At 36.0% G+C, this 72,089-nt stretch overlaps 3 protein-coding genes across 3 annotated transcripts; all 3 read right to left on the minus strand.

The window, feature by feature from the left end:
- Positions 1-8,744: 8,744 nt before the first annotated feature.
- On the minus strand, positions 8,745-12,848 carry LOC131842264 (ecdysone oxidase-like). Its single transcript, XM_059190804.1, has 3 exons — positions 12,731-12,848; positions 10,798-10,931; positions 8,745-10,232 (listed from the first exon to the last, which is right to left on the minus strand). Exons 1-3 carry the CDS (start codon positions 12,846-12,848, stop codon positions 8,745-8,747), a joined length of 1,740 nt encoding a protein of 579 aa, XP_059046787.1.
- A 7,725-nt stretch (positions 12,849-20,573) lies between these two features.
- On the minus strand, positions 20,574-24,562 carry LOC131842242 (ecdysone oxidase-like). Its single transcript, XM_059190787.1, has 3 exons — positions 24,445-24,562; positions 22,153-22,286; positions 20,574-22,073 (listed from the first exon to the last, which is right to left on the minus strand). Exons 1-3 carry the CDS (start codon positions 24,560-24,562, stop codon positions 20,577-20,579), a joined length of 1,749 nt encoding a protein of 582 aa, XP_059046770.1. The 3' UTR covers positions 20,574-20,576.
- A 577-nt stretch (positions 24,563-25,139) lies between these two features.
- On the minus strand, positions 25,140-33,918 carry LOC131842253 (ecdysone oxidase-like). The gene is made up of 3 exons (XM_059190799.1): positions 33,801-33,918; positions 27,415-27,548; positions 25,140-26,627 (listed from the first exon to the last, which is right to left on the minus strand). Exons 1-3 carry the CDS (start codon positions 33,916-33,918, stop codon positions 25,140-25,142), a joined length of 1,740 nt encoding a protein of 579 aa, XP_059046782.1.
- Between the last annotated feature and the right edge of the window lie 38,171 nt (positions 33,919-72,089).

The following is a 72,089-nucleotide window of genomic DNA, read 5'->3' on the forward strand; positions in this document are numbered from 1 at the left end:
TCTCTAGAATGGGAGGAATTAAAAAAGATCAAACTAGCTGATCCAAACTTTAATACACCTAATAAAATAAATATATTATTAGGAGCCGAAGTGTATGGCAGGATAATACAAAATGAAATGATGAGAGGTCCTACAGGTATTCCAGTCGCGCAGTCGACATCTTTGGGTTGGATAGTGTCAGGGGCTGTAAATAATAAAGTTAATGTAAACACAAATATTATTGCAATGCATACTTGTTTAGAGAAAGGCACCATAGATAAGAAAGTTCAAGAGTATAAATCTGATTCAGTACTGAAACAAAATAACATATTAAAGGTTAAGGAAGAAAAATATGAACAGTTATTCTCAAATAGAACTCATAGTAACATAAGAAAGTATATTAACAGCTTACCTTTCTGGAATCAAGAGGATCCAAAAGAGATTAATAATAATGAAAAATTTAAAATAACTAGGAAGCAGTTATTTCGAGGATTTAATAGAGATAGAAATAAGAAAGCGAGTAAAACAGTTATGAAAATGTATACAGATTTGAGTCCATATGGTTAGACTTATTATTAAAACAAAGTAATGTAAAAATGCTACTTACCTCCATTAGTTGTTGTGAGATTTGTGAAAGAAACGTCCTGTAAATAAAAATAGAAAATTATATACTCATGTTAACTTCAATATTATAAGTCGAATATACTTACATGAATACAGTACTTTGTTGTAGAATGATGATTATCTGCATATCGGCTTATCAAAACATGATTGACAATTAATGGTGCATATATATTATAAATAAAATAAATTACTTGGTGGTACAGATATATCAACAAACAGCACACGTGGATGGTAATAAGAACAGGAACGATGTATCTGCAACTGAAAGAAAATAAAACATTATTACATAAATAATATAATAGTAAAGTTAGAAAAAGTAAAGGAAATGATTAGGAGAAATGATGTAATGAAAAACGTTAATATAAAAATAGAATTAATAATAAAAGCATTTGTACTTACCTTACTAGTGAAAATTGATAAAATTTCTTGAATATTGTGATATGTGTGATCTTAATTATAGTAAATATATAATATATAAAAAAGTACAATGAAGGACAATAAAAAGTAAATTATAAAATTTGAATAAAAAAAATAATGTTGTGTATGCAATGCAAGGCATTAAAATATTGCGAGTTATAGGTAGATTTAGATCATCGTAAATATTACATTAGGAAAACTATAATTTGATAAAACTTTATTGTTGTAAAGAACATATAGGTAGTAGATACTAATTTTATGTTAAGTATCATAGGTCAAAAAATTGATTTAAATGAAAGTTTATAAAGGCACACATAATACATATGTGTAAAAATAACATCTTACTGGCGCCGTTGATCTCAGAAATATCTGGCGGAATGTTTTTACCATTAGGATGGTAGGTTTGACTGGCAAAACTAAGCTAATTTTGGTTTGAGTGAATGATCTATATCTAAGCAGTTGAGAATTATAATAAAATAGTACATAAACATTCCGGAAATATAGTATTGTCTCAGTGGTTCCTTTGAGATTTAAGAAATACTAACTAAAAAAACCTATTTCTGTAAATGAACGCTTTTTGTAATTTCTTAAATTTAATTGTAAAGTGCAACTGTGTTGGATTGTACTTATAGTAATTGGTTGTGAATTTGATATTTGTTGAACAGTGTATGGCTATAAATAAGTTCGTGTATTGAGGTAACTCAGCAATGAAAAATTTGGTCACCGTCCTCATGGTGGGCGGAATAGAAGGAAGGAAGAACAATTAGAAGTTTGTTCTTGGTGGGCGGTATGTTAAAGTATCATAATCCATAAAATAGTATTGTTTGCATGCAGCGCCAATAGATGGCGCTGTAACAAAATTGAAACTCGCTAACGTTTCGTTTTGTACAAAGTCCATATGTATTTTACTTTATACCATTTTTTGTACTTGTATTTGAAACCGACCAATAAACCTTATATACACGAGTGTAGTGTTTTGGTTTATAGTACCCTTAGGACCTTGTGGTTTTAACACACGTTTCGACTTGTAAATGTAAACTTACAAGGATTATTTAAAAGAGCAACACACAAGTTTCTTGCTCGTTCTTCTTGTGATGAGACAGCTTTCCGAACGAGTGGTAGATAAAAAACAAATTGTTATGACTATTCAAAAGTGCTTAAATTAAGTTTATTTGAATAAATGATTTTCTATTCTATTCTATTCTATTCATTGTCCTCTGAGTGACTCTGAGCTTATTCATGAGGCCCATAGTTAGCGACCACATCTCTGTGCCGTACCGAAATGAGCATGAAGTCAGGTCAGTTAGCCCGTCTTGGCCAATAGCGAAATATCGAATTATATTCCAGGTGGAATATAATATAATATAAATGGAATGTAATATATGGAATATAATTCCACCTGGAATTATATTCCAGGTGGAACCGCATGGACTTCAACCTGTTATGGTATATTATTATAAAACTACAAAACGTCAAAATAACTTACTATTTAGTTCTTAAAGTAGATAAAGCAAGCGTATCGTGAATCCTGCATGATATTTTAATATTTTGTTATAGCTGAATATATTGTATCTATACCCTCATCAAACTCGTCCATTCAATTTAAGACAAATTCCACTAGGTTCAGTGTTGCCAGATTGCTATTTGGTATTCCCTCCAAAAATGTACGCAAAGTGCCTAATAAAGAAAACTGTGTTCTGACGACCTTTTTGTTTATTTTATACTTCTGAAACCGATGGCTATTTTTTTGGTCGCTTTGTCCAAATGATGACCTTCTTTAGGCCACCTCATCTATGTTCTTCTTCTTTTTCGCCAGAAGACTTGGTTTCTATGTCTTCTTCTCTTTTATTCGTAAACTCTTGACAGAGCGGTCGTGGCTTTTATGATTGTTTGTTTGGTGACAGAGCTCTTCCCAAATTTCATTCTAGTCCTACATGGACAGAAAATACTCTCTAAAACCCCTCTACTAATTTTTCTCCCCAGACATTTGTATCTTTCTCAAATTTTTCCCCTATCACCAGAAATATTTTTAAATTTAGTGTGAAAACTTCAATCGGGCGTCAATGTATTGTATTTTATATCTAATACTTCAGAATATTCAATGTGAATAATAGAATAGTTTCCGTATTATTCAGATGAGAGAGACGCAGGGTGTCTACCTATAGGGCTGTCAGCTGTACGAGATTCCTCGTAGAAGGACGAGATTTTGCCCATTTGGTACGAGGACACTCTTATCCTCTTACAAGCCTGTACGAGATGTAGTTGCGCGGTACAAACATTTGTATTCATAAGTATAATTGTTTGCATCTGTCTGTTTTCTATGCATAATATATTTTAAATTTAAGTTTTCATAGCAGTTCTCTACTATCCATGAAACAAGCTCTGCTTAGCTTGGAACTTAGATGGAGCTGTGTGAATTATTCTGATAAATATTATCTGTGGTACATAATTATTTCTCATGACGCTAAATATTTTAAGGTTGGCAACCCTGCTACGTACTGGCATGAAATAAAATCAGTTCAGACGTCCTACCGGGCGGTGTGCAGATACCAGACACGTGGAGGAAATTGGGAGCTACGAAGATTCAGAATTGAATGTGGTATTAGCAATTAAAATACAATACATGTATACCCGTGTGAAGCCGGAGCGGATAGCTAGTATATAATAAAATCGTAACGAGGTCTAAAATGTTTGTTTATTAATGTACAAGTTGTTGATAGAAATTTTTGTGAAGGTGATCTAAATTTAGTAGAAACTGTATCTTGCTACTAAATGAAGTAGGATGTAGAAATAATATTGTCCTGACATGAGTCCCCGGGTACTCAAACATTGAAGGCAATGAAAATGCCGATCATCTGACTAAGTTAGGGGCAAAAATCTCCCAACTGGCCCTCGAACCCTTTTGTCGCGTGCCTCGTTGCCTAAGACTGGGATATCTTAATTTAATAACCAACCAATAGGCAATGAATCACTGGCAGGAAATGCCAGGATTGGTACGTTCAAAGGCCCTAATATCGGGCTACTCGAACATTAAAAAATACTCCAATAGACAATTGCGTAAAAACAATATATGCGTCCATGTCTAGGACTTGAACAAATATATAACAAACCTAAGCCTGTGCATAACAAAAATGCAGATTTTACCAAACTGAAGAGGAAATGACACTAGACATGCTATGTGGCTATAGCCCACTAATGCGTATACGAAATATCTCCTTTTGATATTTTACACTCTAACCTGAGGTGATAAAAACCAACACTCCTAAGAATATCCTTTAATTCTTATCCCTGAAGGGTCTAGGTAGTAAACTCTGAAAAAAGGCGAGCACAATAGATAGTGCTATAGGTCCAAGTACCTGATAATAGCCTAAACCCCCAATTGGGGGGAAATGGGATTGTTAGTAATGTGGACTAATGAACCCATTACTAGCAATGTACCATATCAGGTTGACCTCCACGCGGTTCCCCCTGGAAACCATCGTGTTAAATTCCTGGTGAATTTGTCACGATGGGCTAACTGACCTGACCTCATGCTCATATTATCACCCTCCACTGGTGCCCCACCAGCGTAAACCGTTAGCGCAGGCGGATGCACCATTCCATTATCATATACAAAAAAAAAAAACCCCCAATTAAAAAAAAATAATAGTTGTAACGCCCAACCATAGCCTGCGCCATTAGAAACGTGAAAAATATATACAAACGCGATTTTATAAGAATCCGTATAAATATCTTATTAATTATAGATTATATCAGTATAACAATGAAATTGTAACGTTTACAAATCGACACGTGCCGGTCAACATCAGATAATCGAGTTCAGCTCGATTAATTGCCTAGAGAACTCGTTTGGAGGCGAAACACGTGTCAGAGCAACATCCACCGTGGGATCACACGCAGCAATATTAGTGAAGCCTCTCTCAATTGAATAACCTTTTGATAGAACTATTACTATTTCAGTATATTAATAAGAATTTACTGTTTTCCTTTCTACTTAACATGAAGAAATATTTTTTTCCGATCTGATCCCCCGTCCAATTAAAACGGCGGCCTGAGCCGAGGTTCAAATCTCTAGTGGTGCCCTCAGATTAAAGTCGTATCCGTCAGGCAGGAGTTGGCCTTCAGCCGCTCCATAAGTCCCTCCGCTGGTTTAGAGTGCCATCTGCGCTCGCCTCATAACGTCCGGTGAAGTTGTAAAGGCCAGCTGCGGCCAACAGCATTAGAGTAGTCCGAAAAAAAAATATTTTTTAAAGGGTGATAATGGAACGGTGCTCTTGTCTGCGCTAACGGTATACGTTGAAGAGGCACCAGTGGAGGATGATAGAATGAGTATGAGGTCAGTTAGCCCATCTATAGTGAGGAATCAGCATCATCGGAAGTAATGCGGTGTGCTGGACTGCTAGTTGCTGACGGTTTAGCACAGCGCGTTACTTCTGGTGGTTGCGAGTTCAAATTTATTAATCTGAAGATTTATAAATTTGAGAATAGTTGTAGTAGTGTATGTTTATTTCTTAATTGGTGCATTACTATAATACTCACCAAAAGCATGTAATTTTATTATTTAGCTGTTCCCGGGACTTCGTCAGTATGGAATTTTATTTTACTTTTCTAAAATAAAAGCATAAGTTACTCCTTATTACATCAGCTATCTGCTAAAAAAAAGTCGCGTCAAAATCGGTCCAGGAATTTCAGAGATTAGCCGGAACAAACAGGCAGACAAAAATTGTAAAAAATGTTATTTTGGTGTATGTACCGTATTTATATTCATATGCATGTAGTAAAAAACGTTTATTCCAATATAAACAGACACTCCAATTTTATTTATATACGATTTAGTTATCTATACGATAACTAAATCGTAGCGTTTCCTCTATTTTGTTGAACATAAGGTTATAGCTCTATGTAGCTTAAATTATCAACGCGGACGCGGCACCTGCAAGCGGCCGATACCCTGGCTCCTAACATTGAACGCTATTGCATTAACAAACTGCGGTGCACCGCCACTGTTCCATACTACTTTCACACCTGGATACATTTCTACACCTACTATTTCTAGACTACAAATGAGGTATTGGTATACCTATGAAGACTTCCACAAAGTTATTTACGTGGTTATCTAGGTAGATTTAATCTATATAATTATCTATACCCATAACATAAGCTTCAGCTAGTTTCAGTCTAGATGGCGCTGTGAATAAATCTAAAAAAAATATCCGTTAATTTTAATTTATTCTTTTTCAACTTTCTTTTTTATTATGTTTTATACGGTAACGCATATAATAGAATAGAATAGAAATCATTTATTCAAATAAACTTAATTTAAGCACTTTTGAATAGTCATAACAATTTGTTTTTTATCTACCACTTGTTCGGAAAGCTGTCTCATCACAAGAACGAGCAAGAAACTTGGGTGTTTCTCTTTTAAATATTCTTATAAGTTTACATTTACAAGTCGAAACGTGCGAATACAAACTAACAACAAGCACTAATTTTTGGGTCAAATTAAATATGCAATAAGATTAAATCAGTCGTAGTGATAAGAGCAGACCAGTCCCTACAAGCAGCACTCGTTCACTAGTATGACGGATGAGCCAGCCATCACTGCGCTCGACCATATTTTAGGGAGCCCAATGACCCGGCACACCACGCCGCCACATGTCTGGAAGTTTTAGTGAGCATGACTACTCATTACACACGACCACGTCACAGCTACATAAATTACTATATGGTAGTTACAGTATTCGCACTTTACATGAGGATGCATGCGGCAATCAATACAAAAGCCGCTACGCTATCATATATCAAGAAAGCAGTATGATTAATAAATTATAACGTTGTTCGCAAATAAACTTATTCTTGCTATATATTGCTATCATCTATAAATTCATCTATCTTATGTGACAGACTCGACCCATTGGCTTTGCGGCGAGATAGTGCATTTTCTACCGCATATATCAAGGGGAGTGTTCTGAGGAATTGTTCGGATTAATACCAGCTGCTGAGTTTCACCACCGTACCACCCGCCAGAAACTGAAATACCATCCTGATCATCTGAATGAATGGCGGTCTTCCACAGTACGGTTTTGTAGAAACTTTTTGCCTCGCACAACCACATTGTGGAATCACCTTCTAGCAATGGTATTTCCGAACCGATACGATATTGAAACCTTCAAGAAAAGAGCTTATTCCTTTTTAAAAGGCCGACAACGTACTTGCAATTCCCCTGGTGTTGCGGGTGCTCATGGGCGGCGGTAATCACTTACCATCAGGTGAGCCGCATGCTCGTTTATCTCCTGTGTTATAAAAAAAAAAAATTAACCCAATAACTTAAAATGTATCCCTCTAAAAGTATAAGCTATCTAATGTACTCACTTTTTAAAACTAAAAATATTCCGTTGCAACTTCATAGTAGTGTTTCATCGATAGAAATGATTTATGCTGTCGTCATTCGATCTTACTTGATCGCATTTTTTAAATTGAAATGATTTTATATTGTATCACAACTTCAACAGAAACAATTTCATATCGTGTCACATAATTAGCCTACTGTACATGCCCACGAATAAAAACCGTCGAAAACACTAAGTACTTACTAAACTTTAAGGCTCAAATCAACTCTCTAACTGCCAGGATTAGAAAATTAATTTATATATTTAAATCACTTAGACATATAACCAACTAACATGTTTTACGCACAGTTTACTGCACGCTAACACCATCCTTGATTTCATATGGTATTACATTGCAAAGTCTATCATCAAACCACTTGAAGTAGCTCAACGAGCAGTTTTAAAAGTTTCATCATTCAAACACATATTATATCCAACGTCTCAATTACATCTGGATTGGAATGTTCTGACTGTTAGGCAATTATATGTATTAAACACATCTATCTATCTATCTATCATCTATCAGTATCGTAAAGCCCCTTATACTAGCACCAACAAACGACGTAAAGACAACATCTGTCCTATACCCTCACCTAAATTGACCTTCACTTATAGATTCTTATATTATTTAGCTTCCACTTTATATAACAGAATAAACTCAAAGATTGATATTCATAGTCTCTCTAATTATCAGTTCAAGAGCATCGTACGCGCATATTTGCTAAACAAAACTTACGACGAAACTGAGGAACTTATTATGCCCCTAAATTTGTAATAATAGTACACCTTAAACACACATACATATACACATCCACACACACACACACACACACACACACATACACACACACATCCACACACAATAACATACACACAATTATACTCACGAACATGTACCATGCACATTTGCACCCTACAACAGCAGTATTACTATTAGCATTAGTAATATCTAGAACTTTCACCTAGGGAATGTAACTGGATGTCCTTCATGTCTAAGAACAGCAGTGACATAATGTTATGATGAGACTTAAACATTGTATTCTTATATCTTCTTTTTTAATATACTCTGTTTTTTTTTGTAATTTATATTGTCTTATAAAAAGTGTATGCGTGTATATCTGTTGATGTAATAATTTTTTTTTTATTTATTTATAAGAATTGTAATATTTTATATGTCACAATAGAACTTAATAAGTTCGATTATGTAATATTTAAAAGAATATATACTTTTTGTTTTATATCTAGGTATGAGGAAAGCAAAGAAAAATACAATACAATAGCATTTTATTTAGTTCTGTATATATATGTGTATTATACTCATATTCAGGCACATACTTATTTATTATCTTCCTTTATAAAATCTGCAGCTTTTTCACCGACCATAATAATAGGAGCATTGGTATTACCACTAGTGATTGTAGGTAAAACACTTCCATCTGCTACTCTTAGTTTATGGACACCAAACACTCTCAACCTACTGTCCACCACAGATCCCATAGAGCAAGTCCCAATGTAATGATATATGGAATTTGCCATGCACAGAGCATGACATTTCCAATACTCCTTGCCACCTGGTTCATGAGATGCACAACTAGGTGTCACTAAAAATTCTGCGTTCACCTCCTTAAAAAAAGTCGTGGTTATTACGAGATTATGGTGCTCTACATATGTGGCTAGGTTATCCAAGTCTGCGGGGTCAGAGAAATGACCAGTGTAAATTAGTGGGTAATCATAAGGATTTACGCTTCGCAACAAAATATGACCCCGGGACTTTGGATGGAGCAAAACCACTTCTACAAACATAACCTCTCTTCCTTTTGAATCTTTGTAGAAAGAGTTACAAATTTCATTTTTGTAGGTATAAGAAAATGCACAGAAATCTAAGAGACCATCGGCGTCCATTATAAAGTTAAATGTTTGATAATCTGGATACGATTGTGATGTATTCATCGCGACGTATCCAACTACTGAGGGTGAGGGGTAATCGTGAGGATTTGTTGGTACTTTGGAACTTTTCTTCTTTCCCATTGTATACGCTAAATTACTAGTTATATGATCTTGCATATTCTCACCGACAGGTAAATCTGAAATAACCTTAATTCCCAAACTCTCTAAATGTTTCTTAGGACCGATACCGGATAACATTAGCAACTGTGCAGTGTTTAAAGTTCCAGCTGATACTATGATTTCTTTGTTTGCTATAATGGTCACATTATTCTTATTTTCTTGAATCGCTTCAATGCTAACAGCATTATTATTATCATCAAAATTTATTTTAGTAACCAGAGTATTCTTTAGTACATATAAATTAGGTCTTGTTTTAATAGGAGTGAGGAATGCTGTAGCTGTGCTTTGTCGGTAACCATTAGCCATCGTCAACATCGGTTCAGTATAACCCAGGGTGTCATTTCCGTTTGTATCAATAACAATTTTATACCCAAGTTCACTAAAGGCATTCAAATATCTATGTGTTACGTTGGCATATTGTCTAGTGACTCCCATGTAACCATCGCGTCCATGAAATGCTCCGTATGGTGTTTCGAAAATGTTTGGATCTTCAAGTCGTTCGCTTTTGATGAAATATGGTAGAACATTTTCATATTTCCAGGTGTCATCTTTAGTTATGTTTGCCCAAGTATTGAAATCGTGAGGATCCCCTCGAACGTAATCCATGTAATTATTACTGCTGCAGCCACCCAGCATCTTACCTCTTGTTATATCAGCAACTGGAGGTATATGACATTGTTGTGAATATCCATCGTAGACTGACGTATAATTCCAATCTTGTGCAGAATGTTTCAAATACGTCACTAAACCAGGAAGCTGAAATATTATAACTTATGTAAAAAACTTTGGATCGTCGATGGAAGCAGTAAAGTCTACCGGTTTACTACCTAACTTACGAATATTCCAGTCTATATACCTCGCAGGTTGTAAGCTTGAGTTTGGCTGATGTAAGAAATCTTTACATCTACCTGAGATCCAAATTAATTTCAGAGACGGAAGGAGGTCTGCTACTTTCTTTTTACTTTGGGAAAATCCATCATAGATGGCTTGTCTTAAGGTTATTCGAACTGATATTTCTGGACTTTTACTGGCTAAAAATCAACAACATATCCCCACTAGTCGCTATAGAGTCGAGTCAGAGGGAATCTTATCCAATTGTGGAAACTCTTCCATGGCCAGAGCGAAGATGAAAGTTTCAACTCGTAAGCCGGTAGATTTGCTCCCTTCCATGTTGCAATCTATATGCTCTACGAAATGTAAGCATCTGAAATGTTGCCTTCACTACGAGAGTCGACAATGCGTCTGACTAATCAATTTGGTATTAGAGTTGTCAAAGTATTTTTAAAATTTAGCAATTGATCAAATAAGATGATACACTTACATGTGATGCTATTGGTGGATCACCACCAGCTTCTACTAGCAGGACTCTAGTTTTGGGATCTTCTGTGAGTCTGTTTGCGATTACACAACCCGCAGATCCTGCCCCCACCACTATGTAGTCGAATACGTCTCCATCTAAAATGAATTGGTTATTTTCATAATTAACATTTACACCAATATTATCAGATTCATCATCTCTATTATACTCGTGAATGTGAGATGATTGCTATAAAATTACTAGCGATATAAATTAAAGTATATAATTAAGTGTTGGTGGTAGAAGGGTGCAATTTTAAGAGTGATGTTTAACATAACATCATAAAATATGTCCAAATATTTAAAAAATATCTTTTTTTTATGGGCAACCTTTTCTATTTAGGGGTACATAAAGTGGATCTATTCTCAGACCTCCATAGTATAGATATAAAATTTTATAAAAATCTGTCAAACCATTTTGGACGAATATGGCAACTAATACTCACTGTGTTAGTTTTAAATTACGAGAGAATTACTCAAAAACTTACCAATTAATTAATTACCGGAAGAAATATAAATGGAAAAAATATCGAGTTATTTATAAGACTGGATCATTGTTTTTATTAAGTAATAAATAATAATCTATATCGCATTTTAATACAGAGGATAATGGTACTGTATTACTGTAAATATTCTATTGTGACTAATATTAGAAGACCGTTACATGGTTGCGGGTTCGATTCTCGCATGATACAAACATTTGTATTCATGAGTATAATTGGTTGTATCGGTCCATATGGTTTTACGTAAGTATGTTTAAAAAAACTAGCTGTACTCACGGTTTCACCTGCATCCGATTTATAGCCTATGTGTTAGTCTGATGTATTGCTGTAAAGTTTCGTCAGAATCCGTTCAGTAGTTTTTGCGAAAACAGTTAGTTCAATATTACAAACAGACACTACAATTTTATTTATATGTATAGATGTAAAGGTGTTCAAGGTAGGTGTTCATGTTTAAATTAGATGGGGCTATCCCCCATCGGTGGGCCATTTAGGCCCTCAACTTGTTTGCTATTCCAAATTAGCATCATCAAAATTCGTCCCCACACCCTGGAAACAACTTGGTCCAGGACAGTGACGTTTCAGAGAAGCTCCCTACTCCGTCTAGCGTACACTAAAATCTGCCGCGGTTTTCTCGAGATACTACACAATGGGGTTCCTCAAGACGGGTATATTAAGGCTTTTTAAGTACACACAAAACCCCTGGTGTAGGAGCTCCTGGAGCTAAAAATTTACCATTGTCACTTGGGGGTATAAAAATAGGTTACGTTAACTGTTTGCCATAAGGGCCGCATGCGAGTTTGCTAGCATCGTTGTATAAAAAAAATTACCAATTATAAACAAAAGTATTTTTATCTCCTCTCATTTGCGTTTTTTTATGCTGTGTTTCGATTTAATGATGAGATATGGCAGTAAAACTGCGGAATGGAAACACAAGGGGTGTATCAGAAACTCAGGTTATTCTTTTCGTCGGCCATCAGTTCGGAGTGCATTCAAGAACTTCTTATTTTATTACTTGGTAAGTTGTTACTTAATTCTCGTGTCACTGTGTTATAAAATGGCTTGACCGATTTTGATGAAATTATATATGTATATTAGGTAGGTCTGATAATACGTTGTTATCTAATTGTTATACCCCCAAGTGATAATAGCAACTTTTAGCTCAATAATAATAAATCAAATCAAAATGTCCGTATTCATGAAGGTCTATTACAGGATCTTATGATATGTAAAAATCTGTCGTCAGTTCGAAATGCATTTGAGCTAAAAGTTGCCATTATCACTTACCCCCAAGTGTACGTGAACCCCTACATGAATAAGGACATTTTGATTTGATTTGACTTGATATACCTACCATATGGGAGACCATACAAGTTACATAAAAAAAACAATATTCACCAGAAACGACGGCCTGTTCAGGATACAGATAGGAAGTCAGATGTAAGGTTGTGGTGATCACTTGCAATGCACCCTGGGTCCATGTTATATTACTTATAATTGCGGATGTAGCGTCCATGTGGAGTGACTGCCAAAACTTAAATTACTTAAATGAACACTTCATAAAGAACATTATGAAGCTGTGCAAACATATTATCTTATATATATATAAATATTGTGTCAGATACATGCATCAAATTGACAGTCTTGTACAAAAGTGACAACCTACAGCTTTCAATCATTAGACATAATCTTAATTATAGAAATTATTTCATAGCATAAAACAAAGTCGATGTCGCTGTCTGTCCCTATGTAGTCTGAGACTAAATAAATTAGTGCTGGTTGGTAGTTTGTATTCACAAGTTTCGACTTGTAAAATGTGAACTTACAAGGATTGCCTATACGATTGTAACCATCCCCCAATTGTAACGAACCCTATTGCTACGTTTACATTCAGCCGCTTCCCCTGCCACTCGCTCTGCCGGAAATATTGCCGGGCGACAACTGAACGAGAAGGCTGAATGTAAAAACACGCTGCCACTCGCGCTGCCAGTCCTTTGACTCGAGCACGAAAAACCGACAATCGAGGGAGCGCCGGGCAGGCGCGAGTGGCAGGGCCAATGGCATGGGAAGTGTTTCCACTCGTGTTTACACTCTCGCGTTGCTCACTTCCGTGCTCACTTCCCTGCCCACTCGGGCTGAGTCTAAATTGGGTAATAAATAAATTACAATAAATAATAAAAAAAATGAACTAAATATCAAATACTAGCTGTGCCCGCAGTTTCACTCGCAAAATTTATACCCTATATGTTATTCTAATAATTCGCTGTTTCTAAATTAGCATCGAGTAACTTAGTTTGTAATTCATACTATTTTTTTTCGAACTACTCTAATGTTGGCCGCAGCTGGCCTTTACAGCTTCACCGGACGATAGGGGGCGAGTGCAGATGGCACTCCAAACCTTCAGAAGGACTTATGGAGCGGCTGAAGGCCAACTCCCGCCTGACGGATATGACTTTAGTCTGAGGGTAGGGGTTCGAACGAGGAATTTATCTCACGGAAGGAGGCGGCGGAAAAGGAACGGGAGTGGACTCGTCCCGCTTCCCTCCGCCGCAGAAGAACCAGGCCTAGAGGTGGGGGCGTACCCAACTCCGCCCCCTTCTATCCCTCACTGGGGTCGGGGTGACTGCCTTGAGGGAGGCAGTCCCCCAATCCAAAGGCCCCGGAGGTGTGCGCGTGTACCTACACGACTCCACAATGGAGTAGGGCGAAATAGGTTGCCCTAACCGTAACGAGATGGGGCCTGCCCTACAACATCTACAGGGCGAGCCGTCGCCGTCGGAGCTGGGGTGGAAATGCACATGCGAATCCCCTGGCTCCGGCATAGGCGCTCGTAGGTACACCGTGTGGTTTTTGGTGAGTACAAATCTCACACACCGCCCCGCCCTCCCTCCGGCGGGGTGACAGTCTTTTGAAGATTTTCCACAGGTTAAAAAAAAAAGGGTTCGAACCTCGGCTCAGGCCGTCGTAATATCGATCCCCGTTTGAATTGGACGGGGGATCGATCGGAATTTATACAGGTAGCGCTACGGGATTCAGTTAGTTTACAATAACATGAAAGATAAGAGTATATTTTTGGTAATCTCTTAATGTTAGCAATAAAGGTTTTATCTATCTATATAAGAGTTTGTTAACAACTAAATCATAAGACTATTCATAATATATGTACGTATTTAATTTTAAACTTATTTTACTTAATTGTTACTGTACGCACGACCGTTTACAGATCACTCCAAGCAAATATTGCTAACAGTCAGTGTTTTTAATTTAAAAATTCAATTTAATTTTTAAAGGAATTGCGTCCAAATTAGCATGGAGATATTAACAAAGTTATATTTTAATTGTCGAATACCTATGTATTTATACTCGTATCACCTGTGTAATATGTTTAAGATTCAGATTATAATTGCAGAAGTATAACAAGTGGCATATTGGACAAAAATAAAATTACAATGAGAATGAAGTATTATTAGGCAAAGTAGAATATCATTACATTACAGGACAATACATGTGCACCCGTGCGAAGCCGGGGCGAGTGGCTAGTATTTATATATTATTATATTAGACTATGAACTTCTTCTTTTACTTATACATAGGTATTTTACACTTTAAACCGAATCCATAGTAGGTAGAACCGGTATCATCATCTTCATTTCAGCCGGGAAGACGTCCACTGCAGGACAAAGGCCTCCCCCAAAGATCTCCACCACGATCGGCCTTGCGCTGCTCGCATCCAATGCCTTCCAGCGACCTTGACCAGATCGTCGGTCCACCTTGCTGGAGGCCTTCCCACGTTGCGTCTTCCGGTCGTCACTTGGGGACTTTACTGCCCCAACGGCCAATTTGATTTGACCATACCAGAACCGGTATGGTCAAATCAAAACCTATATCTTGTACTCAAAAATAAATATGATTATATCAAACTTCTAAAACATACATTTTATATAATTATTATATCACGGGGAGTGTTCTGAGGAATTGTTCGGATTAATACCAGCTGCTGAGTTTCACCACCGTACCACCCGCTAGAAACTGTAATACCATCCTGATCATCTGGATGCCTTTTTGCCTCGCATAACCACATTGTGGAATCACCTTCCAGCAATGTTATTTCCGAACCGATACGATATTGAAACCTTCAAGAAAAGAGCTTATTCCTTTTTAAAAGGCCGACAACCTACTTGCAATTTCCCTGGTGTTGTGGCTGCTCATGGGCGGCGGCAATCACTTACCATCAGGTGAGCCGCATGCTCATTTGTCCCCTGTGTTATAAAAAAAAAAAAATTTGGATTGGATTTAATCTTTATTTCAAGCGTATAGGATAAAAATATATTGTAGTCGTTATCTCACTAGATGGCGCTGAAGTCACTGAAATCTTTAACTGGGAAACGGTTGCCATAGACGATAAGAATATATCAATATTTTTTTTATATTATCCTAAGTTATAAGAAGAAATGATATTTTATATTGTTATAAATACATTTCAGGACAGACCATTGAACTTGGCACCCATTTAGATCTCACCTCTTTTGTCGTAGAAGTCAACAATCAAGGCATATATCATAATATTAAACTCGGCTATCATTTCACATTTATGTTTTTGATGGGATATCATTACTTTTTGTACATAAATTATACGAGGTACTTATTTATAACTAAATTAATACCAAATTATTTTTGATAAATTACTGTATTTTCATATGTTTACAGGGTATAATTGTCTTTTTTTTGTGTTACTTTCTATATTTTCTTGTAACTTTTAAATGTTCGAGTGCATTGCCAATTAGTATCAGTATTAAGTATCAGGAATTTTTGGGCAAATCGGGGCGGTATAACGTCCACAGATGGTTGTACTCTACAATAGTGCTCTCGTGACCTGGATCTAAATTGTTAAGACGTACTCCATCTAAGGTTTTAACTCTGGAGAGTCCAACGTAAGCCTGCCCTTTATTAAATATAGAGGAGCCTATGTTGAGAAGAGGACTGTCAAAACTAAGGCCTTGTGATTTGTGGATAGTAATAGCATATGTTAAGCAAATACGGAATTGTTCCCTGTCAACATATACATTATTTAATATCTGAAACTTGGTATTGACTCGTTATAGTTCGTAAAGACGATTATGTAACAAATTGACTGTTATCTATTGAATTCTCAAGAAAAACAATTTGTTACCAATGAGTTCTCATTCTCGAGTTAACTATACATTCCTACTTATAACTATACTAAAATTGTTATTGATTTTTGGTTTAAACTATTGTCTATACCATACGTATTTACTAAAATAATGTAATAATAATATAACCACAAATATATAAGTATAATTTAAGAAAACCATGAATTTCGTAGCATAAATCGCAACCTTATAGGTTAGATATCCAGAGACAACCGAACATTAAGACGGCGCTCGTGCTTATGAGGATTGAGGGCGGCTGCCATTCGCTCGGACAGGTTCGCGTCAACGTTTTATCGCACCGCTCCCACACGGCGCCCTATACCGAAATGCCTATTATTTAATAAATATTTATAAAAATAATAAATTTACACTATCGATGTGCGCTAAATATTGAAACAATAATTAATACCAAATCTCAGTTAATAACATAATAAATACGAAATTCAACTATACTCTTAGTTATAAGTACGAGTATATTTTAGACAGAATCTAAATTATAGCAACTAGTGTTTACCGCTCAATAATATTTGAAGTTTGCTAGTTATCGACACTGATGTGAAGGGGTTAGTGTAAATTGGTAATGATCGACGTTTTCATACAATATTACTTACCGTCCAGTACAAGATGAACTTACTTTTGCCAGGGATCAATGTTAATTGGTGGCTATCGGCGTTTTCATAGAATTTTAGTATTGGTCCAATATAAGTTGAAATAGAATCAATTAAAGTGAAAAATTATAATGAAATGATAACATGAAATTTACCATGTTCAGATTTTTTCCTTTATATTCACCTAATTACCTATCTATGCCAAATTTGAACTTCCTAGGTCATCTGGAAGTGGGTTATAATTTTGATCTATAGTTGATCACTGACAAAAATTACGATATTTGGACGTTAATATCTAAATAACCGTTTGAGATATGTTTATGAAATTTGGAACACATATTTATCTCGCAAGCCTCAATATAGCGGTCTAGCATACCGCTTTACGGCCGATGGTCGCGGGTTCGATTCCTCGCACGGCACAAACATTTGTATTCATGAGTATGATTGTTTGGCATATGGCTAAACTATGCACGACAAAAATCTGCAGATTCTGCCAAACTGAAGAGGAAACGCCACCACACGTCCTACGGGGTTGTAGCCCATTCATGCATAAACGAAATATCTCCTTTGGAAAGTTTACACTCTTTCCAGAGGAGATAAAAACCATCGCTCCTAAGAATATCCTTCAATTCTTGTCCCTGACGGGTCTGCCTAGACGTACGCGTACGTGTACTTTGAAAAGGGCGAGCACAATAGATCTATGTAGGTCGTAGTACTACAGGTGCTACAAACATCTGACAACAGCCAAAACAACCCAATAAAAATTGTTTGTATCGGTCTGGAATCTGGATGTTTTCTATGTATATATGTATGTATTTACAAAAAAAAATCTATGTATATGTATGTATCAGTTCTCTAGTACCCATAACACAAGCTTCAGTTAGCTTAACTTGGATCTAGATGGCGCTGTGTGCATTGTCCAAAAAAAAATTCGTTAATTTTAATTTATTCTTTTTCAATTTTCTTTTTTATTATGATTTATATGGTAACGCATATATTTATAGGCTGCCAGTTACAATTTACTTTTCATATTGAATTGAAACACAAAATAATACGTAGATTTGACATATCATAAGAGTCTGTAATAGACCAACAGGAATTAAGATATTTTGAATTTAGAATTTTTGTATTTTTATGAATTCATTAAGTAATGAAATTGACTTCCTCATAATAATATAACAAAGATTGAGTACGTAGCGGTTTCTATGTTGATTGTCGCATGCCTAATCGTTGTTAATGTGTATATAGTATATATTTACAACATCATTTATTTAAAATAGCAACACGCAAGTATCTAGCTCGTTCTTCTTGTGATAAGACAGCTTTCGGAATGAGTGGTAGATTAAAAAAAATGTGATGTCTATTCAAAAGTGAAAATTCTAAAAGTGTTTAAATGTTTATGGTTGGTTCTCTCCACACTTCATCATCATCAACTCTCTACCACTCTCCATTCGATCAGCTCAAACACAAGCATAATTTAAAAATAGACTAAGATCTCATTATCTCTCTTCATTGTGCATGTTTTTATGTTTTTTCTCATTTCTTCCAATATGTAGTATATATGTAGGTTTATATATTTATCCCTTATGTATGTATATTTAGTAGTATAGTGTCTTATGTGTGCCACCTACCGATCCTATGTACATAAGTCCTCTCATCTAGGTTGTATGTAAGAGATTGCTTTTAGCGATAACACCACCGTTTGTAATTACTTTACTATTTACTGTATTATCTTATTGTTTCATCTGTGTACACAATAAAGGGTTTTATTATTATTATTATTATTTGTATGTTTCGTTTCTCTTTTTTTTATTTTATTTTTCTCAGCTTTTGCTGGTTTTCTCCACACTTACGGGCCGAAACCAAGTGCAGTATGTGTGTGTTTGTGTGTGTGTGTGTGCGCGCGCGCATCTGTGCGTTATTATTATTATTATTATTATTAGTATCGTCTCACTCTCTCAGCTTTTGCTGGTTTTTTTTCCAGTTTTATTATTATAATTTTAGGTAATACATTCAAACACGCGGGCTCAGCCTAGCATGGATGAGTTATATGATGAAGAAAGAAATTTTCTTACTATACGGCATGTGTTGAGAATGACGGCTTTTTGTAATAGTTCTATTGTAGAGGAGTAGATTTGCAACGTGTCTAGGTGTTTGATAAGACTTCTTGGTTTAATTCCTGCGGATGAAAAAACTATTGGTACTGTATGGATGGTGCGTGCTTTCCATTTATTATTATTATTATCATCTCATACTTATCCCAAAGCATACTAAATAGAGCCTTAACACATACAAAAGTTTGTTTAAATAAATATTTTTTTATTCTATAACAATTTTGACACTTTAAGCCCCGCTAGTAGTACTATATTGCACACAATCTTACTATTTTAAGCACAATCCAATAGAATATGTTGTTTGCCGGCCGTCCGTGTTGCGACCACAAATCACACGGTGTTGCCAGCCTGCAAATTTCTAAATATAGCAATATTTTCACCGCGTCGCGTCACCCCTATAAATAACAATTGTGTTGCCAGTTTACAGATTTTTACTTCTGTGTAACTTTTACTGTTGACGGTATTGATCTATTTTTTTCTTTCTGTGTGACCTACTTGTTTAATGAAAATAGTTTTAATAAGGCTGGAGCTAAGGTTTAGGTTTCAGGCTAAGGTTTAATAATACATACTGATATTATAAAGAGATAATATTTGAATTTACTGTTCTCTGAAATAGTTTAACTAAAAATTTATTTGAACGATTTATAGTTACGATTGATATTTTTAAAATTGTTGTAAGTGTATTTACTTTCATATGCATTTAGTGAAAAGCTGTTAATTTGAAATTACAACCGATTACTTCAATCTTATTTATTTGTACAGATACCAGTATTCATATGCATGTAACTATATATATATACATGTAAATTTATATATTTTGTATTAGTTGGTACTTAATTAGTTAAAACCCATTTCTGTCTTTCTCGGTTATTTCTTGTTTATTTACGTGATACGTCGTATATAGACATATACGACAATTTTAGTTATATTTGTTTTATTTTGCTGAGTTATTTCCACTTGTGCAATAAAATAATTAAATAAGAGTGAAGAAAATAGATTGAACGTGGGTGGGGAACAGGAAGTTCATCAGAATATATTTAATTAATTGTTTATTGATGAACTCGGTGGTGTAGCAGTTTAGCACGTGGCTTTAGTTTCGATAGTCGCGGGTTCGTTTTAATAATTTCTAATTACAGTTTCACTTTTTCTTCTGTCAATACCAGCTTGCGTTATAAAAATGTCTTTACTACTACAATCCCAAATGAAGGAGCCTTATCGACGTTGCGATGAAGGCAATCTTTGCCATGTTCACATTACGATCAATATATTTTGAATCCAATGTGCCAGATACTATCTTACCACCGTCTACCTCTACTCTCATCACCGATAAACTTACGTTTGTATTAATTATTTAATTAACATGTATATTATCTGCCTTTATAAAATCTGCAACCTTTTCAGCGACCATAATGATAGGAGCATTGGTATTCCCGCTTGTAATAGTCGGCAGGACACTAGCATCTGCCACTCTTAATCTCTGTACACCAAAAACCCTAAGTCTCCCATCCACCACAGATCCCATCGAACACGTCCCCGCGTAGTGATAAACTGACATTGCCAAGCACAGAGCGTGACATTTCCAATACTCCTTACTATCAGGTTCGTATATGGAGCAACTTGACGGCACCAAAAAATTTGCTTTCACCTCCTTGAAGTAATTTGTAGTTCTTACTCGATTAAAATCTTTGATATACGCGGCTAGAGTTTCCAAGTCGGCAGGATTTGATAGATGACCAGTGTAAATAAGTGGATAATCATAAGGATTCACGCTTCGCAACAAAATACGACCTCTAGATTTTGGATGAAGTAAAACGATATGAGAAAACATAACCTCTCTTCCTTTTAATTGATTATAAAAAGACGCACATATTTCGTTTTTGAAGTTGTAAGTAAATGTGCAAAGCTGTAGAATTGAATCTGCGTCCGTAATAAAACTGAGCGTTTGGTAGTCTGGGTATGATTGTGATTCATTCATTGCAACGTAGCCAACAACTTTTGCTAATGGATAATCGTGAGGATTTTTAGGTAATCTATAACTTTCCTTTTTATCCATTGCATAGACTGTAATACCAGTTATGTGGTCTTGTAAATTTTCTCCCACTGGCAAATCTGATACAACGTTGATGCCTAAACTTTCTAAATGATTTTTAGGACCAATGCCTGACAACATGAGCAACTGTGCAGAATTTATAGTTCCAGCTGATACTATGATCTCTTTGTTTGCCATTATTATTATCTTTTTATCATTTTCTTTAATTGCTTCAATACTAATAGCATTATCGTATTTATCAAAATTTATTTTAGTAACCAGAGTATTTTTTAGGACATATAAATTAGGCCTAGTTTTAATTGGAGAGAGGAATGCTGTAGCTGTACTTTGTCGATAACCATCAGCCATCGTCAGCATTGGTTCACTATAGCCAAGGGTATAATCACCATTTGTGTCAAATACGATATTATGTCCAAGCTCACTAAACGCTTTTAAATACTTATGTGTTACGTTAGCGTACTGCCTTGTAACACTCAAGTAACCATTACGTCCATGAAATTGTGCATATGGTGTTTTAAAAATATTTGGATCTTCAAGTCTTTCACTTTTGATAAAATATGGAAGAACGTTCTCATATTTCCAAGTATCATCTTTAGTTATGTTTGCCCACGTATTATAATCATGAGGATTGCCTCGAACGTAATCCATATAGTTTATACTGCTACAGCCACCCAGCATTTTCCCTCTGGTTATATCAGCAACAGGTGGCACGTGACATTGTTGTGAATAGCCATCGTAAGCTGATGTATAATTCCAATCTTCCGCAGAATGTTTTAAATACGACATTAAGCCAGGAAGCTGAAATTAATAAAGATTTAAACAAATTATTTGCATAATCAGTTGCAGTAGTTGAAATTCTAATGATAATGTATATTACAACAGATTCCATTGGTGGATCACCACCAGCTTCTACGAGCAGGACTCTTGTTCTTGGATCTTCTGTGAGTCTGTTTGCGATCACACAACCCGCAGATCCTGCTCCCACCACTATGTAGTCGAATACGTCTCCATCTGGAATTAATTCCAATACAGTAGTAAGTATTAAATGTTGTTTTATATCTACAATTTATGAGCGTCAGTGGTCTAGTGATTTAGTACAACGCCTTACTTCCGATGATCGCGTGTTCCTCCTCGTCACCGTACGAATAGTTGTATTCATGAATATAATTGTTTATATTGATCTGGGTCTTGAGTATGTGCTTATAAAAAAATATTTAAGTATTTATATCAGTTGCTCTACTTTGCTACGGACTAAATAGAGCTGTGTCTGAATTGACCTGGATTATTCGTATTATTCCATGATTGCAAGATTTGAAGTATATTGATCGTTTTAAAGTATATTCAGTTTAAGCTGTTAATATCTTGCTTCGTCTGCTTGTTGTTCATCCCATGTGTAAAATATACTACAAAGACAGTATGTATATTTTATTGCCATTCATGATGACCGTTTTATGACTCCACACCCATTTAATTTAGATAGATAGATAAAATTTTTTATTCACGTTAAAGACACACACACACACAAGACACTGTAATAATAAGAACAAAAATAAAAACAGATATACACAATATTAGTCAAGTTAAACAAAATACAATACACAACAAATATACAGATAAAATAAAATGCAATACAGTTAACAAAAAACGGTATGTGTAACGTAGTGTGTGTGCATAGCCCATACGTAAAAAGGCAGCACCTCAGTGTATTGTTTGCAGCATCCAAGCAGCAAACCACTGATATTCAGGCACTGCCCAGAGACGCGAGGACGCAATTAATTTCACTGTCACATCTTATTCATCAAACAAACATAGCTTGCAGACTACTTTAGGCGTATTATTATCTGTGAGGACGACGACTGTTAGGCACAACGTCAACGAAACAAGGTCAATGCCTTGTTTGAATAATGTTTTGTGTTGTCAACAAAATTTTAATATATGCAAATGTTTAACTATTGTTTGATAGCATTATCAGTTATGTTTTCAAATAATTGTATAAAACTCCCATTTATGGGCCAACAGATCGTATGTCAAATTGTGTATTTTATGCTTTAAGATTTGTTATATTATTGAGATGCAATTTTAGGATCATTTCATTTATTGGAAATCATCCTGTAAATTCTCTGCATAATCTGCACCCTACGGCCAAAATACAATTTTAAATCTTTCTAGTGGGCTGTTGTAGGAACTGGTCTGCTCTTATCACTACGACTGATTTAATCTTATTGTGTTTTTATATTTGACCCTAATAAATTAGTGCTGGTTGGTAGTTTGTATTCACACGTTTCGATTTTTTTTTAGTGCAATGTGATTATCCGGTTTTAATGGAGAGAGAAATGACAACAAAACATGAGTGCATGGTTTAGTATTCAATAATGGTACAGACATTACAACCTTGATGGTATAATGGTTTACAGCTTCGTTTTCGGTTAGTTATGGGTTTGATTCCAAATTTCCATTTGTACGCATGAGAATGAATGTTTCGTCCTGCGTCATACTTGTTTATCTCTATTATTAAAGTTTAATAATAAAAGAATATATTGAACTATGTCCATATCATTCATTATTGCCTTGCCTGTAATACCGTCATTTGGGATCAGCACAGTGTGTTATCTTCCATTGATGATAGGCATCAATGGAAGATAACACACTCGATAACACACACGCCCATCATATCCGAGCATATTTTCCTTTTATACATGTCATCTTTCATATAATCTTTTTTTCAGTCGTCCTCTCCGTTCCATCCATCCATCTATCTACATTCATATTATATGAAGTATGTCCTTCAGTTGTCTAATATTTATTAGTTTAATTTGGATTTGGAATGCGTTGTATAAAATGAGCAAATTTATAAATATTGTTGCAAACTCTTTGCAGATTTTTATATATTTTTGTACCAATTTTTATATATATTCTTTACAGCTTGTAGTATTTATAGTTAGTATTTGTAGTTGTGATATTTATTATTATCACTTTTGTATTGTTAGAGTTCGTATCTTCAATACAAGTACCATTTTCTATTCATTGTTTAATTAATATCACATATACAGTATATTTATTCTAACGCCCACATTTTGGTCCTTCTACGACAAAAAACCAACCTAATATTATACAAATATTATTAAACATACTTCCACATTTGTAATATTTAAAAAGATATCCGACTAACCAGAGACTAGAGCTTGTTGTGGATACAGATATGAAGTCAGATGTAGAGTTGTGGCCAGGACTTGTAAAGCACTTTGGACCCTTTTTATACTATACAGCTCTGATGATAGAACGTCCATAATGTATATGTGTTCAGACGTTAATTCACAATAACAGTTGATTATAGAATACTTTTAGAAGCCTCCAAAAGTAACGCAATAGCTATAAACGTCAACCTGTATAAATATTTGTTAAAGAGCACCGTCGCATTTAATTAACCTTCTTTGTACGATAAAAAATATTTATTCACATTTACTCTGAAATTGTTTCATTATTAAAAAAATAACAATTCTTCAGACGGCATTTTTCCGTGTAACGAAATGACGCCAGTAATTAATATCGCTAAAGGTGATCTTATTTCAGTTGTTTATTACAAAAATGAACTTCAAATAGGTACATTTTAAATTGAATGTAATTTTGAAAGAAATAGCAATAAAATTCAAATATTTGTATCCAATTTTCTCCCATCAATGTATTGTTATAAAATTAAATATAATTAAACAGCATTACATGAGTTACTTGCTTGTCAGCCACTTGTTCAAACATGCAATACGAGCGCCCAGTCCGCGACTTTTTATCTAGGTATGAGGTAAGTAAATAAAAATACAATATAATAGCATTGTCTTATATGCTATATTCCTATCCAGATATACATATTTATTTATTATCTTCCTTTATAAAATCTGCAGCTTTTTCACCGACCATAATAATAGGAGCATTGGTATTACCACTAGTGATTGTAGGTAAAACACTACCATCTGCTACTCTTAGTTTGTGCACACCAAGCACTCTCAGCCTACTATCTACCACAGATCCCATAGAGCAAGTCCCAATATAATGATATATGGAATTTGCCATGCATAGAGCATGACATCTCCAATATTCCTTGCTACCTGGTTCGTAAGACGCACATCCTGTTGTAATTAAAAATTTTGCATTCACCTCCTTAAATAAACTCGTGGTTACTATACGATTATGGTGTTCTATATATGCAGCTAGGTTATCCAAGTCTGCGGGATCAGAAAAATGGCCCGTATAAATTAATGGGTAATCATAGGGATTTACGCTTCGCAACAAAATACGTCCCCGGGACTTTGGATGAAGCAAAACCGTTTCTACAAACATAACCTCTCTTCCTTTTGCATTTTCGTAGAAAGAGTTACAGATTTCATTTTTATAGGTATAGGAAAATCCACAGAAACTTAAGAGATCATCAGCGTCTGTTATAAAGTTGAATGTTTGATAGTCAGGATACGATTGTGATGTATTCGTCGCGACGTAGCCAACTACTGAGGGTGAGGGGTAATTGTGAGGATTTGTTGGTACTTTGGAACTTTTCTTCTTTCCCATTGCATACGCTAAATTACTAGTTATATGATCTTGCATATTTTCACCCACAGGCAAATCTGAAATAACCTTAATTCCTAAACTCTCTAAATGATTCTTAGGACCGATACCGGATAACATTAGCAACTGTGCAGTGTTTATAGTTCCAGCTGATACTATGATTTCTTTTCTTGCAGTAATCGTTACATGTTTCTTATTTTCTTGAATTGCTCGAATACTGATGGCATTATTATTTTCATCAAAGTTTACTTTAGTAACTAGAGTATTCTTTAGTACATATAAATTAGGTCTGGTCCTAATAGGAGTGAGGAATGCTGTAGCTGTGCTTTGTCGGTAACCATCAGCCATCGTTAACATTGGTTCAGTATAACCCAACGTATCATTCCCATTTGTATCAAAAACAATTTTATACCCAAGTTCACTAAAGGCTTTCAAATATCTATGTGTTACGTTGGCATATTGTCTCGTGACTCCCATGTAACCATCGTGTCCGTGAAATACTCCATATGGTGTTTTGAAAATATTTGGATCTTCAAGTCGTTCACTTTTGATGAAATATGGAAGAACGTTTTCATATTTCCAGGTGTCATCTTTAGTTATCTTTGCCCAAGTATTGAAATCGTGAGGGTCTCCTCGAACGTAATCCATGTAATTATTACTGCTGCAGCCACCCAGCATCTTACCTCTTGTTATATCAGCAACTGGAGGTATATGACATTGTTGTGAATATCCATCGTAGACTGACGTATAATTCCAATCTTCTGTGGAATGTTTTAAATATGCCATTAAGCCAGGAAGCTGAAATATTATAACTTGCATTAAAAAAATGTCGTTGAAAGCAGTAAGATCTAGTGGTTTACTGCCAGACTTACGAATATTCCAGACCATATACCTAGAAGGTTTCTTTTTTTTAAAATACGATAATGGAATGGTGCTTCTGCCTGTGCTAATGCTTTACGTTGGCGCGGCACCAGTGGACGATGATGAGATGAGCATGGAGTCAGGTCAGTTAACCCATCATGATAAATTTATCATGAGTTTTTACCATGGTTTCCAGGGAGAACGAAACTGACATGGAGGACAAATTGATTCTATTGTTAGCAATGTTTGGTACATTGCTAGCAATTGAATCATTAGACCACATTACTAACAATACCCATACCCCGAAGATTAAAAATTATAATTTGACAGTCAATCCGAGATCCAAAATCTCAGAGATGGATGTAGGTTCGCTTCCTCCTTTTTTTGGGGTAAGAAACTCCATCATAGAGATTGGCTTGTCTGAAGGTTTGGAGCGTATATTTTCAGATTCTTATAGCCGATAAGAAGTCGATCTATTTTTTTTTATTACGTATGTATTTACGACAGTTGTTTAGTACCCATAATACAGGCTTTAGCTAGCTTAATTTGGGTTTAGGCGCTGTGAATTGTCCTGAGATTATTATTATGTATCTGCGAGATGTATGTACATTAAGTGTTGCCCTCACTACGACAGTCCACAGTCAGTCAGTCAGTCAGGTTAGTGTTAAAAGTATTTTGTTTTAATTTTCACAATTGATTTCATCAAATACGAAGGAAACCTTACATGTGAAGCTATTGGTGGATCACCACCAGCTTCAACGAGCAGGACTCTTGTTCTGGGATCTTCTGTAAGTCTGTTTGCGATCACACAACCCGCAGATCCTGCTCCCACCACTATGTAGTCGAATACGTCTCCATCTGGAATGAAACAGTTATTTTCGGAATTAAAATCTACACCATTAATATCAGATTCATTATCTCTTTTATATTAATATATAATATTGTTTATTACATTGACAAATTATTACAAAATAAACCCCGCTGAACGTTGTTTAGCCATATAAATTAAGGTATCTATAAAAATGACGAATTTTTCATACAACTTTGCATCTACCCTTCAACCCCTTTTTCGCATTAGAAAAGTAGACTATGTACTTTCTCAAGATGAAGAACTTTAGACTATCTATGTACCAAATTTCATTTTTAAATTGGTTCAGTAGTTTTGGCGTGAAAGCGAGACAGACAGATTTACTGTCGTATTTATAATAGGTATTGTAAGGATTGTTAACTGACCCTGTATGAACTCTATCTTTTGTTTTATTATTGTACCTTGTTTATGTGCCCTTTAACGGCTATAAAAGTTTTATATATATATCTAGTAACAAACCTTGGCCTATGCATAAAATCTGTTGATTTCGCCAAACTGAAGAGAAAACGCCACCACACATCCTATGTGGTCATACTCATGCATAAACGAAATATCTCCATTGGAAAGTTTACATTCTTTCCTGAGGAGATAAAAAGCATCGCTCCTAAGAATATCCTTAAATTCTTGTCACTCACGGGTATAAGTCTAATTTTGAAAAGGCGAGCAATAGATCTATGTAGGTCGCAGTGCTACAGGTCCATATACCTGATAATAGTTCAAACAACCCAATAAAAAAATCTAGTTGATACGCCGTACCATATGTATCACGACAGATTTGTATACTAGCCATATTCAAATTAAAAAATCATTTATTAATGTAGGACATTTTAGCCGCTTATGAACGTCATTTTTTTACATTCTAATTTTAATTTTTTCCCTACCGTCCAGTTCGGTATATAGATCCAATTGAGAGGAACTGGCAAGAAACTCAATTAATTTTTTTTTAAAGCCAGTTTATATACAATGTATATTTATATAGGTGTCTATGTCTAACATTAAATGAAAATTCATTCAAGTAATCGTTTAGTGAGTAATAGGCTTTGCTCAGTAAATATGATTTAACAGATGTTTTGAATTTATTTAAGGGTTAGTTACAAAGTTACATATCCTTTGGTATCTTATTGTAAATTTTTATACCTATTCCCATAAAAGACCTATTAACTTTTTCTAAACGATACTTGGGGATAGCAAGTTTGTCTTTAAATCTAGTATTAATATTATGAATATTGCTGTTTTTTTTAAATAAGTCAAGATTTTTATGAACATATAGGATATTTGAATATATGAATTGAGAAGCAACGGTGAGAATATTTGCCTCTTTGAATTTCTCTCTTAACGACTCACAACTCTTCATATAGTAGAGTACATATATTTCCTTTTTGTATACTAGATGATCCAAATAGGAAAACCTTTCAAGTAATTATATATCCGATGAAATATAAAAGGAAAAATCAACATCTCAGACGGTTGGGATTCCGGGGCGGCTCATTCCCGGGAAAGATGCAGAAAGCGGTGCTCTTAGATTCTGCCCGCATTGTACGCCGGTTTCTCTCCCTGGAGCCCTGAACCCCGGCCGACTGTGCTTCTGCCGGGGGTATGTTGCCATCTCCTCTCCTTAAGAGGGGAGATGAGAATTTTTGGAAAAAAAAAAAATAATCAATACCGCATTATAATGTAGAGAAAGAAAGAAAGAAAGAAAAACATTTATTGTCAACCATTTTTACATATACATATATACATACATACATACACACTTAGAACAATTACAATAATAATAATAATTTATCTTATTTCTAAATATGGTTGACAACATGACTGACACTCAGCATATGCCGTGACAGCTAACTGTCACGGCGCTGGTATTCTGTGCCTGCCATTAGTGACAACACGTACAGCTCGATGTCAGTTTTTTGACCTTTGACATCTGTCAGATGTCATTATTGTTACTGACAGCAAAATTTTTACACGTGTTCGAGACCTGCCACGTACACAATTACAATTTTAAAATTAATATTAAGGAACAGAAAAATACTACAGTTACTAAAATATACTACAAGCACAACAAGAAAAAAACACAACACAGAGGGATTATTCTCCGCTACATCAAGCCACCATCCACCGCCGTGCCCATCGTGCAGATCCAAAAGGTAATTTAATTTAATTAGACAATTTTTGACTATTAATAAGATGTTCTCTAAGACATTTACTAAAACTATATTTTGTGGTTTTAGCACGTAATGGAGGCGGAATATTATTCCAGCAAGACCAACGGCGGACGGGCCTCCTCCCCCTCCCTAATCCACGTCTCATTTATTGCCACAATGTCTATAGAATATCGGCCCATGGCGGCTACAAATTCGTCCTGTCGAGTACACAAAGAACCTGCATTGAAAAGTCCCAACTTAATATGACGCGATTTGAACTCTATTTTAAGTTTTGTAGCAATCTATATATACATTGTCCGATATCTATATAATATGTTGCACAAATGCTATGACTTGTTATAAAATGCAGGTAAATATATACTAGATACATTAGACATAACAACCACATGATGTCAATCAACACAGCCGCACATCTACTCCACCAATTGACTAAAAAAATTAACATTATATAAGCCAACATTCCATAGTAATAATTCAGTACACTAAAATATATGTTTTCCCACCCATTCTTCATTATATTACTATACATATTACTACACATACAAAGAATTGTCCATGTACTATATTTCATGGTGGTTATTCCTAACTGTTCTTCTACTAACAAATATAAGAGCCAATATATATTTCTACATTCCATGTACATACACATATAAACATTTATAAAATGAATCAAATTACAAGACCAATGTACACATACTACTAGTGCAAACAATTTATAACTATAGCTTAAACCAAAAAAATAAAGAGAATTTGCTAAATAAATGTTATACTGATATATACTTATCATTATTATTTGTACACAAATACAGGGATCACAGCACCCATTGCCTAACACTATAAAATTTTTCCTACATTTGCTAATTCTTTGATTATAAATAATAAATATATTAAAATGAAACCTATATTTTATGTTTAGGACTAACCACTTCACTGCCAAAAACCTTAATAATGTCTGTTTCAAGTTTTATTCTATGCGCTATACCGTCCTGGCTCCTGCGTGCAAAAATCTTTCCATTTCTTGTCCATATATACCTCCAGCCCTTTTCACGACCGGCTTCTCGGGACTTGTAGAACAGATTTCTATTGTATCGAGTAAGTCTTTCATTTATATAGACTCTATGTGCCTCTCTCGATACTTCCAGGTCTAGTGTCGTAATTCCTCGCCTTACTCGAGCGCTTTGGAGCAGTCGGTCCCGCAATGAGCGTCGGGCGAACGTAACAACTAGAGGGCGCGGGCGGCCGGACGCCTGCTCGCCCCCCGCCGCGCGGCGCCCCCCCACTCGGGACACGGATACTATGTCGCGCTCCTCCAGCGGCACACCCAGCTTGGCTGCTACCACCGATGCTATGTGATACGGATTTTCTCCCTGTAACTCCGGTATGTTCACTATCTCAACATCGTTTGAGAGTAACTCCTGGTCTCGTTCATTTAACTGGGATTGTAACGAATGTACCACTTCCTCTAGCTCAGCTGTGCGGCCCACACCAGCCTCCGAAACCTTTTGCTCCACTACGTCTAGCCTTCGCTCCATGTTTTCTATTCGAGTGTTACAGGCGGCGACCGAAGCTCTGTATTCTGCCATTTCCTGACGAAGAACCTTCATTTCTTCTCGCACACATTTCAGCTCACTTCTAAAATCTTTAATTTCCAGTGCCAGCTCTATTTTAAACTCCTCCGTGGTATTCAACGCCGTGCAATCCATCGATTCATCATCCGCCACATTCTGCCTCTCACGCTTGTCCATGGTATATGTGCTGCTCATACCCTTTACAGGTGTTTCGGATGAGTTATCTCTAGGCATGTTCATTGAGCACCCAGGACAAATCCAGCCAGGTCTAAGTTTAGCTAAGTTTGGAAGCCCCAAACAAGCTGCGTGGTAAATATTTTTACATTTAGTGCATACAGCACCATCTGCCGGTGAGAGGAACTTTCCACAAGCACCACAATTTACAACCATTCTTCTGTGTCAAATAAAATAGATCGCTACTTATTGGTGTTAACGCGTGTCAACAGATGGCACTGTTATCGATCGATACTTGTTGATGTGAACGGGTGTCAAAAGATGGCGCTAATAACTATTTACTTAGTATTGTAATGCACTGAATTTTTCAAATATACCGTCACCAACGAACTTCCAGATCGCCACTATCACAACGACTACTCTGCAATTACTGTATATTATTATTAGATAACACTCAATATTAAGTACTGTATCACTGCTATTAAATTAAACAAATTTTCACAACAATTATAACTATATTTTTATTTTTAACAAATAATTTGACGTAACGACGTACTGTACACCAAGACGTCCGTGACGTCACTCTCAATAGAGGATAATGTAATACTATGTTACTGTAAATATTCCATTGTGATTAATATTAGACGACCATTAGAGAGTTCTGTGTTCAATTCTCGCGCAATACTAATATTTCTATTCACGCGTATCACTGTTTGTAATACAAACAGTCCAGATTTTTTTTATACTACGATGGTGACAATCATGCATACGGCCCATCTGATGGTAAATGGTTACCGTAGCCTATGAACGCCTGAAACATCAGGGGTGTCACGTGCGCGTTGCCGACCCTTAAGAAACCTTAATATACCCTTCTTGAAAAACCCCATGCCGACCCAACCCACCTCCCAGGCGGAGGTTTTCCCACGACACTACAGTCGTGGGAAACCCTCGGCAGGAAGTTCATCCACAATCTAAGTGTACGCGTGTGAAACTGCACTGTTCGAGACCACTTAGATTCCAACGTGTGGGGATGAATTCCCTGTCGATGGCGAGTGGTGCGGTGGTAAAAGGTGGCCGTCGGCATCATGTCGAACAATTCCTCAGAACACAGTCCGTTGTATAATCGGTAGAACCAGATGTAGATTATGTATGTAATAAAGAAAAATAATTTATTCGACATTTCATAATTGGAATGTTGAATAAATTATCTTTCTTTATGTTATTTTGTATATAATTATATAAAAGAAAATAACAATTGTATAACTTATAATTATGCAATTAATTATTGTAAATTGTAAAAGTGAAGATTACCTAAGGTAGACTTTATACAAAGTAGAATGTAACGGAATGTTGGCTAGTCACGAAACGGCAATCAGACATACTTCATGTTGCTGAGATGAGAATGCTCAGGTAGTCAGGCAGAGTTAGCCTCTTGGACAAAGTGCCAAATCACTATATCAGAGGCACATTCAGAATAAGACCTATACTGGATAAGCAAGTGGAAGCCCGACTAAGATGGTATGGCCATGTCATGAGGAGACCCGAAGATCAGTTGACGAGAAAAGTTCTCGACGTCAATTCAGGACCGAAAAACCGTGGGCGACCCCGATTAACATGGATAATAATAATAATAATAATCTCAGGACAATTCACACAGCGCCATCTAGACCCAAGTTAAGCTAGCTAAAGCTTGTGTTATGGGTACTAGATAACTGATACAAATACATAGATTTTTTTTTTTTGTAAATATAATTTTATAAATAATATGTATGATATTATATATAGAAAACACCCAGACCGATACAAACAATCATACTCATGAATACAAATGTTTGTGCCGTGCGAGGAATCGTACCCGCGACCATCGGTTGTAAAGCGGTGTACTAGACCGCTGGACCACCGAGGTCGTCAAATGGATGTCAGTAGTTACTAAGGACCTTAAGGATAACGGAAACATAGAGCCAGCAACAGTCCAAAATAGATACCACTGGAGAAGATAGATTAAGAGAGCCGACCCCAAATGAAAATGGGATAAGGCCAGAAGAAAAAGAAGACTATACAAAGTTCCTGCGGAAAAAAAATTGCGGATTTTTCAAAGCTAAAAAGCCTAGGAAGAGAAAACGCCACTACATTGTATGGTTACGCCATTATATGGTTGTAGCTCACTTATGCATAAACGAAATCTCCTTTGGAAGGATAACTTAATAGTAACTTTACAGTAAGATCATCGACATATCTCTTCTTATTTGCAAGGTGAAGTGGCAGCGGGCTGGACCTATCTGTCGTATTCCATTCTATTGTACATTCCAGTTAGGTAAAAAGAAACAATATTTACCAGATACGACGGCCTGTTCGGGATACAGGTACGAAGTTAGATGTAAGGTTGTAGTTATCACTGTTAATGCGGCCTGCGTACATTTTATATCACTAATCAGTGCGGACGTAGCGTCCATGTTGAGTGTATAGTGACAATTAAACTACTAAAGAATAAATTAATATGTTATCAAGAACATTACGAACCTGTATAAACAGATCATACAAATATTGTTATAGGTATAACAGTCCAGTTGACAATCTCACGCAAAAGTGTCGACCCAGAGCTATTAAAATTGTAGACACAGATATTATATTAATTATAATAATACATTATATAATATTAATAATAGAAATACAGACATATTAATTTATTCTTTGTAAAAAAAAAATCTTTTATTTTTTGGGAAAAATCCCAAAAAATAAAAGATTTTTTTATATAATGTATTATTAAATGTAATGTATTATTAATGTAATATTATATAATGTATTATTATAATTAATATAATATCTGTGTCTACAATTTTAATTTGGGTCGACACATGTGACGATGACAATCCCTCATTGAAAGTTTATCATATATAAACCTTCCTCTTGAATCACTTTATCTATTAAGAAACCGCTTCTAAATACACGCTTTATAATACATGTACACTCATGCGAAGCCGGGGCGAGTAGCTAGCTACATAGTACAAAACAAAGTCGCTGTCGCTGTCTGTCCGTCCCTATGTATCCTTAAATCTTTAAAACTATGCAACGGATATTGAAGCGGTTTTTTAGTAGTATTATTATTTATAATATTATATAATTGTATTTTATATGCATAATTAAAAAATATATTACCATTCTGCATTTCTTCTCAACTATAGTGCCCGCAATTTCATACTCCTCATTTAATTTGGATATCAAAGCTAGTATGCACTGTTTGTGTTGAGTGATGTGCAAATGGTCATACCATTTGCACATCACTCAACACAAACAGTGTTAATAGTCAATGTCTTCAATTTAAAAAAACAACCTAATTTTTAAACGCATTTAGTCCAAAGTAGTATAGAGTTATCGAGAAAGTTATATATCAACTGTTGAGTATGTATTTGTTCTCGTGTCACCTGTTATAATATATTTAAGATTCAGGTTATAATTGCAGAAAGCTTAGCAACAATCAGCGAGGCTGGGACATTACTAGGCAACGTAGAATGACAATGAATCTATACATATAAATAAAATTGGAGTGTCTGTTTGTAATACTGAAATAACCATTTTTTACTACATGCATATGAATATAAATACGGTACACACACCAAAAGAACAATTTTTATACTTTTTGTCTGTCTGTTCCGGCTAAACTCTGAAATTGCTGGACCGATTTTGACGGCACTTTTTTTAACAGGTAGCTGATCTAATAAGGAGTAACGGAGGTGGTTACTTTTAATATAGAAAAATTGTTGAGAAATTCTTTTGATATTAATGTATTTAAAGGTTTTTTCTATTCTATAATCAAAAACATAAAAAGAAAATTATATTATGTCACTTCACTCTCTACCATCTTACCATTAAATACATTTTTCCAGTCATAAATAGTTTTACTACATATTTCTACAATAAAAATTCTTTTATTTTAGAAATTTCCACGCGGATGAAGACGGGAGTACAGCTAGTTTATAAATAAATAGCCTTGGACACTTAACACAGCTGCTCGTACTCTTGTTTTCCTTACATTTATGTACGGTGCGTTACGTGGAGCATGCCTGAAATTGAAAAGAAGGTAGACGTTTAGAAATGTGGTGCTGGAAGAGAATGCTTCGAACTTCATGGACTGAATTTAGAACATATGTGTGGGGTCGGTAGGTGTACTGTATTGTATGATAATCATTTCACATCATTACCTCTTTTCATGACGACTGGCCGCTTACAGTCAAGAGAGACACGTTCCACAGTTCACCTATAAAATAATCTCAGGTCATCCTTCACTCGCCACATACTATAATTCTAATAATATTTTCTAATACTGATTTCTGTGATTTTTCTTAATATACATTTATTATTAGTTGAGGGTCTACTTTATTTACATTACTATTACTACCGACCGAATGTTGAGGTGGATGTGTAGTGTGACAAGAATGGATAAGATAAAGAATAAATACATTAGAGGAAGTATGAAAGTGGCACCGGTGTCAGAGAGGTTGAAGAGTAATCGTCTGTCATGGTATGGACATGTAATGCGTAGGAACGAGGATAATATTTTAAGAAAGATGTTACAAATGAATGTGGATGGTTATAAGGGCAGAGGAAGGCCAAAAAAGAGATGGATGGACTGTGTGAAAGATGATATGGTAAGAAAGGAAGTAAATAACGCGATGACTGCGAACAGGGATGAATGGAAGCGAAAAACATATTACGCCGACCCCAAATAAATGGGATAAGGAAGAAGCAGATGATATTACTACCGACCCCAGATATGTTTCCATTATTGAAAAACTCGGCATCAAGCAGCGTCTATTTACATTAACATAATCGCGCATTCTTACCTTCTTTGGGTGACCAGGTCTCTCGTAGAAACAACTCATCCATAGAGCGGCTTGTCATACAGGGTAGGGTTGACAGCACTAGACCTCGTGGACGATCACCCATGCGATGGACCGAGCGAGTCAAATCAGCAGTAGGCGGTCCACTCCACGAGTGTAGAACTCCATAATGGCAGCCAGTAGGTAGGATTCCATTCTTGAAAAACTCGGCATTAAGCAACGTCTATTTACATGACCAGGGTGACCAGGTCTCTCGTAGAAACAACTCATCCATAGAGCGGCTTGTCATACAGGGTAGGGTTGACGGCACTAGACCTCGTGGACGACCACCCATGCGATGGACCGACGAAGTCACAGCAGCAGTAGGCGGTCCACTCCACGAGTGTAGAACTCCAGAATGGCAGCCAGTAGGTAGGATTCCATTCTTGAAAACTCGGCATCAAGCAGCGTCTATTTACATTAATACACTCGCGCATTCTTACCTTCTTTGGGTGACCAGGTCTCTCGTAGAAACAACTCATCCATAGAGCGGCTTGTCATACAGGGTTGACGGTACTAGACCTCGTGGACGACCACCCATGCGATGGACCGACGAAGTCACAGCAGCAGTAGGCGGTCCACTCCACGAGTGTACCAGAATGGCAGCGAGTAGGGAGAAGTGACGAGCTGTTGTACGCCGGATGACAACTGCCTTTCAGATGAGTGAAGAATCCAGTCGGATCCAAACGGATTTTGAAGCGGTTTTTTTTAAGATTCAAGAGGAAGGTTATTTACAATGCATGTACACCCGGGCGAAGCCGTCCATACAAATGTTGGTACCGTGCGAGGAATCGAACCCGTGATCATCGGAAGCAAAGCGGTATGCTAAATTTAAATATTCTAAACCGTAGTTCACGAACATTTCTGGTATTTTTAATGAAGATAATGTATATTTTTGCAGTTAATTGACAGTTTGTGTTGGCAAACAGTGTCTCCGTTGCAATCAGGCTAATTGTAGATGCCGCCTAATTGCAGACCGCAGCCCCAGCCGCGCTGATTAACATGTATACAATTCGTTAAGAATTTCTGAACTTAATTATTAAATATTATCTCTTATATACATATCAAATGTAGAACTACATATGTAGTTGATTCGTGCAACTTTGTCTGTATTACACTTACTTGAAGTTTATCATTATATTTCGTCCAATTTACATAATATATATATTTATATTATCTGTTTATATTATAATATAGCCTATATGTTATTTTGATGCATAAGCTATATTACTGTAAAGTTTTATCAAAATCAGTTCACTAGTTTTTGCGTGAAAGAGTAACAAACATTCATACTTACAAACTTTCGCGTTTATAAAATTACTAGAAACCTTAATATAAACCTTCCTCTTGAATCACTCTATATATAAAAAAACGATTCAAAATCCATTGCGTAGTTTTAAAGATTTAAGCATACATATGGACAGACAGCGACAGCGACTTTGTTTTATAGTACTCGTATGTAATGATAATGATTACGATTAAGACAAACTATATAGCCATATAGAATTAAAAGGCAGGTGAAACCGCCAGGCACAACTAGTAAACTATGATTAGAAGACACTGAATCTGCCACAGATTACGCATCCCATCGAATGGTCAAAGTAATCAGTCATCTGGTAAATTTAGTCCACCCATACTGATTGGCGCTGTACCTCTAGCTTATCCAGTGTTGCCAATTTGACATATTTTATGCTAATTTGCCATATTTTACAGTATTTAGCATATTTCTGTGTCATTTAGCATATAACATATTTTTTAGCATATTTTGACCATGAAATAAAAGTATTCTAATAATAACACTTTTGCAGATTTATCACAATTAGCGATATCGTTAATGTCTCTACCACATTCTAACACAGAAATTGAACGAGTTTTCAGTCAAATGAATCTAGTTAAAAACACACTTCGCAACCGTTTATCAAAAAAACTCTACATGCCATTTTATACATCGGTTTAAAGAGGGCAGAGAAATGTTGTTATTATACCGTCCCGGATGACGCACTGCGACCTATAGCTATCATGAAGAGTTTCGGCAATGAAGTTTCCACATTTACATCAGCAGCATCCGTCCAAGATGATGATCAATATATTGATATCTACGAAAACATTTTTTAAATTGATTAATACAAAAAATCTTAGATTTTGTTGATTATTAAAGATTTACAATTAAGTGACGTTTTATTTGACATTGGAAAATGTTAGCATAATTTTAAGAGCGATTTGGCATATTTTGTAGTAGTCGTGTTGGCAACACTGAGCTTATCTGTGCTTCAACTAAAAGGGATTGATGACTAGACATTGGGAACTTTATCTTTCTTTTACTCCTTTTATTCATATAAATAACATTTGTCTGTTTGTAATATTGAAATAACAGTTTTTGACTACAGGCATATGAATATAAATACGGTAAATACACCAAAAATAACACTTTTTAAAATTTTTGTCTGTCTGTCTGTTTGTTCCGGCTAATCTCTGAAATGGCTGGACCGATTTTGACGGGACTTTTATTGGCAGGTAGCTAACGTAATAAGCAGTAACTTAGTCTACTTTTATTTTAGAAAAATAAAGTTAATAAAAATTGATTATGACCTCTTATATTAATAAATGATAATAAAATTGACTATGACCTCTTACATTAATAAATGATAATAAAAATTGATTTTGAATTAAATAGTGACATTAATTTTGATGGCAAAATAACGGTCAGTCATACTGGAAAAAAACTGTAGATACTTTTTATAAATAGCAGCTTGGTTAAAATAAAAATCAAGTTACTTTACCCGTACTTTAAATTTGAATTATTGATGTTTTTGTTTTCTCCAAAAAAAAATATGTTTATTCATTAATTTTCCATTTCATTTCCTATAAAAAAGTGACAGACAGTGGAAAAACAAAACTGATTTTAATTAAAATTTGTTACCGCTTTCCTTAAATTATAATTACAAATAAGATGCCCGTAATCAAAGACAAATTTACATTTACATTGCTTTTTAATAAAAGTCTAGTCAAGACTGTATTGGAAAAACATTATAGGGTTCTGTAGACAAGAGCTCATATTGCATCTGAAATACCATATATATACATGTACTAGCTGTGCCCGCGGCTGCGTGAAATCTGCGTGAAATCTATAGCCTACGAGCTGTCTCGGCAAACGTTGTTTTGCCATATAAATTAATAACGCTATAAAATATAGGGGTTGGTGATAGAAGGTTGAAAGAAAACTTAGAGGCATACCTCTAAGTGGTAAGGAAATGACCGATTTTTATGAAATTTTATATGCATATCCAGTAGGTCTGAGTGAATGACAAATTCTTGGTTTGTCACCAAGTTTCAAGGGGAAACCACGTGGAGCTCAACCTGACAAAGGTTTTTTTTATGGATGATAATGGAATGGTGCACCCGCCTGCGCTAACGGTTTACGCTGGCGGGGCACCAGTGGAGGATGATAAGATGAGCATGAGGTCAGGTCAGTTAGCCCATCGTGACAAATTCACCATGAATTTATCACGATGGTTTCCAGGAGGTCAAACTGACATGGTACATTGCATCAGATCAGCAGTCCACATTACTAACAATTCCCTTCCTTTAGCTGTATTACCGCTTAACTTGGGTCTAGATGGCGCTGTGTGAATTGTCCTGAGATTATTATTATTATATCGATACTTAATAGGGTATGGCTATTAATCACAAATGGGTCATTAAATAATTGATTTATCGGGTGATTAGTCTATAATAATTAATAGGAACCGCTTGGACGGATGTCTACGATACAAATTTACATCTAAAACTAGTATTACTGTCATGCTAAATATAATACTATAATATATATAATACTTAGCTCATTTAATGTTAGACATAGTCACCTATATGAATATACACATTGTAAATAAAATGGCTCTTTAAAAATATAATAATAATAATAATCTCAGCACAATTTACACAGTGCCATCTAGTCCCAAGTTAAGCTCACTAAAGCTTGTGTTATGGGTACTAGATAACTGAAACAAGTACATAGATTTTTTTTTTCTTAAATACATACATGTTATACATAGAATACCACAGTAACTACACACACACACACAAACACACACATTACACAATATATATTCAAACTAACACATGGATATTAAAACAAATATGCCTCTTGTAAACTTTTTTTTTTATTCTAATAAGTAACCTTGGCTTTAGTTTATAATATTAGTTATCTAATGTCTTAAATAATATAAAAAAAACAAACACATCATATGACAATGTATATGGAAGAGCGGGATGTACCTGACACTAGCATTTCTATGCTTACTAGGTCGTCCCAACACTATGTTATTGTAACTGAATTGTTTTAAAAGAAATAAACATTTTTTCATTTTTCATTTTCATAGAAAACACTCAGACCGATACAAACAATCATACTCATGAAAACAAATGTTTGTGCTACCTAGGGCGTCAAATTTATTCAAATAAATATACATTGAAGCATTTTTGAATAGTCATCACATTTTGTCTAATCTACCGCTCATTCGGAAAGCTGTCTCATCACAAGAAGAACAAGCAAGAAACTTGCGTGTTGCTCTTTTAAATAATTTTATGCTTACTTTACATTTTTAAGTTGAAGGTGAATACAATTAGCACTAATTCAATTATATACTCAAATAGAGAAAATATTAAATACACAACCAACTGGTTGATCAACTAAATAAGAGTAAATTAATCGTAGTGATTAAACCAGACCAGTCTCAAGCAGGCCATGAGCCAATGAGCGGTAGATTAGAAAAAATGTGATGACTATTTAAAAGTGCTTGTAAATGTAAGTTTATTTGAATAAATTATTTTCTATTCTATTCTAGCTATTATGTAACGGTTGTGTTATGTATGTATTTGCCACGCACAACCACATTGTGGAATCACCTTCCAGCATGGTATTTCCGAACCGATACGATATTGAAACCTTCAAGAACAGAGCTTATTCCTTTTTAAAAGGCCGACAACGTACTTGCATTTCCACTGGTGTTGTGGGTGCTCATGGGCGGCGGTAATCACTTACCATCAGGTGAGACGTATGCTCGTTTGTCCCCTGCCATTTGGCTGTCAATAAAACTTTCTATACTCGCCTATCGCCCTCGCCTTCTATGAATTTTCGGATACTTCCTCGGCGTGCCTTTGTCGAGTTGCAGTGACAAAGTGTGTCTCTTTATATTGAATATGTAATGCCGTACAGCGTCAGCGATACAATATTCAACCGAGATACTAGCTGCATTTACACTTTGTCTGCCGTTTTCAGATCTGTGGCTCGATATAATGAGATCTGGAAAGTGTACCGTTTGTGCAATCGCCGAGGAATATATTCTTTGTGCAAATGATTGAAGGAATAGGGATTTTTTGTACTTACTATATATATACTAGCTGAACGACAAACGTATTTTACATATATGTATATAATAATAATAATAATAATAATTCCGGATTCCGGGATTCCGAGGCGGCTCACTCCCGGGAAAGATGCAGAAAGCGGTGCTCTTAGATTCTGCCCGCATTGTACGCCGGTTTCTCTCCCTGGGGCCCTGAACCCCGGCCGACTGTGCTTCTACCCGGGGTATGTTGCCATCTCCTCTCCTTAAGAGGGGAGATGAGAATATTTGGAAAAAAAAAAATAATCTCAGGACAATTCACACAGCGCCATCTAGATCCAAGTTAAGCTAGCTGAAGCTTGTGTTATGGGTACTAGATAACTGATACATATACATAGATATTTTTTTTTGTAAATTCATATATATTATACATAGAAAACACCCAGACCGATACAAACAATCATACTCGTGAATACAAATGTTTGTGCCGTGCGAGGAATCGAACCCGCGACCATCGGAAGTAAAACTGTGTGCTCAACCACTAGACCACCGAGGCCGTCAATAATAATCTGGAGCCTCCTTAGTCCTCAACCCTCATTATAGCTGATGTCAGTTGAAACGTGATAAATAGCACATTAGTTAAATTAAAACGGTTTTCGATCCGCGCTCACGGTTTAATGTTCTATCCGGGTGCCTTTTATTTAATTTATGATTATTTCAATTATATGGATCGGGCGTCGCGACGCTCGGGACTTCTGGAATGTTCCCATTGCGACTTCACTAATCACTAGCGCTGACCCGCGACTTCGCTCGCATTGGTTCAAAAGTATTTGTTATTTTAAATAAAAAATATTGTGACTTTATTAATCACTTGCTTTTACCGGCTTCGCTCGCATTGAATCAAAAATATTTTTTCCAATAAATAGTATCCTATTATCATTCTAATATCTCCAAGAACATGTGTACAAAATTTCATGATGATCGGTTCAGTAGTATAATTTATATTTATATATTTTTATACCTCATATGTGTCTTATTTTATTGTTATCAGCTCCGGTTTTTGGAGAGCAGTGGGGCTCAAGATGGCGGCTTATGAACAGTGACGAGTCACAAAAAGGGAATACGAGCAGCCGGCAAACGGAACGGACGAGTTGTGCGCATCCGTTTAATATCCACATTTTTATAATTGCTTGATATGAAATCACGCCATCCCGAGGAAATACATAATCAACTCTGGAGAAGTTATACACTATACAAGTTTTGACAATAGATTTTGTGAGGAAAATAATATTAATAGTAATCCAAGATAAATTAAACAGCATCATCTAGTCCCAAGCGAAGCAGAGTTTGTGTTATGAGTTGTTGTTACTCTTTTACTCAAAAAGTACTGAACGAATTTCTATGAAACTTTGCAGTAATATATTTTATACATAAGAATAACACGTAGGCTATAATATAAAAAGGTATTATCAATCGCGAGTCAACTAGTAGTATATAAGTTCTCCTGGCTTAAAACAAATGTTTCATAACGTAAAATTTAACAATGTGAAAGTTAGTTGAAAAATTTTAATTTAAAAAAAAAGTTTATCTGTCTCTCTGTTACTATTTTACGACTAAATGGCTGCGCAGATCGTAATGATATTTGATACGGAGCTAGATGGTATCACGAGTACGGTTATAGACTATGTTTTATCTACACCTAGCTATTCGACCCGGCTTCGTACAGGTATACATGTATTGTATTATATGTATAAACCTTCCTCTTGAATCACTCTATCTATTAAAAAACCGCTTCAAAATCCGTTGCATAGTTCTAATAATTTAAGCATACATAGGGACGGACAGACAGCGACAGCGACTTTGTTTTGTACTATGTAATGATGAAAAAGCAGACAAAGCCGCGTATAGCAAGTTAATCATATATATAAAAACAGTTATTACACGAATATATAACCATAACATCAGATCGAGTTCATGATTAGTTGTACAAGTAACTCCACTTACAGTTGTTTATGTGAAGTACATTGTTGATACCTGTAACGAATTCCTAAGTTAATAAGATACAAAGTTTGTATGGAATCCATCGTTGTTGTTAGCTAATTTGGTAATCTTCAATTTTTCCTTGAAGCTTTCCTATTACTACCACACTGCTGGCAACGGTAGATAGGTATATCTTATGGTAAAGTAAATAAGTAACCTATTCGTTGCCTTTTTTTTTATTTTATTTGTTTCTCTAACACTATTCTTTCTTATTAACTTCAGCTGCGATTTGATACAGCAGAAGTTTTCGTGGGGCTAGTTGTGTTTCACTAGGTGTATGTTATATATTTATATAGATGACACATATTTACATTATTTATATATGAAATATTTATATGTACATATATATGTTAATTTTATATATAATATATTTTATGTATTTATGCATTTATAGACATAAGTCTATTTGCGTGCTATTTACCTTTTTGAAATTATTCACTATTGTTTTAGCAAGTGCATCATAAGAAGCCAGAGTTTCCGGCTACGTAATAATACTGGTTAACTTGTAATGGGACTCAATTTTATGCATTCGGTACACTTGTTCATAGTCGTAACGGGCTCTTCCGAAAATAGGACAATTACTGAAGAGATATTCAAATGGTTGCTCACTATCTCCATCACTCCGACAATTCATACTGCCCATCAGTATGAATTGTCGGTGATGTGAAAGCGCATGACATAACTCTTGACGTATCTGTGTCCAGTGAGAACTTGACTGAGATGAAAGGAGCGTTCTGTTCTGGAGAAGAGTTTTCTTATATTGTTGAGATGGGGGAGGAGCTTCCTGGTGTGTGAGCATTGCTCAGTAGACATATACCTCTTTTCCCATGTAAGAAGACTCATACGACAGTGGAAATTTATAGTAATCAGGAGCTTTATGTAGGCAACTGGCCTCTCCAGCGGCCGCATCTGCAACCTCGTTGCCTACAATACCCATATGACTTCTGACCCAAACAATGTTAATGGGATTGATTGATGCATGATGAAGATCTTGATGAATGCGTGAAACAATTGGATGGGTATTGCTGCGATTCTGAATGGCTTTGATTGATGATAAAGAATCAGAGTATATGACTGTATGTGAGTATTGGTGAGTAATTGCCCATTCACAGGCCCGGAATATTGCAAGCAACTCAGCCTGATACACACTGCAGCTAGAATGCAGCATAAATTTCTTTCCAGTGACAGGTACAGTGGCTTTTGGATTGCAACACAAAAAGGCCCCTCCGACCTTCCCAGTGTCCTGTTTGCTGCCATCAGTGTATATGGCCACTGTGTCTGGTCTTACAAAGTCATTTGCTTTCTCCTGGTTATCAGCAAAATGGAGGGGGATGGTAACTCTTGACGCAGGGTGCAATAGTTTGTGCAATGGGGTGGGTTTTTCTAGTGTTATATTCGTAGGTAAAGGATCAGTAGTACCCAATAGTCGAGTTCTTTCTACATTTGCCACTTCCCAGATTTTTAAATCTAGTGGAGTGAACTGCGCCAATGATAGTGCGGCTATGGTCGATACAGTTCGAAATCCTTTTATAGCTTTGAGGGCAAAACTTCTTTGCACACTCTCTAGTGTCTTGCGGTTGCATCTTTTCGTAGATAATATATTTGAAAAGAAGTTTGAGGATTGTTGCCAATGGGCATATAGCTCGTAGAACAGATGGTCGTTGGGTCAGTAAAGTCCTCGAGTGGCGACCGCGGACCGGAAGACGCAACGTGGGAAGGCCTCCAGCAAGGTGGACCGACGATCTGGTCAAGATCGCTGGAAGGTATAGGATGCGAGCAGCGCAGGACTGACCGTCGTGGAGATCTTTGTTCAGCAGTGGACGTCTTCCGGGCTGAGATGATAATGATGATGAGGATTGTTAGTGATGTGAATTCTTGACCCTAGCAATGTACCCCGTCAGGTTGACCTTCATGCGGTTTTCTCTGTAACCTATCATAATAAATTCCTAATAAATTTGTCAAGAATGATTCTTCTTCAGGCGTTCACTTTTGGCAGAGAGGACGTGGCTTTCATGATGATCTTGTGGTATAGTATTGTTGGGGTCCTTGGTGACAGAGCTCCTTGCAATTTACCTCCACCTGGTACAGTCTTTGGCTGCACGAGAACATTGTACAATGGACTGCTATGTAGCCGTTCTTATAATGTCAAGAATGATAAAAATACTTACGTTTTTTTTAAATTCCTTACTAATATTTTAAATGCGAAAGTAAATCAAATATTTTTCCTTTATTTAGTCAAGGTCACTAGAACGTCCGAACGAAGTCGCGGGCACAGCTTGTACATACACGATATACTGTAAGGATGAATATGTACTTAGTAAGTAAGTAGTATATAAGGATTGATTATTATAATAAACGAGGTAGTATACACTCAAACGTACCTATCATTTGCCTAACAAGCACCACCCTTATATGGCGGCCCTACCACCCTTATATGAATATATAATTTTTTTTTCAGGACAATCCACACAGCGCCATCTAGACCCAAGTTGAGGTAGCTAAAGCTTGTGTTATGGATACTAGATAACTGATACAAATACATAGATAATTTTTTTTCGTAAATACATACATATTATACATAGAAAACACCCAGACCGATACAAACAATCATACTCATGAATATTTTACATCTATATGAAGTAACCCGCGACCATCGGACGTAAAGCGGTGTGCTAAACCACTAGACCACCGAGGTCGTCAAAATATGTATCATAATAATTAATTATTAGAATAATCAATCCTTATATACTATTATACTTACTTACTAAGTAAGTATAAGTTCATCCTTACAATAAATAGAAAACACTTAGACAATACTTTTAGGATAATTAGAGTCTGAAGATTAAGAATTTAGGAAAGATCTAGAAGAAGGTATAAATATGCAAAAAGATATAATTGTAATTTCATTTGAGTGACATTAAAAACCAAAGTAAATTCTTTTCTATATTATGAAACAAGCTGTACCTGAGAATTCCTCCGCTTGAAATTTAACTTTATCGTTCTAAAATAGAGGTAGCCTAACTTACTCCTTACTACATCAGCTACCTGCAAAAAAAGTCCCGTTAAAATCGGTCCATCCATTTCAGAGATAAGCCGGAACAAACAGACAGACAGACAAAAATTGTAAAAAATGTTATTTTGGTGTATGTACCTCATTTATATTCATATGCATGTAGTAAAAAACTGTTTTAAAATGTTACAAACAGGCACTCCAATTTTATTTATATATATAGATTTTGACTGATCAGTAAGGTACTATACCTTTCCTATCTGTTAGTGATTCCCAAAGTGGTCTATATCGACCCCCAGGGGTCTATCACAAGGGGTCTACGACAGTGGTCATCTTGTTGTTTTTAACACTAAACTTTCCTACAGTTAGAAATTTACTAAAAATTAATACCAGGTAACCAAAACCGAAAAATATGGCAAGGGGTCTACGATACAAAAAGATTTGGGAAGCAATAGATAAACCACTATTGCTGTTATTATTATTATTTCCTATGAACATAACGTCGTCAGCTGTAGGTGCAACTAGTAGGCCACAAGTGGATCTTACCTCGTTTACAGGACCATCTTAAAATGGGATTCGTTTCATTGTCTTTTTCTATCTTTGTGAACGAGGAGTTTAGTATAGATAGTATATTACCGGATCGTTACCCAAGATCCGGCTTAATATTGGTTCAAACGCGTCCCGTGATTGAACCTCGAGTCCGACCACAGACCTACCGAATTTGTTTTACTCGAACAGTTTATAAACTTACATAAACAAATATATAGATGACGATGGATAAAAATTGCCTTCATCTGTTTAGATTTATTTTCTTCTAATAGTAAATTCGCGTATTGTATTAGTTACCATACTTCTCCGTACCGGTTGAAAAATGTTTTCGGTAATTTTATATGTATATTCGCTAGGTCATTGTGGGTGGGTGAGAATAGGTTGATATCTATTTTTTATACCAGTTACTAAGGAGGGTCTGACCCAAAAATCTTATTTTTATTTTTGGACAAGATTTTCATTTCAAGTTATTTATTATACGGCATTAAAATATATATATATATAGAACCCTAAATTATCACTCTTCTATTATCACCCCCTATTTTTTAGTTTTTTTCGGTAAAGCGTTATTAATTTATATGGCAATGAAAATATAAATAGTCTTCATTCAATGATATTATTCAGAAGGAAATTTTATAAAAGATCGTCTGCTTGGATATCTTGATCTCTAACTTTTCTGTTGTTAAAGATTTGATTTGTAAACAATGTTCAATTATTTACAATCAGTGAAATTACAGGGAATTGAGAATACTTTAGTCTTAGCGAACGACAGCATATGAATACCTTGCATATTATATGTACATCACAGAGCCAAAAGAAATAAAAACTTAGCGACACTGAATAATTAGCAGGTCTCTGATCTGATTTAGGGTAACCGCACAGTAAAGACCAACATTGACAAAACAGAAGTCACAGTTACGTCGCCGAAACACAACACTAGTCTTCCAAGCTATGTCCGAGCTCTAATGATGCCATGTACTGAGACGAAAAACGCGTCGCAATATAGATGTAGAATTGTATAGTGGTCAGAATTTGATCACCAATAAAGAAGGTCGTAACGCTTCCAGTAGCGTATTTCACATTGAAATGTTCACACAAGCGAATGTTATAGCGGAATTAAACAAAATAATGTAAATGTATTAAGTAAATAAGTTGTTTAGTCGATTTATTCAAATTGAGTACTCCTCCTAGATTTGGTTGGGCAGAGAGAGAAACACTGGTGTTTAACCTACACCCGGATCACAAATCCCAGGAATAGCTTGGAGTTCCCTCTCTGCCACACACTGGTCTCGGCACCCGCACGGTGAATCTATGGCATGTTAAGAATTTCATCGCTAGAAGAAAGTCAAATTATAATTCTTCAAAAAATAGCATATCGGTAATTTCCTACCTATTATTAATCGCATTTGCGACTATCCGGTCAAACGCAGTGAGCCTACACAGATCTGCACAGAGAATTTGAACTGAAAATTAGATTGTGATGTCATTATGGGAAATAAAAACTTTTTTGTGATCTCACATATGCTATTTGAGGTCTCATACATGCTAATGTTAGCGGTATTAAACAAAATGGTATAAATTCATTAGGTAAAGAAGTTGTTTAGTCGATTTATTCAAATTAAGTAAGTACTCCTACCAGATTTAGTCGGAGAGAGAGAGAAACATGAGTGTTGAATCTACACCCGGGTCACAAATTCCAGGAACTGCTTCAAGTTTCCTCTCTGCCACACGATAGACCCGGTAGATTCGCCGTGCGGGTATCTATTGGATGCTAAGTTCGTTTCTAGAAAAAAAAACGTTGAGGTCTTAAAAAAATTGTGTGATTTTAATCGCATTTGTGTCATTTTAGTCAAATTTTAATTCTTCAAAAAATGGCGTATCGATATATTCCTACCTATTATTAATCGCATTTGCGACTATCCGATCGAACGCAGTGAGCCTACACAGATCGGCGCAGAGAGTTTGAACTCAAAATTAGGTTGTGATGCCATTATGGGAAATAAAAACTTTTTTATGTCCGCAGAAGTATTCGGACTTAATATAAAGTATTAGGGGAGTGATGAATTGGGGCAGAGATTATGGGGATATTTTAACATCATTGGAGTTGAAAGTAGACTCGTAAACCTAATTACTGTGGACGTAATTTTATACGAAGATAAATTCATTAGATATTTTTTGCTTGTCCTTTTATTAATTATGTCTTCCGTATTTATTTAGAGTACGACTGCGTAGTATTGTTATTGAAATAGAAATACTGTTTATTCATATAAACTTTATTAAAACTCTCTTGATTTGTTTTTTTTAAATCTAATACCATATAGGAGTAATAATGAATGAAAATAATAGATATGCTTCATAGACGTTTATAATAGCAGAGCGCAGTGACAGAAATAATAATAAAACAATTGTATAAAAAGAACTCTCATATTTTAAATGTGGATAAATGAATATAAAAATACCAGTAATTCTGATTGTAGGTTTAGACCTACAATCTTTCAAAAAAAGTTTCTTATTGTTAGCAATAAGAAACATGTTTCTACAGAGAAGATGACCAAGAATTTTCCTTTTTTTTAAACAATCAACTAACACTATAAAAATATACCTTTCAAGTAGTGTATATGTCTAACAATTAAAAGAAAATATATATTGACGGTCTCGGTGGTCTAGCGGTTTTAGCACAGCGCTTTAATTCAGATGGTCGCGGGTTCATTTCCTCGTATGGTACAAACATTTGTATTCATAAGTGTTGTGATTGTTTGTATCGGTCTGTATATTTTCTTTGTATATTATGTATGTATATTACAACAAACATATCTATGTATTTATATATATAATCATCTAATATCCATAACACAGGCTCTGCTCAATTTGGGACTAGATGGCGCTGTGTGAATTGATCAAGAAAAGAAAGCACAGTGTATAAATATAAAAATAATATCATATAACAATACACATTTGGCGTTTGATTAAAAAAAAAAGTGTCAAAAGTGTTTAAATTCTACTTATTTTAGACAAATAGTAAATGAAACCTGATTTCTGTATTTGTATTGAATGAATAATAGCAATATTGTAGTAGGTGCTTGAAGTAAGTTTATAGAATTTAGTGATTATGTACAAGTGGATAATACTTAATAAATAGAGTAGGTAAACTAATATCAAACAATTTCAAGTAACTCGTACAGAGATACCGCAGTTTAACAATTAAAGTTGGCTTTACAAGATGTAGCTTAGTTAATGTACACAAAATGTCAGATAGCTTAATGACGTGAACGTTTAATATTGTAGACTATACTCGTAGTGGAATACCACTTGGATTCGGGGTTAGCACTGGATAACAAAATGTAAACCAAAGAATAATATTCATTAAATTGATCAAACCTAAAGAAGCAAAGTCGGAAATGATAATACTACCCCTAAAGAATTCACACAGCGCCATCTAATTCCAAGCTATGCAGAGAAAATTGTTTGTTATTCCTATTATATATATAAAATGCTTAAATGAGTTTGTTTATAATAATAATAATCTTTATTTACTGCTCACAAGGAAACTTACAATATTGAACAAAGTAACAAAAGTATGTTTTTAATCTTACAAGCTATTCCTTGTGAGAGTCTGGAGTCTGAATTAAGTCGAAACCTGTACTACAGATCTCCAGGCTCTCTCCTGTTTATATGTTAATGAATTAATGAATTAATCGACCGTGATAAAATTTGGCATTCAAAATGATACATAAAAATTTGGGATGGAGAAGAAAATAGAGGTCTTTTATATCGGGCAAAAAAATTCTAAATAGAAACCATTAATTTATACTGACATAGATCAAATGAAACTCTTTACCATTTAAACTCAAATAAGAAACCACCTTAACAAACTTAAATTAAAACCCAACATTCTCTACTAAAGCAAGCACATACTGAAAGTGCAAAGTCGGAAGCAAGAGATGCAAGAAAAGCAAGAGTAGCTAAAATATGTAAAATATAAAACATATTGGTACCCGAAGTTAATTATATAGGCGTGCGAATGTCGCACTTCTTCTTTGTCAATTTCGAAACTTGAGTTAATAGTGAAGAGGGATTTGAACAACTTTTCACTATAAATTTAAACCTGCTAAGTATACTACAGGTATCAGATTGCTTTATTAAGTGAAGAACGTAACCTTTCACTGAAAGTAAGTTAAGTTGAACGAGGCTTCAAGTTGCGGATGCTGTAAGCGACGGCAAACTTCATATATTTTAAATGTATGTCAAGTTATAAATTTAAAGCAGGTTGCGGAACATGACATTGATTTTGCTGGTAAGTCTGTGGTTTCTTTAAGCAACTATGGCAAAAGAATAGAAAGATAAAGATAATGGCAGGTGTTTTTATATAATTGGAATGGCAAATAAATTTAGGCTCATATAAATCTCTTCTTGTTTCGAATCATTACAAAATTTTGCGAGGTCTTTAGCGGTGCTAGCTCGTTCCGATCTTTGGGTAATTGGATGAAAGAAAGGAGTCTACCCCCTCCCCCCAGGAATCTAGTCTAGCATTTGGCTCTTCAGATCATCACTCTGGGAACTTAAATGAAAAACCTCGCTAATCTGATATAAAGTGGCTATGGTGATATTATAGTAGAAAACGTACCAGAATATGCCAATATCATTTTATCTAAATTCACGAAATTCACGTAACGTTTAATATAGTCAAAATAACTAGTATAAGTTAGAGTAGCAAAAATCTGCAGATTTCGGTAAGCTGAAGAGGAAACGCCACTACACATCCTATGCGGTTGTAGCCCAATCATACCTAAACGAAATATTGCCTTTGAACAGTATACATTATATCCTGAGGAAATAAAAACCATCGCTCTTAAGAATATTCTTCAGCTCCAGTGAACTTTGAAAAAGGGCAAGCACAACAGATCTATGCAGATCGCAGTGCTACAGGTCTGCAGCACCTGAAATTGGCCCAAAACCTTAAAAACAATAGAATCAACATGTAAGGAATTTTTCTATGTGTGTGTTTAATCTTAACACTGATCCTGATATCACACTATCATAATTGATATTAAGTATATTATACACATTTTTTTATGGATGATAATGGAATGGTGCATCCGCCTGCGCTAACGGTTTACGCTGGCGGGGCACCAGTGGAGAATGATAAATGAGCATGAAGTCAGGTCAGTTAGCCCATCTTATTTTTTTTTTTTTTATTGGGTTGTTTGGGCTATTGTCAGATGTGTAGCACCTGTAGCACTGCGACCTACATAGATCTATTGTGCTCGCCCTTTTCAGAGTTCGCTACCTAGACCCGTCAGGGACAAGAATTGAAGGATATTCTTAGGAGTGATCGTTTTTATCTCCTCGGGAAAGAGTGTAAACTTTCCAAAGGAGATATTTCGTTTATGCATGAGTGGGCTACAACCACATAGGATGTGAAGCGGCGTTTCCTCTTCAGTTTGGCAGAATCTGCAGATACTTGACGTGCATAGGCCTAGCTTAGCCATATGCTTGTTCAATTTGCAGTGTCCTGTGAGGGCCCTAGTCATCATGCATATGTTGTTTTTACTCAATAGCAGTAATCTATTGGAGTATTTGGTCGAGAAGCCCGATATTAGGTCTTTTGAATGTATTAATCCTGGCATTTCTTGCCAGTGATTCAGTGCTTCTCGTTTGGTTATTAATTTGAGATGTCCCAGTTTTAGGCATCGAGGTACACCACAGAAGGGTTCGGGGCCCAGTTGGACGGTTTTTGCCCCTAACTTTGCCAGATGGTCGGCATTCTCATTGCCTTCAATATTTGAATGCCCGGGGACCCATCTCAGTATAATATTATTTCTGCTTCCTACTTCATTTAGTAGCAGGATACAGTTTCTAATAAGTTTAGAACGGATTTCGTACGAGTTAAGTGCTAGTAGAGCAGCTTGACTGTCCGAATAAATGTATATGTTCTGATTGATGTAGTTGAGGCTTAGGATTACTTCCAGACATCTAATTAAGGCGTAAGTCTCTGCCTGAAAGATTGAGGCGTATTTTCCTAAGTCTATATAGTTGCAGATTTTGGGTTTTACACCACATATTCCACATCCTACATCATCTCCTATTTTGGACCCGTCTGTAAACCAGACTAGGTCATGCTCTGAGTGAGTCGGTGTATGGTTATTTTGCCATTCGTCTCTTCCAGATATTTCGATTTTGTAATATTGTACAAAGTTACACTCTGGTGCCATGTTGTCTTCAGGCATTCCCAGAATAGGATCACTCATAATCGAGTCTTGTATAGTTTTTATGGCCAGGGAATGCCAAGATATCCTCCTTTGGGAACTTATTCTGAGCATATTGGCTTTCGCCTTTTCCTGTATAAATAAAGGGAGGGGCGTCAAGTCCAATAATGCGTCTAGAGCTGCTCCCGGCGTGGTGCTCATGGCTCCTGTAATAATCAGACAAGCAATTCTCTGTAGGCTGTTTAGCTTGGTGGCAGCTGTGGATTGGAGGGTTTTCCTCCACCAGATTGCGCAGGCATAGGTGGTAAGCGGTCTCACCACTGCTGTGTAAAGCTATAGGGCAATTTTGGGGTTGATTCCCCATCTGGGCCCCGCTACCCGTCGGCTTATTCCTAGGGATGTTTTCGCCTTTTGAGTTATGTTGTCTATGTGTGTGTTCCATGTCAGTTTTTGGTCGAAGGTTACGCCCAGGTACTTGACTTCTTTGGAGCACTCTAATATTCTTCCATTTACTTTAGGCATGACAAGTTTGTCAAGTTTCTTCCTTTTTGTAAACGGAACAATTACTGTTTTATCAGGATTTACTGATAATTCATTTTCCTTATACCATTTAACTATGATGTTTAGTGCTCTTTGGATGCGGTCTGATATTGTTGTTGCACAGAACCCTCTGACCATGACTACTAAATCGTCTGCGTAGCCTTGTACCTCAAATTGGTTTTTGGTCATAACATCTAAGAGCTGGTCTACCGTTAGTAGCCACAGCAGTGGCGATAAAACGCCTCCTTGAGGGCATCCTTTGGTAGGTCGGATTTCTAACGTACTGTTATGAAGAGTAGTTTTAATGGTTCGATTTGAGAGCATTGCTTTGATCCATTGAGTGGTGGTTTCGTCCACTTTCTTGCGGATGAGTCCCTGTGAGATGGTCTCTATGGGCGTGTTATCAAAAGCACCCTCAATATCGAGAAATGCACATAGAGCTATTTGTTTGTCCTCAAAGGCCTTCTCGACCTTGTCGGTGAGTTCGAGCAAGGCGGTCTCTGTGGAATGTCCCTTGCGGTAGGTATGTTGATTCCTGTGCAGGGGAGCATTTTCGAGGATTGTAGCTCTAATGTGTTGGTCCAGAACCTTTTCCATGGTTTTTATTATGAAAGAGGTTAGGCTTATAGGTCTGTGAGACTTTGGCTGCGAGTAGTCTCTTCGACCGGTTTTCGGTACGTAGGTAACTTTGACCTTCGTTAATGGTTCTGGTATAAAACCCCAGGCAAAGCTGGCTCTAAATATTCTTACCAGATAGGGAGATAGGATGTCAAGCCCTTGTTGTAACAGGGCCGGGAAAATTCCATCTTCTCCCGATGATTTATATGGCTTGAAAGATTTTATAGCCCATATAATTTGTTTTGGTCGAAAAATCCTCGCAGCTCTGTTCCACGCCTCATGGTTGGGCTTTTGTAGATGTGAGCTTGGAGGGTTCTCCTTATCTCTTGAGATATGAACCGAACCAGGGAAGTGGGTTGTAGATAGCAGCTGTAGAGTTTCTTCCTCTGATGTCGTGTAGGTACCATTGGACCTTTTCATAAGTCCAATTTGGTTATTTGGCGCCTTGGCAAGCATTTTGTGTAATCTGGATCCTTGGGGAGTCTGAGTTATCTCCTCGCAGAAAGCACGCCATGATGCTCTTTTGGCTTTCCTAATTTCGCAGTAGTATTCCGTTTGGGCTTTACTATATTGGGCCCATTCGAAAGGTCCCTTTTTAGCCCTGTTGGATAATTTGCGAGTTTTCTTCCTCAGCTTTTCTAGACTCTTATTCCACCAGGGTGTTTTACATTTGGCGGTTTTGGTTTTGATGGGACAGTTGTTCTGGTAGGCACTTATTATGCCATTTAGAAGTATGTCCACAGCGAGTTCTAGTTCTAGAGGAGATTTGATACTCTTCGGAAGGTCCGCAATTAGGCTTGTAAGACTGTCTCTGTATTTAGGCCAATCTGTAGCCTTTGGGTTTCTGTAGAGTATGGGGTTTGAGTCTGTTGCAGCCTCAATTGTGAATCTGATGTGCTTGTGATCAGACATGGAGTTCTCATTGCTGACATGCCAATGAGTGATATATTCGGCCAGTTTGTCGGTCGCGAGTGTTATATCTAGTACCTCTTGTCTTGTGGCAGTGACGAACGTCGGTGTGCACCCTGTATTTAGGATTTGAAGACAGTTGGTTAGTATAAAATCATCAAGTGACTTACCTCTGGTGTTGATGTCAGAGCTTCCCCAGTTTGTGTGATGGGCGTTTGCATCGCAGCCCACGAGGAGTTCGGCCTTGTGCTTACGGGCGTATTCCACCACAGGCTGTAGGCCGGTTGTCGGGTCTTTGATGATTTTGTTGTTTTCATCATGTCCAGGTAGGTATGCAGAGCAGACCAGTACTTTTGACCCTGTGCATCCAGGGAAATTGACGAAGGCTGTCACTAGGTCATCTGTACATAGTTCTGGAACAGCCAGAAAATCTAGTTTCTTATTAAAAAGAATGCATGCTCTAGGTTTAATGCCAGTGGTATTAAAAAGAATATTACCTGAGGCATTGAGGCCTAAAGGCGTGGCTTTGTTGAGCCATGGCTCTTGTATCAGAGCAAGGTCCAGGTCGTTTTTGCGGAAGAGGTTTTCTATGACCGCTGTTGCCGCCATAGCATGATGTAAGTTGACCTGGACAATGTTGGCTCTGATACATTTCTTGCGTGTGGGCGTGTTAGCAGCTTCCTTTCGCCTTCCCTGTGGGACGTGGGCGTCCCTTTGGGTTGCGATTGGCAGCTGTGGCGCTCCTGCCGCGATCTTTCCGTCCCGTCTTGAAACTGGGGATCCTCGTCTGCGAGGTCCCCTTTGGTTGGGGAAAGCTGCCTCTGGCGGGTTTGGCGTTGATGTCTACGCCCTTCGCCGCTTCGGATGGTGTGGGTATTTCTGTGGCAGATCTTCCATTACCGTCCGAAGTAGGCTGCTGTGTAGGCGTGGAGATCCCCTTGACCCGGAACAGGACCTTTTTAAAGCCAAGGTTGACTTTATAGTCCTGTGTTTTGAGGAAGTCAACCGAAGGCTCGTCCAGAGATACGGTCAGGACTGTACCGTTCTCTTCAGCCTTACGGTTGAGTATTTTCCACAGTTCGGAATTTAGGCAGTCATTTTGGGACTTCAGCATTCTGAGTGCCTCATCGACCGACCTTGTCTCCGAACTGGGGATGAAGGCCGTTCCAATGGCTGGTTTGGGCATCGCTCTTTCGTCCAACACAGAGAGTTCTGCGTCGGCCCAGGGTTTTAGGGAGGGCGTTATGCTCTCCAGCCATATTTTGGTCGGCTCATTCTGGCAGGTGATTAGCAGCCAACCAGGTTTGAAACTGCAACCTACAAATCGAGGGCCCTTCCCAGCTTCCGTGATCTTGCCAACTTCCCGGAGAACTGAGGAGCGCACCATGCTCATCATTTCGTCCGTCATTGGGGCCGTGTGTCGGATCCCCACTCGGAACGATTTGAGAGCGTCCTTATAGGTTGCAGTTTCCTCCTTTGCGTTTACGTTCGTCCCTGTAGTCGTTACGCGCTGCTTGGGTGCAGGCGTTCGCAACTGGTGGGCCGTATTCGTAGAACGCTTGGTTGAGCTACTAGTGACACTTGTTGGTGCAAACACCATTGGGCTTGAAGAGCCACCTGGTGTCGCAAGTGCCTGGTATGTGACTCTAGGTGTCTGAGGTACAGTAGGCGCTGGTGACTTTGCAGTCTCCGCTGCCTGGGTACCTTTCCCGGTGGGCGTCGGCTGCGCCACGCGAGGCGCTTTGTGCGTATGCTCCTTTGGGGACACCTCCTCTGACCGTGGGCGCTTGATGGATCTTACCTCTGAGGGCTGGTCTCGCATTGGCTTCCGGCAGAGTTCTAAGGCTTCATCAGCCTTGATGTTGGCGGCTATTAACAGTTTTAGGCGTTTCCGCGCTGCTCCTGTTAACCTCATAGCCCATCTTAGCAAATAGCAATTTATCACAACGGTTTTCAGGGGGGCCCGCGTGGAAGTCAACTTGATTGGCAAATTGCAATTAACCACGATGGCTTCCAGGGGGAACCGCGTGGAGGTCAACCTGATATAGTATACACATACTAGCTGACCCGGCAATCGTTTGCCTTATAAATTAAAACTGTTATAAAAAAATAGCGGTTGCCGTTATTACTAGGGTGAAAATATAGGGTTGTATGTATTTTTCAATGCTAAATCATGATAATATAAAAATAAAATAATTGTCGAAAAAATAAAGAAAAATGAGCCACCCTTAACACTTGAGGTTTATAAATGAGTTATAAACCAATTCTCAGACCTACATATAAATATAAAATATACATATAAAATTTCATCAAAATCGGTCAATCGAAACACCAAATCAGTGACACGAGAATTTAACATATTAGTTAAAAAATGGTTTCAAATAAATGCTAAATTTCAGAGCATAACAGGGTTAGAACAGAGTGTATTACTCTGCGGTTAACTACCGGGTTTAGTGTTTACTATCACTTCACTAACTCTCAGTTCCAGTAACTTGAGCATCTAAGTTAGACTAAGATATATAAATCTGTTTGCGTTATCTCCGTTTTTGTTTCTTTAACTAATGTGTCTTTGAGAGCGTAATGGCATAGTAGTTTATTACTCTAATTAGCAACAGTCATGAATTCAAATCTGGGCATTACCAAACAAAATTTTTTCGTTAACTAATGTGTCTTTGACTGCGTAGAGACATCGTGGTTTATGACTCTAATTAGCAAAGGTTGTAAGTTCGAAACTGGGTGACACCAAAAAAACTTTGTGTTAATTTATATAGTTGACTGATTCCATAGCGATGGAAATACCGATAACAAACCCAATTAATCAGTATGATGGCATAGTTAAAGTACGTTACTATAACAGTAGTATACTTTGCAATCAGATAATATTGTCAACGCTATGAATTTTATCTACAAAACATTATAATCGTTAATGAACTCTTCAATTTTATACTATGCTCTTTTACAAAGGAACTGTTTTATACGACTTTTTTCAGGCAGATTTACAACAGACTCTGGTATTTTGTTGTAAAACCTTACGCAATTATCATGAAACGAATTACTAACTTTAGTTAAACGACATTTAGGTGAAATCAGTTTGTTATTGTATATAAATTGTATTGCTTGAATAGTATTCTGAAATGCAAATACCCATATCAACAACAACTTTGTAAATCTTTATATATAAAAATTGTCACGTTGTTTGTGCGCGATGGACCAAAGATTCAATACAGGGTTAGCAGTATCGAAGCAAATCTTTATATATAAAAATTGTCACGTTGTTTGCGCGATGGACTCCTGAACTACTGAACCGATTGCAAATTTGATTTGCACATTATGTGCAATCTGATCCAACTTGAAAGATATGATAGCTTACATCTCAATTTATAGTCGCAATATTAATTTATTCAGGAAGCTTAGTCACAGCAACGCGTTGCCGAGTCTGCTAGTATTTAATAAAGATTCGCCGTTTTGACATCGTTTCATATATTATTTAATTATTCTACATCAATCTTGAATGTCTCATTGTTTAAGTACCTCGCGTAGGTGTTTGCTGAAATTTTAACAATCAACTTAAGACCAGCTGTGACACTGGTGTCAAAATTGTATACAATAACTTAGTTCTTCATATAAGTACAGATGTTTACTTTCAAAACTGTTAAATAATTAAAATCGTTATATAATAGAAGGTGTTATTGTTAATATTTTATTTAAATATCCTTTCAATATTAAGCACTCTTTCTTTAAGACTAAAATTTCCATTTAGAAACATAAAGTTGATAATATTTCCGAAGACTTACTGGTTATGACTTAACACTTGAATCGTTTACGCTTGCTTCCACTTTTCTATTGAATTTAAAAAGTAGTTTTAAGTTTACACTCTAAATACGATTATTTTGTACTAGTTGTTCCCGCGGTTTCATCTACATGAAATTTATAGGTTAAACTGTAAAATTTTGTCAAAATCTGTACAGTAGTTTTTGCATGAAAAAGTAACAAATATTCATTCATCAATACTCACAAACTTTCGCGTTTATAGTATTAGTATAATATAGTATAAATACAGTATCATTAATATAATTTATTGGTAAGATTAATTTTAAATATTAATTGTAATTTGCTTTATATAATATAATAATAAAAAATATAAAGTATTTAATATCAGTTGTGAACTTTGCACCGTGGGACTAGATGGCGCTGTGCTAATTGTTCAGAGTTATTTATTTATGTAAATTGGGCGAAATATAATAATAAATGTCAACTAAGTGTGACTTTTTGCATGAGTCTGCTTTACAAAATTCAAATTCAAAATATCTTTATTCATGTAGGTTTATTACAGACTCTTATGATATGTCAAAACTACCGTCAGTTCGGAATGATTTCGAGATGAGAAGAACTGGCAAGAAACTCAGCTCGTATTATTTTCAAATAAATGTTGTACATGTGTACAATAACACAGATTAATTTTTATATTCAAATATTAGAGAATAGAGTGACCTCCATATCTATGGCAAAAGCAAATAGTCTAATCAGTGTTCGTTACCCAAACCGGTGCCCACAAGCAGCACCCGTTCACGAGTATGACGGATACTAAAATACGGACGGATAATAAAAATGTATTAGTATTTCTATCAGTTATGTAGTACTCATAACATAAGCTTTGCTCAGCATAGGATTAGATGGCGCTGGATATATTGTCCAAGCTTATTCATATTAATTGAATCAACTCACGGAAATGTCTGTAGTTTCCTAAATCTGTTAGTAAGAAAATCGTTAGTGATATACATATATATAGTTGGTATATATATAGTTGGGATGTCTTCAGAGCAATTGGTTCCGTGAGAAAGTTGGGCGCGTCTCTTCGAATGACAATAACAAATTATTACTGTAATTAGACAAGCAGTTCCGACGCGTCCCACTAAGCCGAGATTCGGGATTGTTAGCTGAGTGGTACAGTCAACGGCATATTTAATATAAAAGTTAATTTTATTTCAATTTTTAGAATACATTCTTTTATTCTGCAGTCCACGAGGAAATTAATAAGAGAGTTTATTTTAATTATTTTTAGGATATATTTGTTCAAATATTTATGTAACGGATGTACTTAACACGATATATTTCTGTACTTTAAATATTGAAAGAAAAGAAATTAATGAGAAGGATAAATTTTATTCATGTTTATTTCTTTGATCTTAGCATCACATGTTTTTTATTTTTCAGTTTTGGAATGCTGTTGTATAATTATTGGAAATTTTCGACTTTATGAATGTACAAAAAATATACCAGACATTAAAAATAAATAGAAATTAATGAGAAGGGTAAATTTCGTTACATTTTTTTTTATCTTAGCATCATATGTTTTTTCATTTTTCATTTTTTGGAACGTATTTAATATATTTTTTAATTATAATTTGATTATCACATTATTAAATGTTTATTTATAAAAAAATAGTATACATACCTATTTTTTTATAGAAAATTCTATATATTTTGCCTTATATTTTTAGCTTAGCCTAGTAGATAACGCCGCTAGGTGTTAAGTCTGTCATATGTACACATTATTTTTATGCATTGAAGTTAAATAAATAAATAAAATAAAATAATTATTAAAGGAATATTTTGAGAATGAAGTCGAAGTTAGATTTTAAATGATCGATCAATAATTAAAAATGTCTTAGTATTTTATATTTAACTAAATCATTAGTCTGTCCCTATGTATGCTTAAATCTTTAAAACTAGGCAATGGATTTTGAAGCAGTCATTTTTAATAGATAGTGTGATTCTAGAGGAAGGTTTAAATATATAATACATATACACCCAGGCGAAACCGGGACGAGTAGCTAGTATACATATATTTTATACTACGATGGTGGCAAACAAGCATACGGCCCATCAGATGGTAAATGGTTACCGTAGCTATGGACGCATAAGACTTGATACCGTATTTATGTATTATATGATTATTAGTTAAGCTCTTAAAGTATTAAGACATAAAAAATAATCAGTAAAATTTTGAAAATCACTAATAATAGTACCCCTGAAAAAAAATTATTTTATATTTACTGATGAACAATTTATTGGTCTGACTGTACGACGGTGCCGTCAATTCACTCGCTTTGAATAACCAAATAGCTTTTAAATCTCATCGCCATTTAATAAAACTGATGAAATGCCGAACTTCCTTCATTTGTTGTTGCTATATTCACGACTCGTCACTTCTCATCATCACATTGATGGTTCACTATTGAGCATGGTCTTATTAATGGTGTATTTCCGTAGAATTGACATATCATAAGAGTCTGTAATAGACCTACATGATTTTTTTAATTTTTGGAATAAGAAATATTTCCAATAATTCAATATAGCAGTACAGAAGCAAATATTTAATAAAGATCCGCCGTTTTTATATTTTTTATTAATTTCAAATGTTATTTAATTAAACAATTTAACACTAAAATTGTTTGACTGTAAAAAAAGTATCCATGTATTTATATAAGTAGTCTAGTACCTATAACACAAGCTCAGCTTAACTTGGGACTAAATGGCGCTGTGTAAATTGCCTAAGGATATTATTATTATTATCTAGTACTCATAATATATGCTCTGCTCAGCATGGGATTAGAAGGCGCTGTGTAAATTGCCTACGAATATTATTATTATTATCTAGTACTCAGAATATAAGCTCTGCTCAGCATAGGATTAGAAGGCGCTGTGTAAATTGTCTATGGATATTATTATTATTATCTAGTACTCATAATATATGCTCTGCTCAGCATGGGATTAGAAGGCGCTGTGTAAATTGTCTAAGAATATTATTATTATTATCTAGTACTCAGAATATATGCTCTGCTCAGCATAGGATTAGATGGCGCTGTCAACAGTTATTCTTATTTATTTAATCAACTTCCGGAAATGACTGTAGTTTCCCAAATAGACATATCATAAGAGTCAGTAATAGACCTACATGAATATTGATATTTTGAAATTGAACACTTTCTTAGTCCAGGCAGATTGTATCACCGGCTTGCTTATTTGAGCAAAGTGCGCTTGGTAATACTGGCCACCAATAAAAAATTGTGGCCATATAATTTTAAATTTAGAAGAAAAAATCATTTGAAAATAAGAACTGGGAGAGAAAGGACGCTCCGCAATTTTAACTATTTTACAACAAGCAAAATAATTGAATTATTTGCATTAATATTATTTTTGTTAATAAAATATACACTTTACAGTGCGTGGTCACTAGACAGTAATACACATCGGGACATTCCTTAGCAAAGGTGAGTAAGTTTGGTGTTACTGTAGCCACTTTGGCATGTTCGGAATGTGGAGGACGTTCTTGGGCGTAATCGAATTTCTCCTTCCTTTTCCAATAATAATTTTTAATATGAATAAGGGTTGGTTGTGAGGACGATACTTCCTTTAAGGGAGATGAAAGGAAGTACCATCATTGGTAAAACTAGAATCTAAAAATTTAATTTTTAGGTTTATATGTTGATTACATATATATAAATGTATGTACATAAAATGAGTATGTAAACATTTTACCCTAAAAAAATTGATAACTACGTAAACGATTATTTAGGAGACGATCTTGCCTGGTGTTACTTTTAAGTTAAAAATCCCTTGGTACTGATTTTTTATTTTAAATATATTCGATTGATCCTGACGGGTCCGGATCTCTCGCCTTTTTCATAATGCGCTACCACTTTGAAAAAGGCGAGCACAATCTATAATATATAAAGCTGCATTACGGTCACTGACTGATTGACATAGTTGTTCTCCCAGAAGCAGTGCCGGGGGGTCGTGACGATGTATGGGGGAAGTGTACCTCACGCTAGGGTGACCACGAGAAAATTCCGAAAATTGGGAAAATCCAAGATGGCGGACCAAGATGGCGGCTGAACTTTGTCAATTTCCGTCGGATCGATTTCGTTCAAGCGGTAGTTCGTAGCGGGCCGCAAACGGTTGCATTTCAGGTTAAAAGAAAAAAATAAAATCCAAGATGGCGGCGTGAAAAATGAAAATGAAAATTGTAATTTTTCGAGGGTTTCAAAAACCGAAATTCGCAGGGTAGTTGCGGGGGTGCTGGCGACACCGGTTGTGGGGCATAGGAAAGTCGAAGGACCCGGCCTCTAGGGAAAATTATGAAATTTGGAAAATCCAAGATGGCCGCCGAGTTGGGGGCGTGTGAATTTGGTCCTAAAAATCCGGATTATTTTCAAAGTCATTTTTTAGATACAGGGCAACCCCGCAGCGAGTCGGCTTCTATGGGGCGATGATGGGTCTCGGTAAGAAGTATGGCCAGCGCTAAAAAGAATTCCCGAATTTGGGGTAATTTGGGAGAAATGTCCCAAAAAGTGGGAAAAAATTTTTTCGGCATTTTTGACAAAAGAGGCATCAAGGCCTATCGAGAAACATCCCCTATAGGGTTTTAGGTGGGTTTTGTTGGAATTTGCTGGCAACACCCATACATGGTTTGACCAAAATAGAAATAGGGGTGTCTCTCCAAAAACTGAAATTCCTAGGGTACTTGCGGGGATGCTACCGATCCCTATTGTAGGGCATTGGGAGGCTGAAAGACCCGGCCTCTAGGGAAAATTATGAAATTTCAGAAATCCAAGATGGCGGCCAAGCTATGGGAGATTAAGTTTTTGGAAAAATTTTGGGATATTTTCAATCGTGTTTTTGCTGCACATGGCAACCCCGTAGCTAAACGCCACCTACTGACATGGGTAAGTCTCAGTAAGAAGATTTGCCAGGGCTAAAAATTTTCCCCGATTTTGGGTTAAATTTGGAGAAAAGTCCCATAAAGTGGGAAAAATTTTTTTCGACATTTTAAATGAAAAAGTTTTGTTGGTCTACCAAAAATCGTCCCCTGAAGGGTTTTAGGGGAATTTTGTCAGAATTTGCTGGCAACACCCATACATCATGGGACAAATTTTGAAATTGAGGTCTAGCTTCAAAAACTGAAATTGATAGGGTACCTACGAGTGTGCTAGCTCAACGCACTGTGCGGCGTCGGATAGCCGAAGGACCCGGCCTCTAGGGAAAATTATGAAATTTTAGAAATCCAAGATGGCGACAGAGATAGGGGAGTTTTGCTTTTCAGAGAAAAATTGGGATATTTTTAAATGTAGTTTTAGGACACTTGGCTACCCCACAGCCAGTCGACTTCTATGGAGAGATGATGTATCTCAACACAAAGTATTACCTGGTATAAAAATTTTCCCCTATTTTAGGGTAATTGTTGAGATAGGTCCTAAAAAGTGGGAAAAATTTTTTTGGATATTTCAAACAAACGAATGATGAAAATCTATCAAAAACAATCCCCCTATTGATTTTAGGTGGTTTTTGTCAGAATTATCTGGCAACACCTTACATCAGTATTCTTAGAGAATAGTACTAGAAGGAGTCACCGAGGCTCTATACAATGTATGAACGAAATGTTTCTGTCACTAAGGTGAATACGTCAAAAGTATTAAAAAGTAAAAATCTAAGATGGCGGCCGAGTTAGGGTACTTAATTTATGTTGACAATTTTAGGGACTTTTTAAAATTCAATTTTGGGGTACAATTAAATCCTGCAGCGAGTTGACTTCTATAGAGCAATGGAAACTCTCGGTGGAAAATTTTACCTGGTCTAAAAATTTTCCCCGATTTTGGGGTAATTTCGGAGAAAAGTAAAAAAACGTGGGAATTTTTTTTTCGTTAATTTGAACAAAACAGTGATGAGCATTGGTTCAAAATCATCCCCCAAAGGATCCTAGGTAGTTTTTGTCAAAATCATCTGGCAGCACCATATATCGATTTTCATAGTAAACCGTACTAAGGAACTAGAGGTGTAACCTGGGCTCTGTACAATGAAGCCGAATTAGGATACTTTATTTATTATGACAATTTTAAGGTCTTTTTAGTAAATTCAGTTTTGTGGCACCTATCAACCCTGCAGCGAACTGACTTCTATTGAGGAATGGAAACTCTCGGTGCGAAGTATTAACTAATTTTCATAGTAAACAGTACTAAGGAAGTACTAGAAGGAGTCACCTTACATCTGTACAATGTATGGACAAAATGTTTCTGTCACCAAAGTGGATAAGTTAAAAGTATTTAAAAAAGGAAAAATCCAAGGTGGCGGCCGAGTTTGAGTATTTTTTCTCTGATGATAAATTTACCTGGCTTCCCTGCAGCGAGTCGACCTTTATTGAGCCGTGGTAGATTTCGGTTCGAAATATTACCTAGGTTACAAATGTTCCCCGTTTTTTGGGTAATTTTGCAAACCCAAAATGTGGGATTTTTTTTTCGACAAACTATATATAAGACAACGGAGATCTATAATAAATATCATCTTAATAGTTATATGCGATTTTTTGTAAAATTAGGTGGCAACACCATGCATCGATTTTCGTAAAAAGTAATATTTACTAAGGACCCACTAGAAGGACCGTGTCTCTGTACAATATATGAACGAAAAAGGAAAAATGGTATGAAAATTTTCCCCGATTTTGGGTAATTTAGAAGACAAGTCCAAAATGTGGGATTTTTTTTTCGATATTTCAAACAAAATAATGATGGATATCTGTCAAAAATCATCCCCTTATTGGTTTTTCGTGGTTTTTGTCAGAATTATTTGGCAACATCTTAGATCAGTTTTCTTAGGGAATAGTACAAGAAGAAGTCATCGAAACTCTACATAATGTATGGACGAAATGTTTCTGTTATTAGGGTGAATACGTCAAAAGTATTATAAAGTAAAAATCCATGGCGGCCGAGTTAGGGTACTTTATTTAATTCAGTTTTCATGTACCCATCGTCACTGCAGCGAGTTGACTTTTATGGAGCTTAGAAGGAGTTACCTTGGCTCTGTACAATGTATGGACGAAATGTTTCTCACCAAGGTGTATATGTTAAAACTATTTAAAAAGCAATCATTCAAGATAGCGGCCGAGTTAGGGTACTTTATTCCCGATGATAAGTTTAGGGACGTTTTAAAACTCATTTTTGGGGTACTATTTTATTCCTTACAGCATGTTGACTTCTACGGAGCAAAGATAAGAAGAATTATATATACAAATTTTCCCCGATTTTCGGGTAATTTAGCAAACCCAAAATGTGGGAAAATTTTTTCGACATTTTTTTAAAAATAAAAGTGACGGGTATCTATTATAAATCTCATCTTAATAGTTTTATGCAATTTCTTGTAAAATTAGGGGGCAACACCAGGCATAGATTTTCGTAGAAAGTAATATTTACTAAGGACCCACTAAAAGGACCGTGTCTCTGTACAATATGTGGACGAAATATATCTGTCGTAATGTAATATATATGTCAGAAGTATCAAAATGGAAAAATCCAAGATGGCCGCCGAGGTTGAACAAAATTTGGAAGATTTTTTTATTTTGGTACATAGTAACCATGCAGCGAGTCCGCTTTTATGGGATGGCATTGAATCTCAGTATTGCCAGCGCTAAAAACTTTCCCCGATTTTAATATTTATGATATTTTAATTAAAAGAGTGATGAGTGGTTATTATTTATCATAGGTCCTTTACCTACGATAAATAATAACCCTAAGGCTTTTATCAAAATTATTTGGAAAACTTTATTATGAAAACCGATGTTAGTTGTTACATCGGTTATACTAAACTATTAGAAGGAGTTGACAATGTATGGACGAAATGTTTTTGCCACCCTGGTAGCTAAGCCAAAATAAAAAAAAATAAAACTTCAATACTGCGGACTTGGATAACTCTCAGTAGAAAGGTTTATAAAGCCTAAAAAATTTCCCCGATTTTGGGTTAAATTTGGAGAAAAGTCCCATAAAGTGGGAAAAATTTTTTTCGACATTTTAAATGAAAAAGTCTTGTTGGTCTACCAAAAATCGTCCCCCGAAGGGGTTTAGGTGGATTTTATCGATATTTGCTGGCAACACCCATACAACATGGTACAAATTTTGAAATTGAGATGTAGCTTCAAAAACTGAAATTGATAGGGTACCTACGAGTGTGCTAGCTCAACAGACTGTGCGGCGTCGGATAGCCAAAGGACCCGGCCTCTAGGGAAAATTATGAAATTTTAGAAATCCAAGATGGCGGCGCAGATAGGGGAGTTTTGCTTTTCGGAGAAAATTTGGGACATTTTTAAATGTTGTTTTAGGACACATGGCAACCCCGCAGCGAGTCGACTTCTATGGAGAGATGATGTCTCTTGACACAAAGTATTACCTGGTATGAAAATTTTCCCCGATTTTGGGGTATTTTTTGAGACAGGTCCTAAAAAGTGGGAAAATTTTTTTTCGACATTTCAAACAAAAGAATGATGAAAATCTGTCAAAAGTCATCCCCTTAAGGATTTTTGGTGGTTTTTGTCAAAATTATCTGGCAACACCTCAGATCAGTTTTCTTAGGGAATAGTACAAGAAGAAGTCACCGAGGTTCTACATAATGTATGGACGAAATGTTTCTGTTACTAAGGTGAATACGTCAAAACTATTAGGAAGTAAAAATCCAAAATGGCGGCAGAGATAGGGGAGTTTTGCTTTTCGGAGAAAATTTGGGATATTTTTAAATGTAGTTTTAGGACACTTGCCAACCCCACAGCCAGTCGACTTCTATGGAGAGATGATGTGTCTCAACACAAAGTATTACCCGGTATTAAAAAATTTCCCCGATTTTGGGGTATTTTTTGAGACAGGCCCTAAAAAGTGGGAAAATTTTTTTTCGACATTTCAAACAAAAGAATGATGAAAATCTGTCAAAAACAATCCCCCTATTGATTTTAGCTGGTTTTTGTCAGAATTATCTGGCAACACCTTACATTAGTTTTCTTAGAGAATAGTACTAGAAGGAGTCACCGAGGCTCTATACAATGTATGAACGAAATGTTTCTGTCATTTGGGTGAATACGTCAAAAGTATTAAAAAGTAAAAATCTAAGATCGCGGCCGAGTTAGGGTACTTAATTTATGTTGACAATTTTAGGGACTTTTTAAAATTCAATTTTGGGGTACATTTAATCCTTGCAGCGAGTTGACTTTTATGGAGCAGTGGGAACTCTCGATGGAAAATATTACCTGGTCTAAAAAAATACCCCGATTTTGGGTTAGTTTCGGAGAAAAATTAAAAAACGTGGGAAATTATTTTTTTCGTTAAGTTGAACAAAACAGTTATGAGCGTTGGTCCAAAATCATCCCCCAAAGGGCCCTAGGTGGTTTTTGTCAAAACCTCCTGGCAACACCATACATCGATTTTCATAGTAAACCGTACTAAGGAACTCCTAGGTGTATGTAACCTGGGCTCTGTGTATATGTTAAAAGTATTTCAATAGGAAAAAATCCAAGATGGCGGCCGAATTAGGATACTTTATCTATGATGACAATTTTAAGAACTTTTTAAAATTCAGTTTTGTGGCAGGCAACGAATTGACTTGTATTGAGGAATGGAAACTCTCGGTGCGAAGTATTAACTAATTTTCATAGTAAACAGTACTAAGGAACTACTAGAAGGAGTCACCTTAGCTCTGTACAATGTATGGAAATGTTACTGTCACCAAAGTGGATAAGTTAAAAATATTCAAAAAGGAAAAATCCAAGATGGCGGCCGAGTTTAAGTATTTTATCTCTGATGATAAATTTAGGAATATATTTTGGGGTACCTGGCTTCCCTGCAGCGAGTCGACCTTTATTGAGCCATGGTAGATTTCGATTCGAAATATTATCTAGGCTACAAATTTTCCCCGATTTTTGGGTAATTTTGCAAACCTTAAATGTGGGAAATTTTTTTTCGACATTTAAACATAAAAGTGACGGGTATCTATAATAAATCTCATCTTAATAGTTTTATGCAATTTTTTGTAAAATTAGGGGGCAACACCATGCATAGATTTTCGTAGAAAGTAATATTTACTAAGGAACCGACCGAATATTTTAAAAGGACCGTGTCTCTGTACAATATATGGACGAAATATATCTGTCGTCATGTAATATATACGTCAGAAGTATCAAAATGGAAAAATCCAAGATGGCCGCCGAGGTTGACTTTGAACAAAATTTGGAAGATTTTTTTATTTTGGTACATGGTAACCATGCAGCGAGTCCGCTTTTATGGGATGGCATTGAATCTTAGTATTGCCAGCGCTAAAAACTTTCTCCGATTTTAATATTTATGATATTTTAATTAAAAGAGTGTTGAGTGGTTATTATTTATCATAGGTCCTTTACCTACGATAAATAATAACCCTAAGGCTTTTATCAAAATTATTTGGAAAACTTTACTATGAAAACCGATGTAAGATGTTACATCGGTTTTCATAGTAAACTATTAGAAGGAGTTGACAATGTATGGACGAAATGTTTTTGTCACCCGGGTAGCTAAGCCAAAATAAAAAAAAATAAAAAGTCGAAATGGTATATAGAATGGTAGGTTAGGTTAGGTTTTGTATTGCGACTCTTACAGTAGAAATTATGGCCTCAGAATAATATAGTATACAAAAAGGTAGGTTAGGTTAGGTTTTGTATTATGATTTCTACATTAGAAACTGTGAACCCAAATGAATATAGTATACAGAAAGGTAGGTAATGTGAGGTTTTGTATTGTGACCATGCAATAAAAATTAAAGCCATAGGTCGAAATGGTATATAGAAAGGTCGGTTAGGTTAGGTTTTGTATTGCGACTCTTACAGTAGAAATTATGCCCTCAGAATAATATAGTAAACAAAAAAGTAGGTTAGGTTAGGTTTCGTATTATGATCTCTACATTAAAAACTTTGACCCCAAACTAATATATATACAGAAAGGTAGGTTAGGTTAGGTTTTGTATTGCGACTCTTACAGTAGAAATTATGCCCTCAGAATAATATAGTAAACAAAAAGGTAGGTTAGGTTAGGTTTCGTATTATGATCTCTACATTAAACACTTTGACCCCAGACTAATATAGTATACAGAAAGGTAGGTTAGGTTAGGTTTTGTATTGCGACTCTTACAGTAGAAATTATGCCCTCAGAATAATATAGTAAACAAAAAGGTAGGTTAGGTTAGGTTTCGTATTATGGTCTCTACATTAAAAACTTTGACCCCAGACTAATATAGTATACAGAAAGGTAGGTTAGGTTAGGTTTTGTATTGCGACTCTTACAGTAGAAATTATGCCCTCAGAATAATATAGTAAACAAAAAGGTAGGTTAGGTTAGGTTTCGTATTATGATCTCTACATTAAAAACTTTGACCCCAGACTAATATATATACAGAAAGGTAGGTTAGGTTAGGTTTTGTATTGTGACCATTACAATACAAAGTTTCGCCACAGGTTCACTGTTACAATAGGAAGTCACCTAATCGTATCAAAACAGACAACTCTACTTGCCAACCAAGTCTATTCGAAAAGAAAACCGTCTGCACAAAAAAAATCAACGACAACGCCTCGCGGGCCTCTTGAGGCCCGCGCACACACGCACCCTCTAGTCTAAATATATAACTCAGGTGACTGACAAAGTGACCTATCAACGTACAGCCCAAACCACTGCACGGATCGGGCTGAAATTTGGCATCCAGGTAGATGTTATGACGTAGGCATCCGCTAAGAAAGGATTTTGATTAATTCTATCCCCAAGGGGATAAAATAGGTGATGAAAGTTTTTATGAAACATTGTCAATTTTAAACCGATCGGGCTGTGACTTTGCATGCATAAAGCTACTATGACGTAGGCATCCCCTAAGAATGGATTTTGATAAATTCCCCCCCTAAGGGGATAAATTAACGCGAGCGAAGCCGCGGGCAAAAGCTAGTAGATCTATGTAGGTCGTACTGCTACAGGTCTAAAACACCTGAGTATAGCACAAACCCCTCAATAAGCGAAGCCGGGCGTAACACTAGTTTTAAATAAATACATAATATAATAGTTAACATATAGAAACAGAAACAGTTACTCAAGAAAATAAATGTGTATATTGCACTGGGATTGAACTGGCAACCATCGTAAGATGAAGCTTTATATTAAACCGCAGTACAATATGGAAACTGTATTTCCCCCTAATAATGTTGTTTGTTTTATGGAATTACAAGCTCATGCCCTGTATTACCCTTCATATGTATTTAAGATATATTAACGTGACTACGAGGATGTAAACATCCCCACACTGCAAGTTGCCTGAAGCCTATATTGTAGAAATAATCATAATAATTAATAATAATACCAATTCATCATACTACTAATTCACATACTACTATTTAACTTACTTTTATTTTAAATTTTAAATATTTTTTTTTTATTGGGTTGTTTGGGCTATTGTCAGATGTGTAGCACCTGTAGCACTGCGACCTACATAGATCTATTGTGCTCGGCAAATTTTAAATAACTAAATATATAACTCAAAGGTTACTGACATAGTGATCTATCAACGTACAGACCAAACCACTGGACGGATCGCGCTGAAATTTGGCATGCAGGCAGATGTTATGACGTAGGCATCCGCTAAGAAAGGATTTTGATAAATTGCACCCCTAAGGAGATAAACTAACGCGAGCGAAGCCGCGGGCAAAAG

The sequence above is a fragment of the Achroia grisella genome, unplaced genomic scaffold, assembly GCF_030625045.1.
Source record: "Achroia grisella isolate CSIRO2021 unplaced genomic scaffold, CSIRO_AGI_Agris_v1 utg1080, whole genome shotgun sequence".
NCBI classification, from domain to species: domain Eukaryota; kingdom Metazoa; phylum Arthropoda; class Insecta; order Lepidoptera; family Pyralidae; genus Achroia; species Achroia grisella.

Excerpts from the sequence above, each read along its gene's own strand:
- LOC131842264 (XM_059190804.1), bottom strand. The coding sequence starts at position 12,848 with ATGGACGCTACATCCGCAATTATAAGTAATATAACATGGACCCAGGGT. Across the intron at positions 10,932-12,730 it reads TGAACAGGCCGTCGTTTCTG|ATGGAGACGTATTCGACTAC; the intron begins GTGAATATTGTT and ends AATTCATTTTAG. Across the intron at positions 10,233-10,797 it reads ATCCACCAATAGCATCACAT|CTTCCTGGTTTAGTGACGTA; the intron begins GTAAGTGTATCA and ends ATAATATTTCAG.
- LOC131842242 (XM_059190787.1), bottom strand. The coding sequence starts at position 24,562 with ATGGACGTTCTATCATCAGAGCTGTATAGTATAAAAAGGGTCCAAAGT. Across the intron at positions 22,287-24,444 it reads ACAACAAGCTCTAGTCTCTG|ATGGAGACGTATTCGACTAC; the intron begins GTTAGTCGGATA and ends AATTAATTCCAG. Across the intron at positions 22,074-22,152 it reads ATCCACCAATGGAATCTGTT|CTTCCTGGCTTAATGTCGTA; the intron begins GTAATATACATT and ends TATTAATTTCAG.
- LOC131842253 (XM_059190799.1), bottom strand. The coding sequence starts at position 33,918 with ATGGACGCTACGTCCGCACTGATTAGTGATATAAAATGTACGCAGGCC. Across the intron at positions 27,549-33,800 it reads CGAACAGGCCGTCGTATCTG|ATGGAGACGTATTCGACTAC; the intron begins GTAAATATTGTT and ends GTTTCATTCCAG. Across the intron at positions 26,628-27,414 it reads ATCCACCAATAGCTTCACAT|CTTCCTGGCTTAATGGCATA; the intron begins GTAAGGTTTCCT and ends ATAATATTTCAG.